The sequence below is a fragment of the Pongo pygmaeus genome, chromosome 13 (genome assembly GCF_028885625.2).
Source record: "Pongo pygmaeus isolate AG05252 chromosome 13, NHGRI_mPonPyg2-v2.0_pri, whole genome shotgun sequence".
In the NCBI taxonomy this organism is placed as follows: Eukaryota; Metazoa; Chordata; class Mammalia; order Primates; family Hominidae; genus Pongo; species Pongo pygmaeus.
Genome location: NC_072386.2, coordinates 65075059 through 65147147, shown reverse-complemented (window position 1 = coordinate 65147147; position 72089 = coordinate 65075059).

The window sequence follows — 72089 nt, the reverse complement described above, 5'->3', positions numbered from 1 at the left end:
AGATCCAGCAATCCAACTTCTGGGGATACATCCAAAAGAATTGAAAGCAGGATCTGAAACAGATATTTGCACACCCATGTTCATAGCAGCACTATTCACATTAGCCAAGAGGTTAAAGCAACCCAAATGTTCATTGAGGGATAAATGAACAAATTGTGGTCTATACATACAATGGAATAGCATTCAGCCTTTAAAAAGAAGGATATCTTGTCACATACTGAAACAGGATGAACCTTGAGAACATTATGCTAACATAAGCGAGTCACAAAAAGGCAAATATTGTGGGATTCCACTTATATAAAGTAGTCAAATCCATAGAACCAGAAAGTAAAATTGTGATGGCCAGGACCTAGGGAAAGGGGGATATAGGGCTTTGTTTTTCACTGGATATAGAGCTTCAGTTTGGCAAGATGAAATAATTTTACAGGTCTGCTGTACAACAATGTACATACAGTTAACCTTACTGAACACTTAAAAATGGTTAAGATGGTAAATTTTATGTCATGTTGTCATGTGTTTTTTATCACAATTAAAATTTTTTAAAATTCTGGTTTCTAGAAACTTATCTTCATTGACCTGAGCTGGGCCTACTCTTGCCTAGATATTTCTCTACTACTTCTCACAAGCTTGTAATCACTTTCAGTTCTGCCCTACTTCCTCCCCTCAATTTAATAAAGTACTTTTCAACTTCCTTATTCCCAGAATATAGGTAGATTGGCTAAGTTTGTAGAACATATTTCTTGATTCAGCCCAAAGTGGCTGAACTATAGGTCTTCTTTTTGGTTTCCATATTCTCTTGAACATTTGAGTTTTGCCTTGAGTTTTTCCTTTTGTTACTGTATGTTTATCTAACCATTCGTTTCTTCATTTTCTTTTACCATTTTTTTTTTAAAGTACAACTTACTTTGCATGGAATTACGCAATAGATGTTTTTATGTTTAATTTTACCATACAGAAAATAATATTATACCACTCTGGGTGTGCTCTTTGTGTGAATTTAAACTGTGTCATTGATGGCTGCAATTTTTGAGGCCCATACTGAGATACTATATTATATTCCATTGGATGACTCTATTCCCATTGCATTCTAGAAAATTGTGCCCCTTGGAATTACTTAACATATTTTCTGTAGGATACTCTGGATTAAGCAGAACTGGTTATACTTTTACAATAAGCAATAGGTAGCCATAAGACTTTCTTGAGCTGAAAAAAGTCTGGTGAGCTTGAGGTTAGCAAATCAGAAAGGATTACATTCCATTGTGTAGAACAGAAAGTGTGTGGTAATGATGGCTTAGAAACATATGGGTTTACTTTTCTCTCAAATAAAAGAAATCTGAAAGTAGGTACTCCAGGGGCTATCATCAGGGATCCAAGTTCTGTTTATCTTTCTGCTGTACCCTCCTTGGCACTGGTGTCTATCCTAAAGGTTTCCTGATGTTTCAAGGTAACTGCTGAAACTCCAGCTATCAGGACTACATGCCAGGCAACTGAGAGAAAGAAAAAGGGTAAGAGCAAAAGGGCATGAGACTTTGAAGACATTGCAGCTTATATTTCATTGGTCAATGTGAGGAAATGTTGTTTTTCCTCATTGGGCACACTGCCCAGGAAGAAGGGGGAATGGATATTGGGTAAGCAGTTAGCTATCTCTGCTCAGTTAGAAATAGTAAATGTAGCTGAATAAATGACAAAATACATTTATGATGATAGATTCATATAATTGATTTTTATAGGTAGAAATACAAATGTTATTGATGCATCAGATAAAATTCAAGTATAATATTACACATTCTCTGAATCGCATATAAATATGTTTTGATTTGCCAATAATTAGAAAAGAGCATACTAAGGAAACTTTCAGAGCTAATTATTAAAAATAAGCCAAGCAATTTGAACATATATTTAGATCTCTAAACCAGAGTGCCTCAGTAAGACTATTAAAATAATTTAAAATTATCAGAGAACAATATTTTGTTTCTTTTCTGATTTGCAAAAGACAAGAGCAATTTTATGATTGTTTGTTTTGAGTTCTTGGTTGCACAATTGTGATGGTACAGAAATCAATGATGATGGGGCATTTGTCCAAAGATCTAAGTCCACCCTCCTATAGGAGAAAAACTCAAATAATGTCCCTAGTTAAAATAAAAAATAAACATACACTTTGGAACTCACACATCCAAATGAGAGTCATCATTCAAAATAAACCTAGAAATCTGGACACTTTCTTTCAATGTTACAGTTATTATTTTAAAGGTTTTTGCAACTTTCTTCTAGAAATGGGGGTTGGGGCAGGGAGAAAAGGCAGGGTTTTGATTGTCTTAGTAACTCCTTTATGCACTTCATGAAATATTTTGCTTCAAGAAGAATATTATCCAACTTGATCAATGATAGATCCATCAGAACTAGCTCCAAATGACTTTTTATTGTTTCCAGGAAAGATTTGCTGCCACTGAGGTCACTGTCATAGACAAAGGAAATCAATTCACCTTATCAGGCCTCATTTCTTCATCTGAAAAATTATGAGGAGGGATCAGGTAGATAATCTCTAAGTTTCCTTTCAGAATGGTGTTCAGAGATTCTATAATTCCTTTTGCTAACCCTATGCTTTAGGTCCTGCACCTAGAAACTTTAGAATTTATTATTTTAAAGTCATAATCTATTTCAATGAATATACATTATCAAAATTCACCATTAACATATCAACAAACACAGACATATATGTCTGTGTATAAAATAAATAAATTCATGTTTACATTCAAAATATATGGGAAACAGAAAAGATCTACTAGTCAAAACTCAAGTTGATTATGGGTTAATGTATGTTACTTCCCTGCTGGCTTCTCTGAAATTTATTGAGGTTGGTGCAAAAGTTTATAACTGCAATTACTTTTGCACCAACCTAAATAAACCTCTAAGGAGAAAGGGAGGTAGGGAAGGAAATTAACATTTATTAGAGGACAACTAAGAGTCATGCAATTGCTAGTAACTTTTGTTATAAATCATCATAGTCTAAAAGACTCCTGAGTTACAAGGCTTGCTAGTTATCCCAAACAAAAGAAATGTTTTTTTTTTAAAGCAGCTTTTAAACATCTCCTAGCTATTACCAACCTACTGCACACTCTGCTCCAGTTAACGCTCCTTCCTAATGCTTACTCTTTGTCTCAAGAACTCAGAAGACATAGCTATTCCTAGGGTTTTGTGGGTATCAAGTGCCAGGAAACACAGCTTTCACTCTATGTGATCCCCAACTTGACTTCTGAAGAAGTATAAGTATATTCTAATACATGTGTTCTTTATCTAAATTCTTGCATTCCAAATACTCTTCTCCCATTTCCACTGAATCGCAAACTTCATAAGCACAGATATTTCAACTAACCACATTTGTAGTAAAATGTGCTGCCCTGTTACTTTAGCCCAAAGCTCTATATTTTGAATGCAAAAATCTTTGATACTTGGCATAAGTATTAAATTTATCTGGGAGGTTTCAATTTTGAACCAAATCAGTGTTTCATTTCTCACTTGCTGGATTTTTGGAACTGTTTACCGATGAAAAGAACACTGTTGGCATTGAACCATTCAATCCATTTTGGTCAGAAGTATGATATTTTTATTTCTAACAAAAGTGCCCTGCAAATCCCAAGGCAGCCCCATGCTGCTTTTTATTTAATGTAAATTACCTCCGTGGACTGCTACTTAAAAATTTCAGCCAATAGATAAACTTCCTAAATCCCCTCCAGTTCTTCTGAGAGTAATTTCTACAGTCTAGCAAAACCCACTAGCTATAATCAGATTTCTATGTTTAAAACAAAACAAAAGATATAAACAAGCTGATTTACACTGAAAACCATGAAACTCCTAGGGAATTATGGGCAGCCAAGCGGATGGCTCTAGGGGAAAACAGTTGTTGGCACAAAGTTGCACATATCTAGTTTTTTATATTTCTGAATTCCTGCTGGTGATGGTGGAGAAACAAGGAGAAAAAAGATGGGGTAATATTGGCTTGCTATACAACTAACACCTGCAGATCAGGAGAAGAAAGGAAAGATGTCAATGAGTCTAATAAGACATAATTGCGCAAATATTTGGGTCTTGAGGAAATGTGCAAAAAAATGCATACAGAATCATCACAGGTTCATATAATCCTGGTGGAAATGAACACTAGCTGTCTGTAATGTTAAGAGATCCTTTTGCCCTGTGTCTTAGAAATTGTTAGGATAGTATATTCATGATAAAGCTGAGAATGTTTCGAAGTGTTCTGGGTTCATCATTGTTCAGTAATGGTGCCTGTTTCTGCTTTAGAAGGCATTATAATTTTTTCTAAGGTAACTCTACCTCTTCCCAGAAATCTACTTTCAATAACAATCTCTTAAAGTTAATGAAAGAAAAGCAAAAGGAATTAATATTTATTAAAAGCCAACTAAGAGTTGGGCATTTTGTTAGCAATTTTTGTAAATCACATAGTGTACAACAGCTCTTTAAATCAAAAAAAGTAATTTTCTGGCTTCTGCACTGCAAGAGAAACTATCAGCAGAATAAACAGACAACCTAAAGAATTGGAGAAAATATTTGCAAACTATGCATCTGACAAAAGCCTAATATCCAGAATCTGTAAGGAACCTAAGGAAATCAAGAAAAAATAACCCCATTAAAAAGCAGGCAAAAGACACAAACAGAAACTTTTCAAAGAAAGACATGCGGCCAAAACAAGCATATAAAAAATGCTCAATATCACTAATCATTACAGAAATGCAAATCAAAACCACAATGAGATACCATCTCTTACCAGTCAGAATGGCTGTTATTAAACAGTAAAAAAAAAACAAAAAAAAACAGATGCTGGCAAGGTTGTGGAGAGAGGGGAAAACTTATACACTGCTGGGGGGAATGTCAATCAGTTCAGCCATTGTGGAAAGTAGTATGGTGATTTCTCAAAGAACTTAAAACAGAACTACCATTTGACCCAGGAATCCCATTACTGGCTATACCCAAAGGAATATAAATCATTCTACCATAAAGACACGTGCACATGTATGTTCACTGCAGCACTATTCACAATAGCAAAGACATGGAGTCAACCTAAATTCCCCATCAACAGTAGACTGAATAATGAAATTGTGGTACATATACACCATGAAATATTATGCAGCCATAAAAATGAATGAGATTATATTCGTTGCAGCAAAATACATGGAGCTGGAGGCCATTATCCTAAGCAAACTAACACAGGAACAGAAAACCAAATATTACATGTTCTCACTTACAAGTGGGAGCTAAATATTGAGTACACATGGACACAAAGAAAGGAAGAGCAAAGACCAGGGACTACTTGAAGGTGGAGGGTGAGAGGAGAGTGAAGATAAAAAAAACTACCTATTAGGTATTATGCTTATTATCTGGGTGATGAAATAATTTGTACACCAAACCCCCACAACACGCAATTTAACCATGTTACAAACCTGCACATGTACCCCTGAACCTAAAATAAAAGTTATTTTTGAAAAAAGTAATTTTCTCTGCCCTAATGAAAGGAAGAGTTAAAACAAAAAGGCACCTTTTGAACACCTTCTAACTAGGACCTATATGTTATCCCACAGTTCCGGTTAACTTTCCTTCTTAACATTAGCATTAATCTGAAGTGTTCTACTAGGGACAACAGACATACATATTTTGGTCTCTGAGAAGATTTGTGAATCTACTCCAAAGAGTTTAAGATCAACAGAAGCAGCAATTAAAAGGACAGGAACTGGAACGAGAAAGAGGAACAGAAACAGATGGTGTAATGGATTGAAAAGTATCCTCCTAAAATTTATATGTCAAAGCCCTATCCCTCAGAGCCTAGGAATGTGACTATATTTGCTGCCAAATTCTCTACAACTGAGCTATACTCCCCAAATGTGACTGCATTTGGAGACAGAGCCTTTAAGAGGTCATTAAGGTTAAATAAGGTCATAAGCATCCTAATTTAACCCTAATCCAATAGGACTGGTGTCTTTATATCAAGGGACACCAGAGAACCAGAGATGCAAAGGCCGTGTGAGGACAGAGAGGGAAGGAAGCCATCTGCAAGTCAAGGAGAGAAACCAACCTCAGGAGAAACCAACCCTGCACACACACCTTTCTCTTGGACTTCCAGTCTCTAGAACTGTGAGAAAAGAAATTTCTGTTGTTTAAGCCATTCAGCCTGTGGCATTTTGTTATGACATCCCAAGCTGACTTATGCAGATGGCAAAAAAAAAACAAAAAACAAAACAAAAACAAAAAAACACGATGAACAAGAACAGGCAGAAGTAAAAACATAAAAGTAGAGTGCATGTTTTAAAATGACCGAATGAGCTTCAATAAAAAAGAATGCATAAAACGGAAGAAGGATCTTGACCCTGCTCTGAAGACCTTGGCTTCTTATAGAAGACTGACCAGAAAGCCAGGGATCAGAAGGCTTTCCTTGCTCCTGTGCCTGTGACTGAAAACAGCAGATAACTTCCTACTTCTAAACTCATTCTGAATCACAAGGATAGAAGGTTTCAGTGAAGACAAATCTCCTTCTCACTGTCTTTTTCCTTTGTTGAAACTCCTGCTGCAATGTGTTGAGGCTTGGCAGTTGGTACTCTTAGAAATGGCCTCATGCTTGTCAATTCATTTCTTTAAATCATTGAACACCTATTGGGAGGTAATACAACCTGAGAAATTCATGTACTCTAGTAAAGCCCCACTCTGAAAATAAAACTGATTTAATTATTAGTCAAGTGTATAATGTTGAGATATGTTCAATTTATCCTGTAGACTTTTAGCAGAATGTTAGAGTTCCTTCTCTTGAAGAAAAAAACAGTTGCCGACTTAGGTTTCAATAATTAGTGTAATTGTAATATCCTTATTTATAACTTTATATACATTTTCTGTGCTATGGGACCATGTCATATTTATCCTTAGCCTCTCCTCTCATAGCCCAGTACATTGTTTAGTACCAGTAGTCTTTTAGTTGAAGTTTGTGAAATGAGTGGGTCAGTCCAAGAATCAATTAATCACATTTCATGAGAATATCTTTGTAGAAGTGTGTACACCTGACTCTTCCCTTTCTTCTAGCCAAAGGTTGAACTGTTCGCCTGCTCTGGGACCATCTGTTTAGCAAGCAAACCTATAAAGATGGGATTCATATGTTTATTCATTAGCCTACAATTTAATTTCATGTTGATATGTTTGTTCCCTTCCATTTGTTTATAAAAGGTTGTTCAAGATTTTTCTTTTCTTGCTTTTACTTTTAATGTGAAGATACAGATTTCCATTTGAGGTGTTTTGCCATAAAATCATCTAGAAGCTTCTGATCAATGTGGATTCCTGTAGCCAGAGCTCCTGTAGATGGATGTGCGGACTGTGCATTGCACAACTCAGGATGTCATTCACAAATAGTCCATGTGACTCTTACGTAAAACAACCAATTTTTTTAATGTTAGCCCCTATTTCATGTTTTAACTACTTTAGAGATTGGTTTATAGATAGGACCAACAGTCATGTTTAAGGGGATATATTGACCTCAATGCAAAAAATGATTAACTTGCTTCTTCAAGAGCAAATTAGTCTCTATCTATATCCCTTTTTATTTTCCTCCGCAATTACAATAACTTTTCTTTCTTCTTTTTTTACAGATTATATTAATACACTGATTTTAAAAATCTCAAATAGAACAAAAGTAAAAATTTCCTGAAATGATACTATTTGATTAATTTCCCCCCTCAGACACGTTGCCCAGTTTCCTACCAAGAAGATCATTATTCTCTATATATAGTTTCATTTATTTCTCTCTCCACAAAAATCATTAAAAATAAATAAATAATTAAAAAATAAATAAATAAATAAATAAAATGTTGATAATTTGGGATCTCAAATCTAAGCAAATATAAAAGAAATTTATTCTTTCAAATATGAAAGAAATCTCATTCTTTCTCTTGCCTGCGGCCATGTAATACGTCCCTTGATCTTCTACCGTGATTGCGAGGCCTCCCCAGCCGCAGGGAACTGTGAGTCAATTAAACCTCTTTTTCTTTATAAATTATCCAGCCTCAGGTATGTCTTTATCAGCAGCATAAAATGGAATAATATACATGATATACAGTATGTTTGAATAATTGATACTTAATCAAGTATTTGAACATTTAGTAAGGCAATATTACCTCACCATTATTTTTTATACTTTTCTTGGCTCTTCTTACATACTTAATCTCTCAAATGATTTTCAAGGTCTTATTATCTAATTCCAACAAACTACAAATCTAAAGATATTCTAATTAAATTTTGTCTAATTTGTTTATTTTATGGAAATTTTTGAGTTATGAAATCATCTCATGCAAAAGCATAGATTTTCTTTCTAAATGACTGCATCTTGTTTATGTCCTTCAATAAGATTTTATACCCAACTGCACCCAAACTCCCGATTTTTTCTTTTTCTTTTACATCCCATGTTCAACCCATTACCAAATCCCGTCATTTCTACCACCAATATATATGTACTTATCATTTCAACCTCGACCATGCTGAGCTAAACCATCACATCTGTCACATGGAAATTCTCTTAACTGGTTTCCTTACTTCTACTTTTACCACCCTACAATCTATTCCCCACATAGAAACTAGAATGATCCTTTTAATACCCATGATCCTTTTAATACCATAGTCACCCCCTTTTAATACCATAGTCACCCCTTTGGTATTAAAAAGATCATTCTAGTTTCTATGTGGGGAATAGATCGTAGGGTGGTAAAAAGTAGAAGTAAGGAAACCAGGTAAGAGAATTTCCATGTGACAGATGTGATGGTTTAGCTCACCATATATTTTGGTGGTAGAAATGACAGGATTTGGTAATGGATTGAACATAGGATATAAAAGAAAAAGAAAAATCAGGAATGACACCAAGGTTTTTGGCCTGAGCAATAGGAAGAATGGAGTTTCCATTTTCAGAGATGGGAGAGTACAGAAAAAGCAGATTTATGGTGGAGGGGCTGGTGGATATGTAATCCAGTGGTTCGATTTGAAAATGTTTGAGAAGCTTATAGGTATTCAAATAAGGATATCACACATAAAATCAGAAAAAAAAATTCTGGACCTGAAATAAATTTGAGAATCCTCAGCAAATAAATGCTGTTTAAAGCCACAAAACTGGATGAGGTCACCCAAGAAGATGGTGTAGGTAGAAGAGAGAAGTAGCCTAGGGGCTGAACTCAGGGACACTCTAGTAGGGGTAAGGTAGTGAGGATGAGCCAGCAAAGAAGTTCAGAAAAGACATACAGTGAAGTATGAGAAGAACTCGGGGTGAGGTGTTTTCTAGGAGAAAAATGAAGTCCTTCAAGGAATGAGGAATGATAAATTGGGTCGAATAAGATGATTGCAAATTGACCATTGGATTTGGCAATGTGAGACTATCTAGTATGAAAAGGAGGGCAAGTGGATGGATATTGCAGAGACAGACCTTTAGTGAAAAGGGAAGTAGAGAAGCGGGGCAGTCCCTGGAAAGAAATATGGGTCAAGGAAAGTTTATTGGCTTTTTAGACACACTGACAGCATGTTTCTATGCTCATGTGAATGATTCAGGAGAGCGGGGAAATTTAACAACAAAGAGAGAAAAGAAAAAATTGCTGGGACAATGGTCTTGAGTAGGTAGGAAGAGCTATGATCCAGTGGAGGACCTGGCCTTCCACAGGTAGTTGATCCATAGCAATGAGAAGGAAAGCCGACTATGTGAGCAGAGATACAAGTGAGGTGGTAGATGTGATGGTGGACCGGAAAGAGACAAGGGCAAAGGGTTTGGGTGATTTGAGAAACGAGGAACTTTGAAATAGTCATCAAGGAAAATGGAAGACTTAACAGTTAGGGAAACAAACACAGTGAACTGACTCAATACCTGAGGGCCATTGTGAGGTTATGGTCATGGATTTAAAACGATATTAACCAACAATTTGTGTTTTTGTCTAGCTCTGTTCATGTATCTTAGTGAAGCCATGAAGTAGATAAAGTTGGGTTTAATCCATGTAGGGGTTTTTGCTAGGCAAGTTCAAAGGAGCGAGAAAGGGGCAAGGGAATTGAGAATGTATGTGAGAAGTAATTTTAATGTTATATCATGACATTAAAGATGAATAAGGAGGAGAGTTATGACATGTGCACAAGGGTGGTAAGGGAAAATAATGAGGTAGTATGTTCAATTTTAGATTCAGTTTTGATCAGTGAATTTTGGAAATGAGTTTACAGGATGGATTAAGCTGGAATGATAACAAGAGTTATCATAGAATGGGATAGTTAAAAGAGATTATGAACAGGATATACTGATTGGTAATGACAAAGTCTGGGCATCTCACTTAGAGTGGAGGAGAATAGAAGATAAAGGAATTGAGAGTCTAGGAAATTAGATGGATCCTCCATGTAGTTACTGAATTTGCCAATACTTAATTAGGCGTAAGGTCAGAAAGAGGAATAGTGAACCAACTGCCTAAATGTTCACATCTTCAAGGAATGAGGGGGAAAGACTTTAAGAATGAGTCTTTCTGGCCAGGCATGGTGGCTCACACCTGTAATTCCAGCACTTTGGGAGGCCGAGGCGGGTAGATTATGAGGTCAGGAGATTGAGACCATTGTGGTCAATGTGGTGAAACTCCGTCTTTACTAAAAAATACAAAAAATTATCCGGGCTTCATGGTGTGCACCTGTAATCCCAGCTACTCAGGAGGCTGAGGCAGGGGAATCACTTAAACCTAGGAGGCAGAGATTGCAGTGAGCCAAGATGGCACCACTGCACTCCAGCCTGGCAACAGAGCAAGACTCCGTCTCAAAAAAAAAAAAAAGAAAAGAAAAGAAAAGAAAAGAATGAGTCTTTCCAAGAATTTATTATTGATCCAATTAGGTGTTATGCCTTTTCTAAACCAATCATTCTAGCAAAAATGATGAGGTACACAATTGGTTTAAGCTAACTATGGCCCACTCCTAGAGTTGAAGGTGGAATAAATGTAATACAGACAGAATTGCTAATAAAGGAAGAGAAACATTTCTCAAAAGGATATTCAAAGTACCATCATTATAAGAAGGGGGAATGTTTGAAGAATTTCCATACTGTTTTCCATAGACGGTATACCATTTTAGAATCGCACCAACAATGCACAAGTGTTCCTATCTCTCCATATCCTTGTCAACACTTATTATTTTCTAGATTTGTTGGTTGGTTGGTTTGTCTATAACGACCATCCCAATAGATACGAGGTAAGATACCTCACTGTGGTTTTGATGACTAGTAATATTGAACATCTTTTCATATACCTATTAGCCATTTGTGTATCTTTTTTGGAGACATGTCTACTCAAATTCTTTGCCCATTTTTTAATTGGGTTATTTGGTTATTTTGCTATTGAGTTGTAGTAGCTCTTTATATTTTCGGGTATTAGCCCCTTATCATGTATAGGGTATATTGCAAATATTTTTCAGAGGTTACCTTTTCATCCTGTTGATTGTTTTCTCTGCTGCACAGAAAGAAGCTTTTTAGTTTGATGTAGGACTACCACATGATCCAGCAACCTCAGTTCTGAACATTTATCTGAAAGGATTGAAAACAAAATGATGAAGGGATATTTACACTCCATGTTCATTTCAGCATTAGTCACAATATTCAAGAGCTGGAAACAACCTAAATGTCTATTGACAGATGAATAGATTAAGCAGATGCTGTATATACATAAAATGGAATATTATTTAGCCTTAAAAAAAGAATATCATGTCATATACTTCAATGTGGATGAGCCCCAGGACATTATTCTAAGTGAAATAATTCAGTCACAGAAGGACAAATACTGCCTGATTCCACCTACATGAGAAATTTAAAAGAGTCAAAACTCATAGAAATAGAAAGTAGGATGGTAGTTGCCAGGGGCTAGAGGGAGGGGAAAATGGGCAGTTGCTGTTCAATGGGTATAATGTTTTAGTCATTACAGATGAAAACATTCTGGAGATCTGCTGGACACATTGTACATATAGTTAACAATGCTGTACTGTACACTTCAAAATTTGTTAAGAGGGTAGGTCTCATGTTATGTGTGTGTATGTGTTTTACCACAATAAAAAAAGAAAGGGAAATGGATTCTGGATAGCAAACAACAAGTGTATACAAAAATTGTTAATACTATTACCTATGATACAAAATCTTGCTCTACCCAAGTTTTGTTTTCTTAGATTTTCTAACTGATTAGATTATATTTATGTATAATGATATACTATGACCAAAAGCCCCCAAAACAAACCTAATGGTAATGATTACACTATCACGATATTCCTTACCTTGACTTATTTGACCAGACAAGATGGAAAGATTTTTTGTTTGTTTGTTTCTTGTTTTTTAGAATCTAGCTTGCCAATCTTAGCATTGCTAAGGCTTCAGCAGCCAAAGTGGTGGTTTAAAGATTTTGTATTTGAGTGTTGATTTCTACAGTATCACTGGGTTTAACATGTCCTTTCTTCCTACAATGACCTGTCACCAATCTAACCAAAAGCTCCCTCCTGTCTACTTCTATCCCCATTCTTCTATCCCAAGCCCCAGAAAACAAAGTAGCTGAAATGTAAAAATTCTTCTCCCACTCATATGTTCTACATTTTACAATTTTGGGGCTCTCTTGCAGTTAGGCTGCAAATGTGACTAAATTATAGTCTCTGGAACATAGGTAGAAACAAGATATGCCACTTCTGGGCCTGGCCTTTAAAGTATCCATGTGATTGTAAACACCTTCTTTGTCCCATCCATGAAACAGGAATTGGAACATGCCCAGTGATACAGACATACAGTGGAAGAAACCCAGATACCTGAGTCATTGCCTGAAGAAAGCTGCCTAGAGAAGCCATCCAGCCTGACACAGATGATGACATAAGCAAGAAACAGTTTTTTATTGTAGAAAGCCACATAAATTTAGGGGATTGTTACTGCAGCATTGTTTATCCAATTCTGACTGATAGAGAAAAGAAGCCCAAGTAATGCTACATACCGTTGTTACATATTTTCCCCAAGGAGCAGTCTAGGATCTTATGTTTTTTTAAGTCCACACAGCTTTACCAGGACCTAGTTATTAGACCTAAAGGGTATAGGAAGAGCCCCAGGCTCACCGAAGTTCCCCACAAAACTTCTATGGCAGCCAATTTAGAAAAGGATCATTGATGTTGCTCTGAATATTATAAGCATTGCTTTAACCCAGGAGACACATAGCATTATCTGATACGATTTGACATTTATTTCATGGTTATCAAGCCTAAGACAGAAACTTTTGTTGACATAGAGAAAATCTTAAGCCACATAGATTATTTTTCCATATTACTAAAGTTAGAAACTTTTAAGAAAGTACAAGGCTAACCGTATGATATCCAGATGTTTACAATTTAGCCTATGTGAATCTTCAACTGCATTTTAGTCCCAAGGTGATATACCCTAGTTATTTCTTAGTGGGAGCTTTCTATTTCTTTGTTACTTTAGAATACCTCTCCTTCTAACATTAGATTTAAGATGGATATACCATTAATTGCTTGCCTTGGACACTTTATCCAATGCATGCAAAAATGCAGTTCTTTTAAGTACAGTCATCAAATAATGTAAAAGAAAACCACAAGCCATAATGGACAGATCATTATCTCTAGGTGATACATACAGTATATGATTCTTGCCCCTCAAACTACCCAGGCTGTTTTCAGAAAAATATGGCAATAGAGGCTGCTTTCCTGCCAGGTCCTAGTAGGAAGCTGTCTGTTTCACAAAGAGAATCTGTGCAACAAGCCTACAGATCATCTGTCCAACTGATTATTCTGAAGTTTCCCAGTGTTGACATATTTTGAGCCTGACATTAACACCTTCAAAAATAAATGGCCAATTTGGAAGGATCTCGGTGATAACCAGCTGTAAATAACAATAATTCCTCAAGTTGCTTTTAATGGAAACTCTCAGGCATTTTTCTAGAAGTTTGACTTTGTTTTTTTCTCCAAATAGTGTGTTTTCTCACTTCTGCATGTTCTATTTCTGACCAGTACCTGACGTGTAACACTGTTTAGAAGTCTGCTCTGACGAAAACATACTGCTGTGACTGGATATAGATAATATCTACTCCTGGGTTTCAAGGTGACCTTTCAAATTATTTAACTTCCAGGTTTCACTATCCGCATGATTACAATGGTAATCATGCCTACCAACAGCTTAAAGTGAAGGCATCATTGGCTTTATGCCATATATAAGCAGATTCCAATTTAACTCTGCCATCTGCTGGCTGTGTGACCTTGAGCAAGATTCTTAACCTCTCTGAATCTCAAGTTTTGCAGTGTTACTGTGAAGTGTTAAGAGTTAAGCGGGTGGTCTATAAGGTCTCTAATTCAGTGTCTGATACATTGTAAATAATAAATATTCATTTCTTATAAAGCAGTTGAAACTCACTGGCCTAGGAGTACTGCTACAAAACTGTGAAGGAGGGTTACTGAGATTTCTCAGCAGGTTGCTTTTATCCAAAATATTCATAGAGGGAGCTGGGGTTACCTATGGCCATGTCTGCTCTACCCTAGAAAGGGAGAAGCAGGGTATACAAAAATCACTATTATCCCTGGTTTTACAACTTCTAAGGTATTTCCAGGGATCAGACTTGCTGTGCATAAAAATTGCTGCGTGTGTCTGTCAGGTGGATGGGGCACTGTGCTGAGACAGAAGGATACATCAGCTCCTGCTTTCAAAGAGCCTGGAAAGAGAAAGCAAAGCTTTCAACACACAAGTTGCCCAATAGCAACACAATAAAGCCATTATCAGTCATGTAAACCTCATCGGTCCAGGAAGCACATGTTCCCTCCAAGCTCAATAACTTATGGGCCTGCTCAATCAACACTGCTAAATTTTCTTGGCCTCACTGCCTCCAAAATGAAATCCTTCCAGCTGTGACTCTTTAGAATTGCAGGTTAATTCCTTACACTTAGCAGAATCATTAGGAAGGCAAGCTTGAATGGGAAAAAATGAGCTAATATGAAAAGTATAAGATGCAACATAAGAGGTATTTGAATTGATGCTATCCCCTGATTTTATCCTGGACCAGTCTCAGTTGTGAGTACACTCAAAGCACGGAGGGGGTCTGTGGATTGTGTTTTCTGCCCCCATCACATCCTATAGCTACCCTCAAAGTCCATATCCTCCATTAAACAACTCTAGATCCTACAAATGAATGTCATCTCTGCCTTCTGTGAACTAATTTTTAAGTCAAACATATTTTTCCTTAGATATAAGAGGTAAGGTATAGTGAACAAGAGCAAGGACCTAGAAACCCAACAATCCTGAGTTCAAGTTATGCCTTTACCCTTAACTTGCTGTATGACTCAAGCTTACGGAGCCTTAATTACAGCATTTTCAAAAGTAAGAGATGATGTTACACGATAGAGTTATCATAAGCATTAAATAAAATCATGCATTTAAAAGACTTAGCAGGTGCCCATAGACAGTGTGCAAAATAACATGGTGGTTGTATCATCAATGTTGTTATTATCATTATTATTCTCTCTCCTACTTTAGCATAAACTCACAGAGGATAGGGAAAAGGCTTCATATTGCATTGCTTCCTTTGGAGGGTTTGGCTCAAAACTACCCAGAAAGTGTTGAACAAATTTAAATTGAAGTTATAGCCATTTGCTTTAGTCATGATGCTTTCCATTGTAACTGATAGAGACCACAATCAAACTAGCTTAGGCAAATGGGTAAGCCTGCAGTACAATACTGAGTATGTCTTATATAATTGAAGGAAATCTGAACAACCACAACTTGATAAAGGCAGAAATGCACCTGGCTTCTGAAACAGCTGGAGCCAAGGACTTGACTGTGGCAAGGCTGCCCTCTGACCCACATTTCTGTCCACTTTAGTTTCTGCCACCAAAAACAGGCTTCCTTCAAGTGAGAGGAAAAGTGGCTGCCAAGGGAACCTGATTTTACGAATAGTTTCCATCTCTAGAGAAGAACTGACTCTTCCTCTCTTCCTTTCACAAAAATCCCAGGGGAAGGATTCCTACTGGCTGAACTCTGGCTATGTGCCTGCTTCTAGAGAAATTACTTGAGGTCAGAGTATGACAGCATCACGGAAGACCAGGGTGGATCCTGAGTAACCATATGGTTGGATCTGGGGAAGAGGCAGTTCCTAAGAGAGGAAAACGCTGTTCCTAGCGGCAGAAAGTGTACAGGGCAGAAAATACCACATGATGTGCACTAAACTGTGGGCATAGGGTGCCACATTGTTCCCCAAACAAAGTTAATTTGAATATATTCTAATTATTTTCATGTCTGCACACATACAGTATTTGGAGGAGTAGAGTGGCATTAAAGCTTCAGGACTAGTATAACTCCATAAATATGAGGGAACACAATATTAATAGTTTAAAAAACAGTATGTGCTGAAATTTTTAAATGTGATATTATCTCACAAATAAATCAAATAGCCAACTTAAATAGATCATTTGACTAGAATGGTATGCTTTGCATCTACATAAATTTTAAATGTTTCAATGTTTTCATATTGGTGAACATTTGTATTAGTCTGTTCTCATGCTGCTAATAAAGATATACCGGGTAATTTATAAAGGAAAGGAATTTAATTCACTCAGTTCCACATGGCGGGGGAGGCCTCACAATAATGGCAGAAGGCAAAGGAGGAGCAAAGTCACATCTTACATGGCAGCAGACAAGAGAGCTTGTGCAGGGGAACTTCCCTTTAAAACCATCAAGTCTCATGAGACTTACTCACTATCAAAAGAACAGCACCAGAAAATCCTGCCCCCATGATTGAATTACCAGGTAATTCCCATGACATGTGGGAATTACAGGAGCTATAATTCAAGATGTGATTTAGGTGGAGACTGAGCCAAACCATATCAACATTAAAGAGTGATAAGATTTTTGTTTTCCTTCTTATTCTTTCAGAGTATGCATATTGACCTAAATTTGGTGTTCTGAATAAGATATTTACTCTAAGTTTAAACAGTAGACAATTTTCTTTTTTTTTTTTTGAGATGGAGTCTCGCTCTGTCTCCCAGGCTGTAGTGCAGTGGCACAATCTGGGCTCACTGCAACCTCCACTTCCCAGGTTCAAGCAATTCTCCTGCCTCAGCCTCCCAAGTAGCTAAGATTACAGGCACCTGCCACCATAACCAGCTAATTTTTGTATTTTTAGTAGAGATGGGGTTTTGCCATGTTGGCCAGGCTGGTCTCGAACCCCTGACCTCAAATGATCCCATTATTAATGAGGAAAGAAAGGTACAAATAAGGAAAGGAGAGGGAAAGAGATTTTATTTTTTCATAATAGCAAAAGTAGTACCTCATTTTTTACCCCACCCAAAATGAATATATCAAATAAATGATTTTTTTAAATTAAGCAATAGTACTCATGACCTCCTTTCAATAAGCAACTTGGACTCCTCACGAAATTAGACATTTCTGATACAACATTTTAAAGACAAAACTAAGAGAAACCAACCCTTAACTAGAAAGTAACAGAAGCAGAGGACCCCTGTTGTCACTCTAATTGAATGGCGTTCTGCCCAACAGCTATTTGGCACCTGGAGTTCAGGTTTGACCCCATTTGCAGGCCAGTGGCAATCCAGCTTGCCTGGTGTGTCAGAGTTTTGGCAGGAAAAAGCTGGCACTCAAACTGGGATACGTGAAGAGAATTTAATAAAGGGACTAGTTCCTATTGATGAGCAGGGAACAGGGAAACTGTGAAGAAGAGTGCTGTAACCCAGGGTGGTGACAATGGTGCACCATCACCTCCATGTACCTGAAGGGGTAAGTGGACGGTGTGTTTATTGGAATCAGAGACACAGAAGGCTGTATGGATGGGACACCTAACAGAGCTTTGCCTCCTCTGGGCCCTCTTGCAGGGAGACAGCCACGGAAACAAACACTTTGCCTCACTCTCTTCCTTCCACCCATTGAACCCTCTGACCAGAGGCCAAAGGGCAAGAAAGCCAATTTGATGCCACTCTTATGAGATAGCCACCCAGGCCCCAGAGCGGGGTAGAGAAGGTGGACATGGGACCTAGCACATAGCCCTCTGACTGGGTCACATCAACACTTCAGTTCACACCCAATCAATCACCCCAGCCACATGATAAGAGATTTATAAGAAAATCAAAATCTCACATAGCTTAATATCCCACAAGTACTGGGAGAGAACTGAGAACACTGTCTGCTTTAGCCCATGGACTTGGCAAAGGCTCTTTTCCTCCCTCCATCCCTGGAGACCTGAGACATCCTAGGAGTGTCATTAGTACCATATCAGCAACCAGGGCTAGGCAGCTGGCTGCTCCTGACAGCTCTTCAGGACAATGGCTTTTAAGACATCGGATCCAGATCCCCTCAAGTCCAAACATTCTATTCCAGTGTTATAAGGCAAGTTTAACTGCACAGCTTCCAGGGATCAAGTCCTAAACCCTGGTCCTGTGGTGCATGGTGTTGACAGAAATATGGCCTCTTAGAGTTTCTGAAGATCCCCACAAGGGAACCAACAGGACTACAAGTCAGGAAGTGCAGATGGGCTGCTTTATGAGTCTCAGTGTCTCTTTATATGGACTTCAGAATGCCTATTTGAAATATGAAATTGAAGCAGCAAGCGTGTCCAACATAAATTTTCCCAACTCAAGGAGAAGCATTCAAATTGTTATTGTAAAACTAACACATGGAGTATCAAACTATAGCTTGCCCTAACGGTTAGTTCATTCTATAAGAATCAGTAAGTCAGTTTTGCTTCCCTCTCTTCAAGCAGCCTTCTCAGCTGAATTCACACTAAATGTAAAAGATCAAAATATTCATTTCCAAATGAACCTTATGGATAACTCAATAACAGAGTTCACCACTGTGATCTCAATTCAGATAAAACATTCTACTTAAAAGGAAAGGGACATTTCTGAATATAATTTTCAAAGCATGCTCATTGGATTCTTTGATCTCAGTGATCATGCGAAATAGCATCCAGGTGTTACTACTGTTGTTGTTTTAAGATGAGATTAATTGATACTTGTCAGTATCATGGAGTTTTCAAGTGGTAATGTCTGATTTGAAACCCAGGTGTTTGACTATTTATACCATGATTTTTCTGCTTTTCTATGCAGCTTTTTTAAGAGATAAAACTGCAGTTACACCAACACAGCATCTCTTTGAGACAGTAGTGTCACCAAAGCCAATTCATAAAGAAATAAATAATTTCAGCAAATTTCTGCCTTCATCATGTAAACTTGTTAATATAATATTACCAAAACAAAACAAAAATTCTTTATACCACCTGATTGTTTTGCCTCTATCACACTAGTCTGATATTTGAGAACAATTTGCCAAGCATCGAGAATTATTATGTGGGGAGTACATTTGAATGGTGTAATAGAATTCTTTTTATTCTTAACTTTGTCATAGAATGACTTTGTGAGAGGGAAGTTCAGTCTGATTATGGTTGTATGATTTCCCTCTATGATACGGGCATTGATTTTTTTTTAGTGTAGTCAGAACTTTCAACCCTTGATAACCCTAATCAAGGATCCTAAAGAAACTTTAGGATTTGCTCGGACATTGAAAAAATAATTTCAATGTATATTACTGGATGAGACAATATGGATGGTATCACCTGGACAGAATCTGCAGCCAAGAAGGCCCGTTAGATGGAAATGAATCAGAATAGTTTTATTAGGGTTTTCTTTTGTGGCCAATATATCATTTTGCATTAACATTGGAGAAGAAAAAAATTAGTGATTTATTCTTTATCTCTATACTTTAAAAGGCCATTATCTTCACTAAGGTATACTGGATTGGCAAGGGAATATATGTTTCAATAACAACATAGTACTAAAATGAATAATAACAGCAAAGAAATGTGTGTGCAAAGCAAAAATTTAGTAGAGGTAGACATATTTCAAGATTGCTTATTTCTTACAAATTTATGAGACACTAAGCAGTGCTGAATTTATTAGTAAATGTGTGATTTAGTTTGCACAGAACTCACAATGAATAAAATGTGGTCTTACAATCTCCTTGATGATGGCAGGTCAACAGGGAAATTGGCTCATTTTGTTACATTATTCTATTTCTATTATGACACAAATCATACCTCTATGGGCAATGCTAACTAACCTCTCTTGGTCCTCTGTTTCCTGTGGTACAAGACTCATGCCATAACTCAGAATATATATGTAATGGTGTATCATTATGTGACTTCAGAACATGAGATCTAAGAACCATTTATTCTGTTTTACTCTCTGAGATATTTAGAGCCCTAAGAGTCCTAGTTTTCATAACTCTCTCTTTTCTCCTTGTTGAATAGGCCTGCACTTTTTTTCCTTCCAGCAGCATTTCTGGCACTGTGCATTGTGGAGGTGGCACATCACTACATGTCCTTCAAAAAATTATTTTTCCAATAATTTTCTATTGGAATTGGTTAGTTCATTAAGTAAGCTTATTGCATTTTTCTCCTAGGGTTTTTTCAACTCAAGCTCTGCACCCTTTCACATTTTGTTTTCCATCTTCGTATTTTTTAATTAGCTCCAATCAGTTTCCAACTTCATCTGCCTGCCAGACAAGCCTGTCTTTTCTACTTGGAAGGAAGGAGCATGAGAAAAAAATTCAATGTGAAATGGTATCTCAGAAAATAAACAGAAGCAGCTAAACAAAGTAATCAATTATAGTAGAATTTTGATCCTTGATAGTACACCTACTCTGCCAGAACCAATCTACTTTTGGCAGCTATCTACTGCTTTAAAAAGTTTGGCAAATTTAGAAAGTTTGTGTGAAAAATGGCTCATATACAATAGGTCACATCATTATCACCTGAAAATGAATGCTTCATCCTTCTCTTTCTCCTTTTCCTCCTCCTCCATGACTTCCAATATTCCCCCATCTCAGTAAATGGCACCATGTCCATCCAGCCAGAATCCTGAGAATCATCCTCGACCTCTCCTACCTCTCTACCCATCACCATCCAATCACCAAGCACTATGCATGCTACTTCTTTAATATCTTTTGGATATGTCCAGTTTTCTCCATCCCCATTTCTTCCACCTCAGTCCACGTGGGCACCATCATCTTGTGACCGAACTGTGGTAATAACTGCACCCACAGCTAGCCCCTCATTTTCCACTCTGCAAAAGTGATGGGTTTTGTTTTGTTTTGTTTTTGGAGGTGGAGTTTTGCTCTTGTAGCCCAGGCTGGAGTGCAGTGGTGTGATCTAGCTCACTGCAACCTCTGCCTCCTGGGTTCAAGCGATTCTCCTGCCTCAGTCTCCCAAGTAGCTGAGATTACAGGCACACGCCACCACTCCTGGCTAATTTTTGTATTTTTAGTAGAGACAGGGTTTCATCGTGTTGGCCAGGCTGGTCTCCAACTCCTGACCTTGTGATCCGCCCACCTCGGCCTCCCAAAGTCATGGGATTACAGGCGTGAGCCACCGCGCCTGGCCAACAGTGATGGTTTAAAACACACTGCTCTCATGCTTACAACCCTTCAGCAGCCTTTTTACTCTCTTTCCTTTGTTGTCATTTGCTGTTTAAAATGTTTTAAAAAAAAAAAAGGGGGAAAGGAAGATTTGTATTTATTTCAGGATCTTGAGTTTAAACAAATGATTATAAATCAGTATGGTATATGCAGTGAGCCAAGAGAGAAAGAAATCCTTCTTAGAAAAAGGAGGGTTAAGTAGTGTAAAATGAGTCAGGGCTTAAATACAATGTTGGGAAGAAGGAAGAAAGATATCACTGAGAAATGCAGAGGAACGGGTGGCTCCAGAGTACATCACAAAGAAAGAAAACAGAATAGGTGGATTATCCAGTACACATGACCATGTGGAAAAGTTTGAGGAAGAATCAGTGATAGTTTTTTTTAAGAAAACAGCAAAATGAAGCCGTTGTTGATACTGAAAAGAACAACATCGTACAAAAAATTAAATGCAATTATACAACACTGTTAGGTCTCAGGTTGTAAACAGCATTCAATACTCCTGTGATACAAACTCTGAATAATGATTTAACCAAGAATTGTGTCTGTCCATAGCAGGAGGATGAGGGAGCAGGTCTGAATGTATAGGTCTTATCTATCATGCTTGGAAATCAATAGATAATGCCCCAAATAGAAAAAGAATAAATGTAGTACTTAAAAATAGGAATGGAATGGAAAACTAAAAATAATTTTAAATGTTGGCTCTGGAGGATTGTGGTTGGGGAGTGGTAGGAAAGAGTACTTCAGGCTTTCATTAAATTTTGCAGCACAATTTGACTTTTAAAAATTATGGTCATATATTATTTTAAGAAAACTTAAAGAAATATTTTAAATGATAGGAATAGTAAAATAAACTACTAAAATATTAACCAGAGAAAATATTAATATCCAGTAAAATAGAGTTCTAGGCAAAAATATTATTAGAAAAATGAAAGCTTTATTCAATGATAAAAGTGACAACTCTCCAGGAATTTATTACAATTCTAAACCTGTATCTTTCTAACAACATTGATTTGAAACATGGACAATGAAAGTTGACATAATTACATAAAGAAATTTAAAAAAAATTCACAAGTAATTTGAAAGAGGAAAGGGCTGAGAAATGCATAAACTTGGCTTATGACCCAGCAATTTCACTCTTGGGTATTCACCCACCAGAAATGGTTTGTACATGATTACTCACAGCATATTTATTTGTATTAGCCCAAACTGGAAAAAAGCCAATGTTCATCCATCAACAGATGAATGGATACACAAATCACAGTACACTCATAAATAGAAAGCCATTGAGCTATAAAAAGGAGATAACTACTGACTCCTTTATGTTAATAAACTAAAACTTCATTGCGAGTAAAAAATCCAAGCACGAAAGACCACATACAGTTTGATTCCCTTATTTGAGATTGTAGCATGAACAAAATTAATCTACAGTGACAGCAGATCATTGTTTCCTGGAAATACAGTGGAGGAGGGGAAGGGGGCATTGATAGCAAAGGGGTACACAGGAATTTTGAGGGAGACAAAAAGTTCCATGGTTTGATTGGGATGGTTATGCAGGTGTAGATGTTTGTCAAAATTCATTGAGCTATACTGCGATTGTTAATTTTATGTGACATCTTGACTGGCTCATGGGTTGCCAGGATTGCTGGTTAAACATTATTTCTGGGTGTGTCTGTGAGGGTGTTCCTGGAAGAGATTAGCATGTAAATTGGTAGGCTGAGTCAAGTGGTTTGCCCTCCCCAGTGTGGGTGGGCATCATCCAATCCACTGAGTGTCTGAATAGAACAAAGTGGTAGATGATGGGAGAATTTGCTCTCTTTGTCTGACAGAGCTGAGACATCAATCTTCTCCTACCGTTTGCATTCCTGTCTCTCAGACTCGACTGGAGTCTATACCATTAGCTCTCAGACCTTCAAACTGCATCACTGGCTTTCCTGGGCCTCCAGCTTGTCAAGGGCAGATAGTGCAACTTCTCAGCCTCCGTAATTGTATGAGCCAATACCTTCTAATAACTCTCTCTCTCTCTCTGAACATATGTATATATTCTCTCTCGAGAACCCTGACTAGTACATATATTTAGATGTCTTATTAGATGTAAATTATGGTTTAATAAAATTGGTAAAGTTTTACAGAAAGCACATGGGGTCTTTCAAAGGGACTCCCTGCCTGGGAACCTGTATCACATTTATTGGCAGCGGGAATTATAACTTTACAGAGCCAGATTATTTTCAGAAATCCATTGAAAAAGGTGTAAGTGCCAACAGAAAGGGCAAGAATACTTTTCTCCAGTGGTGGGTATCAACAAGAGAGGGATAATGGCATAAAACACAGTTCAGTTACCCTGCAAATGGGGAGAAGCAGAATGAGCTAGTTAAGGTCACCAAACAGTGCATGTTGGCACCAGTAGCAAGAGCAAAATTTAATTAGTTTCTGAGGATGTTGCTGGAGGTCTCACTGAATTAGTTGTATTTTATTACCATAATTAATGTGATATAAACCTTTAATATTCTCTCCCCCATCCTGAAGCTGTTGTCTTCTGATGAAAATGAAATGTATACCCATTTTATGGTGTTGTAACAGGACCTGGCATGAATGAGACTGTAGAGGCCTAACTGCTCTTAACCTGAATTCTTCATTTTAAGAAATAAAAATATTAGTCTAGGTGATTTCCCAGGACCCTTTAATTTTATATTTTAGGGCGCAGTCCCTTCCTTGAAAAACTATGAAAAGGAATGACATTTACACTATGAAAGATCAGTACTTATATACATGGAGAACTCAATATAATTGATTCTAACTATTATAATATCATATAATTATATTATGCAAAATAATTATATAATAATATATTTTCATAAAGTGGATGGAAACAAGATAAGTATACAAATATAGGGAATCAACATGCTTTCCATTTACTAGCAATAGCTGGTTAGTAAATATAAAGTAATAAGGTTAAAAAAGATTACATTTAAAATAAGGGGAGAAAGCACCAGTTAAACAGGGACAACCGTACAAGAAATCTGCAACATCCACATGGGTAGCTACAAACTTTTCCAAGAACTAGAAAATATTTGAGTAAATAAAACGAGAGTCATAAATATTTCTGGATGGAAAGTCTGAATTTCCCTGGTCTCACATCTCCTTTCAGCTATCATCATCCTCTTCTGCTCTTCCCTTCATACTCAAAACTTTTATAATTGTCAACACTGCCCATTTCTGTTTGCTTACTTCTTATTTTCCAGTTGACTGCAGTCTGTCCTATGCCCTCTCTAGGCCACCAAAACTGTTCTCTTCAAGGTCATTAACATACTTCTTAATACCAGTGACAACCTTGTAGTCATTATCTTGCCTGATGTCTCAGAGCATCAATGTCATGCCAGTCCCATTTTCCAAACATCCATCTTTCTTCCACTTCAAAGATACCACACTCTCCCGTATTTCTGCCCTCCCTCTGGCTGCTTCCTGTGTCTAATTTTGTAGCTTCCCATCCTCTGTTTGTACCTTAAATATTGTTGTTCCTTAGATCCTCTGCTATGTTCATTCTGCAGACTCTGTGTGAGAAGTTGGGTTACATTCACTCTTACAGCTTCACTCACCCTTTAAATACTGAGGACACACGAATTTATATCCCTAGTTCATCTCACTCTCCTCCAGCCTCTAGGCCAGCACAGCCAATTGTCTATTGGACATGCAGCTTTAGGTTGTACCACACACATCTCAAACTGTAGCATCTTCCCACCTCGAGCCCACCTTGCCTGCATTCCTTTTCAGTGAATGAAACCAACATGTACCCAATTGTCCTGTGGTGTCATCCCTGATTCCTCCCTCACTAATTCAGTGTATCTAATCAATCACCAATTTCTGTCAAGTTTACATCCTAAATGTCTTCCAAATAGACCACATTTGTCAAATCCATCCATATCCCTCTATTTCTGGTGCCACTACCCTAGCTCAGGCCAGCATCATTTTCCTTTCTGGTTTATTAGAACAAGCTATTTCCCTGCCATAATTTTTGCCCCCACTCCAACCAACCCTCCATATTGCAGCCAGACAGATCTTTCTTGACTATGAATCAAGTTAAGTAACTTCCTTACTTAAATCCTTTCAAAATTTTCCATGGTCCCCAGGGTAAACTACATGCTCCCTCACATGGTTTGAGTGACTCTTACTCTGGTCCCTGTTTAGAACCAATCACATTCTGCTCCAGCAACACAGAATTATTTTCAATTTCTCAAATGCATCAGGCTTGCTATTGACTCTTGGATTTTCTGCATGCAGCTCTATCTATCTTCAATATTGTTCTCCCTCCTCTGTTTGCCTATGCTGAACCTCAGGACTAAACTTAGATGTCACTTGTCTAGGAAACTTCATTCACCCTGAGCCCAGGGTGGACCCTTATCATATGTTCCCCAGGAGCTTGTGCCTCTCTTCTCACCACTCATGTTTCACTGGTTGTACATATCAATTATTCTCCTGTTTCCTGCACTAAAAACTACAAATGTGAAGGCAGGAATATGTCCATCTGTTTTATTGGTATATCCCTAAGCCAAGACAGTTTCTGAATGTGGTAGATGTTCAATAATTATTAAATAGAAATTATTCATTGTAAAGCTATAAGAATGAAGGCAGTAATATTGGTACAAAAAAGATAAATCAATGAAACAGAACAAAAGCCCAAAAGTGATCCTTAGGAGATAGAAAATGTAATAGAATTTAATGAGAATATCACTGTAAACAGGTCGAGGAAAGTGAGGCCCTCTTACTATTGGTTAGACTTTGAGGAGGGGCTAGAGATTGTCTAAAGTTAAAATTTATGAAATATGTCACAAAAATTATACTTGCTTCCATAATTATTTGCATGGTTGTTAATCACAAATGTGACACAAATTAAAAGGCAAATTGAAAACTGGGGGAAAAATATGTTCACTAAATATGACAGGCAAAGAGTTAAAATTTTTTTTTATAGAGTTTCCTCAAATTTTTAAGAAAACATGATCCCAGATAAATAGGCCGAGGACATAAAGAGACATAAAGAAGAAATGTAAATTAACGATCAAAAATGTATTCAACTTTCATTGTAATCAAAGAAATGCAAATTTTAAAATGAGACAATTTTTTTAACTTTTACATTAGTAAAGATTTTTAATGATAAAAATTCTAGTCATGCAAGAGAGTAATGAGACATTAATAGGAGAATAAGAAATTGAGACGACTTTCTGTTAAGCAATTTGCAATATGTATCAAGAGGACTTAAACCTCCTAAGAATCTAAAATTCTTTCACCTTCAAAAATTCAAACCTAAGGAAATAATCCAAATGGAAAACGTAGGTACACATAGATGTTAATCACAATGTTACTTATACTCAGGTAAAATTGGGGGGAAATTTAATTTTTTTTTTTTTTTCTGAGACAGAGTCTCACTCTGTTGCCCAGGCTGGAGTGCAGTGGCGCAATCTTGGCTCACTGCAACCTCCGCCTCCTGGGTTCAAGCGATTCTCCTGCCTCAGCCTCCAGAGTAGCTTGGACTACAGGTGCCTATCACCATGCCCAGCTAATTTTTTGTATTTTTAGTAGAGACGGGGTTTCACCATCTTAGCCAGGATGGTCTCGAACTCCTGACCTCATGATCCACCTGCCTCGGCCTCCCAAAGTGCTGGGATTACAGACGTGAGCCACCATGCCTGGCCAGGAAATTTAAATATTAAACAGTAAGAAACTAGTTGAGTAAATTCTAGTATATCCACAAAATACAGTGTTTTGCAGCCATAGATAGACAAGTAGGTAGGTAGATAGATGCAAGAACTGCATACATTGCATGATATTACACCATAAAATTAAGAATGCACAAACATACACACAAAGAAGCTACAAGGAAATAGATATATTAGATATGCTTCCCTCTAGGTTGAGAGATTAGGAGAAGGTGTTATTTTCTTCTTTATATGTTTCAGTAGTTCCACATTTTCTACAGTAGTATAATTTTTATAATCCAGTGAAACAAAAATAATAAAAATAGACTGTGACAGACTCTGATAAAGCTAACTTGACTGTATAGAAAGCATCAAGACTGATGGGGCCAGGTGTTAATTTTTGCATTGGAAAGGCCTTTGGGGTAAAAATGTGGCTGAAAGCTGGAGCCCAGGAAGATGTCTAGAGGCTGTCTTGCACTGGTTGCTGGATCCCCATGCCAAGACAGTGTCTGAACATAGTAGGTATCCAGAGAGACACTGGGGGTTTGGGGGTGGGTGGCTGTGCCTAAGACCCTGGCATGGGGCCAGAGACTACAGGGGGTGGGAAACAGAGCTCTGAGGAACATCATGAGGTGTCAGGGGTCCTGAGGCCACAGAACCTGGAATCACAGATGGGATATAGGTTCTGGCCAGTAGATTCAGAGAACATTAGCTTACAACTTCCTACAGAGTTTCTAGAATGTGAAGGGAAGAATTCAAATGAGCTTGAGATGGGGCCTCCAGGCAGCCACATTGCATGCCCCTTTCAAAGGAAAAACCTGGTTTTCCAGAAAATTCCTTAAAAATGTTGATGCCCACTTATGAAAATTAGTATACTGACTAGAAGGGAGCCAGAAGAAGAGTGGGCTTGAAGAAGCCTGTGTGGAAAGAAAAGAGAGAGGACAAAAAAGACCACCATATATTATGAAAACTTGGAGCCCAGAGCTCTTGCTCAAGCCCATGTTCTTGCACGTGATGTTGGCATTAAAGTGAGCTTTAAAGCATGAGACAGTGGATTTCTTACAATTAAGTTCAATGTGAGTGACAGGAACCCCAATATAACAGTGACTTAAATAATTTACAAGTTTGTTTTTTTCTATAGTATGAGTCAAGAGGCAGGCAATCCAATGCTGAGTTGGCTTCCCACAGTATTAGGGATTCAGGCTCCTTCTATCTTATTGCTTCCCCACGAACTAACTCCATTCTCCATCCCCCCACAGGCTCTGGGGTAGCTCCTCCAGCTGCAGCCACCTTGTCTCTCCATGCCGGTCAGCAAAGCAGGACAGAAGGAGCAAAAAATAGCAATGGAGATTTCCAGTTGCTGCCAGCTGACGCTTCTGCTTATATGTCATTGGCCAGAACTTAGTCACAGAGTCACATCTAGCTGCAAGAGAAGCTGGGAAAGGTAGTATTTTTCTGGATAGCCACATGTCCAGCTCAACTTCTAATACTATGGAAGATGAGGTAAAGGACACTGGAGGACAACTAAGATTCTTCCAAAGAAGGATTCCAATAAATGATGTAAGAAGGGAAGAATTTCAAGAAGAGGGAACACTTTGTGAAAAGCGAAAAAGGGGTGAAGATTGTGTGTTCTGGAAATAATGAATACCATTCACCAACTGGGGACTGCCTGATTCACCCATGCATATGCTTTAGGCTTCATATGAAATACATATTTGTCCCATGCGGGGGTGGGTGAGGAGCCAATGATACCATGGCTTATATTACTTTTCGAGCCTCCTTACTTTCTGAATTTGGTGCAGTTTGCATCAGTGAACAATCTGATGGTGTGTTGGTTGTTTGTTTTAAATCACTCACTGCTCCAAGTTTATTCTCATCTCCAGAGAATTATTAAAGTGACCCAAACATCTATAAGAATTTGAATTTCAGACCAATGGATATACATTACCCAGGACTTAATAAGCCTACATTTGCCAGTGTTAGTTACCCACAACCAGAGAAAGTCAAGCCACCCCACCTTGCCCAAATGGGTAGTTTTTTGTCTTCTTTCTGAAATACTGCATCTTGGAATACAAATAAAACAGGCACATGACATTCAAAGGTAAGATAATCAAAGACTCATTAGAGCATGCCAGATTATGATGTCACACAGAGACAGAAAAACAGTATTTTGCATAAAATATGATTGCTTCATTTCCAGTAAACTTGAGTTGAAACAGGAAAAATCTTTCCCTTAACCCTATCCCTTAACCCTGATTCCAGAAAATAAACATGATGACATTTATCTGACCCTTGGGCGGGCCTCAAATATTTTGGACAAATGCCTTTATATTCTGCTGCACTTGGATGCCTTGAGGAAAGTGTGGTCAGGGAAGGAGTTGGGTATCAAGGGTCAAATGTTCTAATACATAAAGTGCAGCATCAAGGTAAATTTGTGCTCACTGTAGAAGAGACTTTGTAGGAGGAGTGCATTTGCCTCTAAATAAACTATCAGACAAAACTATCAGACAGGCTGCATAATGGCCATCGTTTGCAGTATTCAGCGTAGAACTCCTGGAACCAATGGCTGCCTTTGGGGAAAGCCTTTGGCAGAGGAGGACACAGTTAAACAGCTGGAATTAGTTACCTGATACATAAAAACTGGCCCTAGTAATGTTCACACTACAGATGTCTTTACGCCCGCAGTTTAAGAAGCATTATCTATGGGGAATATAATCACCACATTTCAGTGTTCTGCCCCAGCACATGAACTTGCTGCATTACAATCTTTGTTCTGGAAACAGCTGACTCAGCTCAAAGAGCTTGAACACAAATGAAACCTCAGCATACCTCTTTACAACTTTCATATTTGAGCAACAAATTGTGGGATAAAACCCTCAACAGCCCTATAACTTCCTTGTGACAAAGTGTTTCTTTTTTTTTTTTTGAGACGGAGTCTAGCTCTGTTGCCCAGGCTGGAGTGCAGTAGTGTGATCTCAGCTCACTGCAAGCTCCGCCTTCCAGGTTCACGCCATTCTCCTGCCTCAGTCTCCCGAGTAGCTGGGACTACAGGTGCCCACCACCACGCCCAGCTAATTTTTGTATTTTTAGTAGAGACTGGGTTTCACCGTGTTAGCCAGGATGGTCTCGATCTCCTGACCTCGTGATCCACCTGCCTCAGCCTCCCAACAAAATGTTTCTTATAGTGCTTCTGATCTTCCCTTCATAATTATGATGCCGAGGAAATGAAGAATCATCTTTTGAACAATTTCAAATATGACTTCTATGACCTGCAGTCATTCTTACACAGGCTGCAACAGTTTTGCCATATCTAGACCCCATTCCCAGATACAGGTTTAATTGGCAAAGGCTGTAAGCAAAACAATGGACTAATGTGCTACCATTTGAGGTTCATTTTTTTAAATAAGTAAAACCTACACTATGATTGGCATATAATTGCATCCCACCTAAATTTTTTCCTATGGGATTATCATATTAAATTATAATAGATGATAGAGAGGCTTAGTTTGGGCTAGCCGGCAGGTGATTTAAGAAGCACTGATTGCCCATCTGCATGAGGGTGGGGCTACTGACTCATGAAGGGATTTGGAGTCAAAGGACCCTGGTTTGAATTAGGATTTGCCCTTTAGCCTTAGGAAGTTGTCAAACTTCTCAACCTCCCTGAGCCCTAGCTTCCTGACGTATATAAAATGGAGGTGCTAATAATAACAGCCAGCATTATTATTTCATGTTCTCAAGAAGGCTGTTGAAATTAGCAGAGAATTTTGTAACTTTTATGGAGATGCATAATGAATTACTTAATCATATGTACTTTCAATTGGTTGGAGTCTCCCTCCCAGTTGTGAGAAGGAGTCTGTACTAGACCACCTGTCACTGGTCTGGGGCAAACCTCCTGCGCTCTACAGGGGATTCACTGAGATCCATAGCATCATCTGGGGCAAGCAAGCAGCTTTTCCTCTGCCCCACATAAAGATTTAACTCCTATCCTTGGCCACATCCATTAAAGAACTGAGCCAACCAGCCTGGACCACAGTTAAGCAGATATTTTTGACCCTCTGAAAACATATCTATTTGAGGTTGAATGTGCTCAAGTTCATAGAAATTGGCATCAGGTTGGTTTTTAAACAGATTATGTCTGCCAAAATATATTTTTGGTGAAAACCTAGCAAAGGAAGAAAAGCCTGCCTACATATTAGGGTGGGACAAAAGCTGATGAGTCCAAACGTTGTGTCAGGTTGACTGCTTATGGCTTAGACAGAACAGTTTTCATGAATGGCTGAAATTTGTGGACTGGTTTTCATAGACATCAGCAAATCAGACTATCAACGTCTTCTTTTTAAATCTACCTTAGCTTTTCAGAGAGAGAGCCATTAGGAAAAACTATTTTTCCCCTTTTGTTAGTTTGATTCATGCTCCAGGCTCCTCTTAACCATTAGGGGATGAAAATGTTCACTAGCACTATTCCTTCCTTGCAGATCTCCTCTCCGCTGGGTAAGTAAGAGTCTGGTCCTTCCCCTCATTCAAGGAGAGCATAGGGAGCAAGACAACACAAAGGGCAAAAGAAAAAAATGTGGGGGCAAAAAGCATATGATTAGACCTCATTTAATTATTCAAGTTTTATTTTTGGAGCAAAACTTTCAGCGACATTTTTTTGTGTCCATTTACAGGCAAGAGGAGAGAGATAGCCAGTTATAAGCAGGTGACCAGTCTTCTGTGAACCTGCCTAAAAATTTTTGCCATATCTGGGACCCCCAGATAAATATTTAATAGAAAAAAAAGTCAAAGTGCAGAACAGCATGACTAATTTACGACCACTTAGGTTTTAAAAATCCATATAAAAATACACACATATACATACATATTACTATGAATGTATCTGTGGAAATACCAATAAGAAACTATTGACCACAATTACCTTTGTAGAAAATTTGGGGGGTTAGCAGGTAAAGGTATATTACCTTTGTGTACTTTTTGAATGTTGTACCATTCGTATATATTATCTGGTCAACAAAATAAATACAATGTATTCAATTAAAAGAAAAGTTCATGTCACCACAAATAGAAGGTAACTGTGAAATGAAACTAATGCACTGTTATCTGTGTCCTGCTCTGTATTTATTGAAAGAGGAGATGTGCCAATATTAGAGAGAGGTTAAAGACTAGAATCAGAGGCTTTCTCCTTTATGTATTTGAATGTGTTTAAAAAAGAAACTGCCCAGCCACCCAGGAGGCTGAGACAGGAAGATTGCTTGAGTCCAGGAGGTTAAGGCTGCAGCTCACCATGTCACTGCATTACAGCCTGGGTGACAGACTCTGTATCAAATAGAAAAACAAAAAGAGAAAGAAACCAAAACATCCCTAATATTCTTACCTTATGACTCAATGGCATTTACTGCCATGTCTGTGCCCTCCCTAAAATCTACATCCTTTGGGAAACTCTAGCATCATAGAAAAAGCGTTTAACTGGAGGGTCGTTGCTTCTAGTCTTGGGTGCTCATTATTTTCCAAATCTCTCTAATCCATCTAGTGTTAATTCTTCTCATCAGGATGTCTCTCAAAAATTGAGTTGGGATCAAATAAGATAACGTATATGAAAATACTAAGAAAAGAATACAGACATACCTCAGAATTTGCAGGTTTGGTTTCAGACTACCACAATAAAATGAGTCACACAATTTGTTGGCTTCCTAGTGCATATAAAACATAATATAAAAATTATGGTTACACTATGCTATAGTCTATTAAGTGTGTACTAGCATTATGTGTAAAAAACAATATACATAACAATTTAAAATATGTTTTGCTAAAAAATGCTGACACAGACACAAAGTGAGCACATGCTGCCAGAAAAATGGTGCCCATAGACTTACACAGTGCAGGGTTGCCACAAACCTACAATTGGTAAAAGATGAAATATCTGCAAAACACATAAAGCAAAGCACAATAAAATGGGATTTGCCCGGATATGATCAAAGGAATTATTATCTATAGAATGCCTTATATTAATTATATTAATATATATAGAATATTATCTATATATATAGAATATTATCTATAGAATGCCTCATGTTAATTATATTAATATATATATTAATATATATATAGAATGCCTTATATATAATTATATTAGTTCAAAGAGTTGATACAAAAAATTCATATATTTGTCTCTACCAGGTTTTGGCTTCTTATCTCATGTCTTGTGATCCTTATTCTAAGAGTAGGCTGAGAATGGAGAGAAGTCAGAGATTAGGAAGGTTTATCCAAATCCCACAGTGAACGCTCTTAGAGAAAAATGAGTGGACACGTTACATATCCTGATTATGGCCTTTGCAGAGGTGGAACAAATGAGCAAGAAAGGAAGCTGCTTCTGTAGTTTGTGTGACACAGGGGCATCCTTAAACCTGAAAGGGAAGGAATGGAGGCAGGAGGTACTTTAGCTAAACAGACATGGGGTCCAGGCTGCCATTCCACCCTGAGGCAGGACGCTTGGGGTCCTTTTGGTCAAGCCACTAACACAGCAGTAAAGAAACTCTGTCTTGAAAGGCATTGTTTTATTACAAATATATCACCCTTTGAAAATCATTGCCCTGTGTGAGGTTGTATCTATACGACATCACAACATATCAGCCAACCATCTTAGACAATGAGAACAACCCGTATGACTATTTTGTTCTTGTACTGTGTTCCATGAGATGTATAGATATTCACTGGAAAGAAAGAGGATATCCATGATCCTGTAAGAACTAAAACCTCTACGCTGAATAAAGGTAAACACTTATTTTATAGAAAGACATCCTAGAGCCTTTAACTAATTACTATATGTTTCCTAGAGGAGTATAAGTTAGCAGTGTTTTCCTAACACCTAACCACAGGTCCTCTCTACACCACCCTCTCTCTCCCTTGTTTTCTACATAACATCTATTAACAACTATATTTTTGAAACTCTAAGCTAAGAACATTGAACAAAGCAGGCAGACACTGCCTTAGGCTTCACTGCTCCAAATTCCCCACGATATATTCAATAAATGGTGGAGGAGTAGATGAATAATTTAGCCAAGCCAGAATTAGCTGCTCTGTTATGACTGTTCTCTTAAAGCGTGTAATCTTTGAGGCCCTTTTCAAAAGACTATGCAAACAGATCTATTTTTCATAAACATCTTTAAGCAATACTTATGCAAACACATTCCCCCCTTCAAGTAGTCTCATTTTCTTCCAAAGAGGAATGCACACACAGAGAGTGTCCCCCATGATTTTTAACACCAATGCTAAGAAATCTATCACAGGAGCAAGTTAACCCAGCGAGCACTCCACTGGGATCTTTGGACCTCATTATTTCCCAGCATAATTAAATCTTTATTAGATTAAATTGCACTTTTTCTGGACCTCTCAATAAATTTAGTACCCAGCCAACTTTTAATGTGCCATTAGATAAGACCCAAAAAGAAATTTAAAGAAAAATATCCTCTAGCAATGCGTTCGAAATTCTCAATTTTACAGAAAAGTCTCCTCAGACACAGGCTACCCACATTATATGGAGTGACTTTCAAGGTGCTTTATTTTCCAAATAAGAAAAAGAAGGAATCAATAGAATTCGCACAAGAAGAGCTTTGGCCGGTGAGGAAATGAAAGGCAAAAATGGAAAGACTTAAAATAAAGAGGATATGGTTTTTGACAGCCCAGACATATTGGCCCAAATTACAAAGCCAAGCAAACAGAGAGAAATTCAGCTCTGAAACTACAATGCTCTCATTATGATGCTTGGAGGCTGGGGGGAATTACAATGGCCACAGGCTGCAGTCTCCTGGTTCATTCATCAACAACCGCAAATTCACACTTCCACACCAGCCCTTCTCTCTTCCAAATGGTTTCAACAAAGACAACCACCTCCTCCCCTGTGTTGTTTCTGTTATACTTCAGTCTGAGAGTTTCAATACTTGAAGAAACAACTTAAAATTTACCCAGAATTAATGAGCAAGGAAAGCGGGACTATGATGAATACTGAAAGCAAACTCTGGCTTCAACCTGCCAGGGTATCATTGGGAAAATGGCCCTACAGCTTTGTTGGCAAGAAAGTAGTTTTCATTGCACATAGGTGAGGAAACAAAAGTTGTAATTGTCTCACCACATACGCTTTCTCCAACGGCAGAGATAAACTGGCCAAAGGCATTGCTGACAACTTTAAAATATGATAACCAAAAAATCAGCAACAGTCTCCATCTATTGGGTATCATAGTTGACTCTTCATCTTTCACTTATCAATATCTAAGTCTACCCGAATCTACCTGAGGTAATGTCAATGCAACCATTCAAAAGCCAAAATAATTAGTCAAACAACTGTGTGTGTGTGTGTGTGTGTGTGTGTGTGTGTGTGTGTGTGTGTGTAAGACAGTGAAAATAACTAGTTTTGTCTTTCTTTTTCCTATGAATTCACAGATGATGTGGGTAAATGGGTTTCTGTAGTATTCTCTGATTACCCCTGTCATTGGATTACCACATTGCATTGAAATCTACATTCTCACTATACTACAAACTTTTTCAGGGAAACGATCATATTTTAGTATTTCCTTGTGTCCCCAAGTATACAGCACAATGCTGGGCACATAGTAGGAACTTGGAAAGTATTTGTTGAGCTGACCCAAGTGGACCTGAATTTTTTCTTGCAATAGGTAAACCCAAAGGCTCCTTCTAGAAAAGAGTTGCTCCTTGTATAACACAGTACAAGTGATATACAAAATCCCAGCTTTCTCATGGAACAACTTGTGATTTGCAAATTGTAGTGCAAATTGAGATCTTGGGATGCACCCAGCTGGGGTCTGTTGGTGAGAGCAGTCTTACAGAAAAAGAAGTAGTCACCCTATATTCCACCACCCTTCACAAACTCACCTCACCTTCACTGACCCCTGGCAGTGCTTGGCTTTTCTCCAGAAGCAAATTTTACAGAACAGGTTGGGGCAACATGAGCTGCACTTGCAACCAAAGGAACTGAACTTGCTGAGCTCAGGCTCATATTCACATCTGCTGAATAAACTCACACACTGGTGAGTTGAAAATGAGAGCAGTTATGCTTGCAAAATATTTTGTCCTCCTTAGAAGAGAGAAGCCCCTTTTTAAGGGTTGAAATTTTAGAGGTAGATTTTTATATAGCTTGGTACAATTCAGTAATATTCCAGACAGGAAGATGTTTATCCAATTCCATAGTCTGTCTTTTTTAACATAAATGTACATTTTACCATTGATGGTACCACTTCTAAAACTTAAGAAATGAACAGATTCCCTGTAATGAAAAAAACACATTTCTCCTTGATCCCCTGGTGTTAACTTAATTTTATTTTGTCATTCAAATCTGTACAGCCTTAAACCTATAGCTGTAAAAGTCCTTATGCTTATAGTTCTTAAGCAACTAAAAATGTTTTAAATTAAACACAAACAACACTTCAAGCCAATAAGTTTTTAATTAGCAATCTTAATTTAATGTGATGGATGGTGGTATGTTGCTAAGAATTAATCACTGTTTGCAGTCTGAACTTGGCACCCATAACTATGGTATGGGTCCTTTCAGGTTCTACAGTCTTCAAAAAGAGTAGATACTATTTGATGACTCACTTCTCTCTATTCGATTACTACAAAACCTTCATTTATAAAATGTGCATCATTTATATATTAAATTGACCTCTATTATTTTCTTATTAGCTGAAGATAATTAAGTAGTATTACTTGGCACAAAAGATACTGGAAACAAAGACAAACATGGGTACTAAATTCATCCAAATGATCTATGTACCTGCCGGATTTATTTTGGTTACAAATAAAAGAAAATCTAACTTAAACTAGGTCATAAGTGAAAGAATCCTGAGCAAACCTTCCCTATCGGCTCTGACCAGATTACAAGCTCATCCCTGAGGCCAACAAGGGGGGATACACTGATCACAATCAGAGCTAAGGCCAGGAACCACGGATAACATTAACCTCACTCAAGTTATGTACCTGAAAAAAGAGAGAAGTGGTTTCCAAAGGAAATTGGTGGTACTGTTATCAAGGAAGAATGAAAAAGATGTGCCAAACAACCACCAATAAATATCCACTATATCCATTAATTTTTCTATTTATTAAAACATAAATCCAAATTTTAAAAATTATCGTAAGGAATTCTCAAATCCTGCAAAAAATGTTCCTTAGACACTCCAGCATTTCTGAAACTCGAATTTGAGAAACATTGATCTAGTGGGCTGTAGGCTAAGCAAGGGGTAAAAAGCAAGCTCAAAACTTAACCTTAAAAATTCAGAAAAGAGGTTCCAGATAAGTAGATGGAATCTAACCAACAAAATACCTAAGCTCATCCAGGAACTGGCAGGAGGAAGCCATTATTTTCTTTTAGATATGTTGATCTTGAAATGTATAAAATTTTTTGAAAAAAGACTTTCATCTCTCTTTTACTACCTCACATGAAATGGATTTTTACCAAATTTAGAGTTCATATTGGAATGGTCTGTCTTGAACTATAGGCTACATGTTATTGATGAAATTCACTTTAGGAGGCTCTGAGAGGCACATTAAAGAGACAAGAGTCTATCCAGAGATACAGGGCAATGGAGGGCACATGATTGCCAATCAGAAGAGAGATATCATAAATCAAGAAAACAAAAAGCAGTTTCAAATATGAACCATAAATCAAAAATTAAAAGAGCATATACTCTGTATAGCAGGTGGCAATTTGCCCCAAGCTGCTTCTCTCACAGATAATAGCTCAAAGCCATGAGGACAACAGCAATTTATTTATTCAACAGTGATCAATGATTCTCTTGAAAAATGCATCATCAAGTTAGAGCCAGCTGGACTGTAACATGCAATAACATGGCCTCAATGAGGGCACTCAGCTCTCAGTAGGTGAGCTGACCTGGGTAGGTGTTCGCACCATGACAGACCTAGGGTAAAAGTCCTGTTGCCCTCCATCTTCGTCCCTTTGTACTGATACTAATTCTTCGCCTCCTGGAAAATGATCTCATGGAAAAACTAAGGTTACTCAGCAGCTTTTAATTGCTAATATGCTTGCACAATCATCACCACATGGAATAACATAGAACTTTGATTTTTATCAGGGGGCCATCTAGGTCATGTTTCCATCCTTTCAGCAATGTCCCTGGACCACTCCAGATGCAAATGTGCTATTTAAAAGGTTCTATTCCTTCTGTACTTGCAACTTTCAACAACATCCATTGCCAGCTAGGAGTCTGGATACCAGCCAGGGCTCTCCTCCTGACAATGTCAGTAACTATCTGAGTGACCTGGGACAAGTTGCTTAATGTATTTGTGGATGAACTCCTCTGTGTATAAAAGAAGACACTGACCCTTTCTCTACCCCACACACAAGGCTGCTGGGATTAAAAATAAAGGAGATCATGGATAATAAAATGATGTAAAAAATTGAAAGCAATGAACAAACATGGAGCTCTATTCAATTATAGGAGTATTCCTTGACTACTCACTCTCTTCGTAGGACTATTATTGATTCCCCAGTTTTGTCCTATGTGAAAGAGCATGTCAATTCAAGTTCACAAGATTGTGTCTGACAAAGGTGCACAAAACTAGAGCTTTGTGGTGATCTACAGATGTTGACACACATTTCCCACAAGTATGGAAATGCATTTGTATGGACAGCGAACCAATGGAAAATTGAACTCAATCTCTAGTGTTACAATTACTGCTGCCATATTATTATTTTATTACTATACCTTAATTAAATTTATCTTGCTAGTACTTAAAAACTATGAAAACCCACACATATTGAAAATATCAGACCATTAAGTCACCTTTCTATTACACATAGGATTCTGTTTTAGGACACGAAAAGGACAATATTATAATGTAATTATTGCTCTTAGGAGCAGTGAGTAATATCAACTCATCACTCGAGCACCAGAAATTGACAACAACATTTTGTTATGCCATGTAGCTGCAGGCTAGTTTTTCTTTCCCCACCCAAGACTAAAAATCCAATAATTTTTCTCATAATGGGAGTGATGTGGCTTGAGAAGTATCTGTTTATGATTCATGCTAAGGACTGAGCACAGTCTGCTACACACAAGCAAGCTGCTTTGCCTCAGGGGAAAACATGTTCTGTGTTGCATTAACTTAGTTCTGAGGCAAAATATCACAGCCGCGCATCATCAAATTAGAGCCTGAATAGGCTGCACAATCATCAACTGGTGCTGAGATTCCCTTTCACATTAGAGACCTCAAAACGAATTTCCAAGTGGCTGAGTGAAAGGTATCTTTGATCCCATCTTACAAGTGAGACGGCTGAAGTAGAGCAATACAAGGTGAATAATATGTTGGTGAGAGACTTTTAGCTTATATGATAAAGAATGAGATTCTAGAAAACTAAAGTCTAATTATAAAATTAAGTAGCCAACAAAAATATTAGTAATGGTAGCAATGGTCCTGGTTCTAGGGTCTGGTTCTCCTCCCAGTTAGGCCCAGCCTCCAAGGAAACGATGAGGTGAACAATTCTTATATAGAGGGATTTTCCATACCCCCAACTATTCTGTGGTCTGTTTTTCTAATTGCCTACCCAGAATCACGTTCCCCTACAGGCTTGCTTTCAGCTAGCTGCCCCAGACAGAAAGCAAGCTGATGAATGTAGTAACCATTTATTCATTTGTTCACCCATAAGAGCATTTATTGAGTTGTGTCTAATCACTGTACTAGACTCACAAGGTTCAAAGGATAATATAGCAATAGCTTGCCCTTAAAAACTCATTCTAGGCTGGGCGCAGTGGCTCATGCCTGCAATCCCAGCACTTTGGGAGGCCAAGGCAGGTGGATCACAAGATCAGGAGATCAAGACCATCCTGGCCACACAGTGAAACCCCATCTCTACTAAAAATACAAAACTTAGCTGGGTGTGGTGGCATGCACCTGTAGTCCCAGCTACTCAGGAGCTCAACTTCAATGTTCATCAGCACAGTCTTGTGCTTAACATTTTGCCCTGGCTTATTGTGTTTATTTTTAATATTACTTCTCATCTCCATAGTAGTTTGCACTGAGCAACATTAGAAAGAACTGTGTTCACCTACAGAGTAGAACACACCAACTAAGAATTCAAATTATTCGTTCAGCTTTATTTGAATGGGAGGCTGAGGCAGGAGAATTGCTTGAACCCGGGAAGTGGAGGTTGCAGTGAGCCAAGATGGTGCCACTGCACTCCAGCCTGGGAGACATAGAGAGACTCTGTCTCAAAAAAAAAAACCCCTCATTCTAATATAGTATTTAATAGGATATAGCTTGGTGAGGGGATAAGAATTTGATTTGAAGCGCCAGTTGGGAAAAGGAATGTAAGAGGTAGCACATACAAATAGAAAGAGCATTTAAGAAGTTGGTAAGGAATGATAATGACACACTTTGTCAGGGCCTGCTTCCTTCTTGTTCATTGCTCCTAGTATTTGCCAAACCACCACATCAACTCCAAGAAGCTAAGAGTTTGCCACTCCAATTCTGCTTCCATAGTCATCTTTCAGCCACTCAGCATCATGTGGTACCTACTTAGGTCCCAGCTCTGCCTTGCAAGAGGTACATGGGGCCTACCCTCACACTGTAGAGCTGGAGAGATGTCATCAAACATGCAGTTATTATGTCATTAGTGAAGTACAATCAATACTGGAGATTTGCACAACGTGCTATGAGTATGAGAGTGGGTACTGAGTAGTTCATTCTCACTACAAGAGTTAAGAAATGTTTCCCAGAGCAATTAATATTTAAACAAAGTTTTACAGGATAAGTAGAACTCATACAGCATGAATGGGTAGGGGAAGTATTATATGTAAGACATAGGTATTCCCTATGAATATTAGAGGATTTGGCCCTACTGTGCCCAAATTCCTACATACGGCCATAATTACCAGAGTAAAATGTCCTTTCGGATAGGGAGTATGTTGGTCTTTACCTACTTTATTTGCTTATATACTTAACCTCTTAAGCAATTGAGTTTGAGATCCCTGGTCTGCCAATTCCAGCCGGGGTCCATATGACCACAAAACAATCAATGGAGGTGGTCAATTATATGCAGCTCTCACTTTTGTTTTTATTTTTTTAACAGAATTTCTTACTGGATGTTTTGTGACAACTGGCATAACACTTAAATAAGTATGTTTTGACTACATATAACCACGGGCTAAAACGAAGAATTAAATGTTGATCATCAAAGCAGTAATGAATTATTCAGTCAATTTAAGAACAAATCAGTCCTGCAGAGAGAGAGAGCCCAAAAGTTCACATGTCCCACCTACTCTATACATGCCAAGCACCACCTCTCCCATGGTAGTCCATGGAGTTCTACTCTAAATGTGCATGTATATGGTGGTACTAAATCAACTGAAACTCTCAAACCTCTCTGATTCGGGTGTGATGCAGTCTGCGGTGGTGTGCTGGCTTTGGCAGTACAGAGACAGACTCTCAGCAGTCCAAATTGAAACATCAGGCCTCCACAAGCCACGATTCCAATTCTGCATCACAATGATACCATAATCCAATGGCAGACTCAACAGACTGCAATGGGAGTCTAGGTTCAAGCTTCATGTCATTGCCTAAAGTTAGATCTGAAGTTAGATGCATCTGAAAACATCTGAGCAGCTGTCTACTGGAAAAAATACGTGTGTGTGTGTATCGGACATATAATTTAGAATTCATACTGTCTCCTCATAAAAAAGACCCGATGGATATGCTGAAAGCACTCCCACAGAACGACATTCCTATGAAGACCTTATAAAAAGTTACAATATCTGAAGAGAGTAGCAGAATTTAGCAGCTTTCTAAATATGGTTTTACCAGGATCTGTTTCCTGATTAGGTCCGGCTACACAAACAGTCTGATGGACATGGTTGACTTCAATGCATCCTCAGAGTTGAATAATATGCACCAAATCCACTGTCACACTCTCATTCCAAAATCAACACAAGTCTTCTCATTCCTTGTTGCTTTATTTGCTTTTTTAAAGACGACTTCTTTCATGGAGGGAAGGGATTGGAGAGTGGTTTTTGGTGTTTTCTTTTTACAAGGAGGTAGAGAGCAAAAAAAAAAAAAAAATATATATATATATATATATATGGGTAGTAGATTTGACAGTGAGTTGAATCCAAGTAACGGCTGAGAATGGGTGTGTGTGTGTGTGTGTGTGTGTGTGTTTAATGGCCCTATAAATTATAGATAAGAATATAAGAAAAATAAATTGATACTCTAGATGATTATTTATAAATAATGGGTTTTTTAAAGGATAGTTTTTCAATTTAGGAGAAGGTGAGAGTATGTCTGAAAAATTATAGAGATTTCAGCAATTCTGCCTGATTCATTTTGCCCTGAGTATACTTGTTCACTGTAATATTAGTCCAAAATATGTGGTCAGAGCTGCCAATTTGGATGACTTTATATAGAACCTTAAGCTCCCTAGCTTCCAGATTCAACTGAAGACAAAAGTTCTACCTACAGGACCAGGTAGAGCTAGAAAAAAAAATCATCTGGTGCATTTTTCCAAGGCCTGTTTATGTTAGGAGAAGCAGGACCCTAAAAGGGCTGGCTCCCCTGTTCAATGAGCTATCTTAACAAACCAGTGAGCTGAACCAACTCAAAGAAGGTCAAAGAGGGTCAAAGAAAAAGTTTGATTTGCATCAGTTTGAACCAGAAAAATAAGTGCTGCCCTGAAATACAGTAATTTGTAATAAAATCTAATAATGACAATGAAATAACCTTTAGCTGTTCTAATATGACTAATAAAAATTTTCAAATGTCATTAAAAATAGATGTCACTTATGACATTTCTAAGATTTTTTGCTTTCTAATAAAAATGATTTAAACTCAACCTCTATGCTCATCAGTACAGTCTTGTGCTTAACCTTCTGCCCTGGTTTATTGTGTTTATTTTTAATGTTACTTCTCATCTCCATAGTAGTTTGCACTGAGCAACATTAGAAAGAACTGTGTTCACCCACAGAGTAGAACACACCAACCAACAATTCAAATTATTCCTTCAGCTTCACCTGAACTTGAGAATCATGCTATCTATACTTGAAGAAGTTCCCTTGATAATATAGCTGCTTATCAAGAAACATGACAAATTAAGAGAAATAAAAGACAGAGATCCAAGCTTGAAACTATATGAACTCAAATGGTGATCCCCACCCCTGACTCACAAAGTATAAGGATAAAGAAAACTGCATACGCTTAGAACTTTAAAAAAGGCTCTCATTCTCTTTTTTCTTTTTACTTTTATTAATATAATGTGCATTGTACACATAAGACCTTAGATTTATTTATACAAGCACTATGTGTAATAAACTCTCATCTACTAGGAATCTGAGAAGACCATCTGGAAGAAAGAGTATGCATGAATCAGTAGGTCCCAACAGCTGGCATTGATGGGCAAGCCTTCTGCCACTCTTCTTTGGAGTTTCACTGCTAAGTTATTGTATTTCTAAATACACTATTGCTTTCTTAAATAAGCTTCCAGCTTCTGGCTTTCCAAAACATCTTTGGACTTGTCATATGGCACCCCAAACAAAAAAAAAATCCAAACCCAAAAAGAGTGCTAATTAAGTGTGGGAGTTGCAATGTTAATTGATTTTTTAATAAACACCAAGTTTTTATACTCTAGAAAGAAGGCATCCCAGCCCACTGGAAAAAGCAAGGGTTCTGAAGTGAGAAAGATGATGTGTTGAAACTGGTATTTGCTAGCCTCTGTTTTCTTTTCTGTAAAATTGGGGTGATCATGCCTGCCTGGAGAGTCATTATGAGGATTAAATGATACAGGAGATGTCAACTGTTTGGGCGTCTCTGAAGGTCTGAGTTAGTGTACCATAGAAAACTGAGTGGATTAAGCCTTCTTTGAAAGCACAGTTTAGGACAATTCAGGAGGGTCTCTATTGTCCTCCGGTTGGCTGGCAGCTCCTGTGGCAGCTCTTCTGGGTTCTGTGTGTAGGAATTGGGGGAGGCTATGATACCATGTTTTCAAAGTGAAATTGAACATCAGAGCCTAGGGGTTCTCATTAAGGCTTAGCTGGTTCTGTGGGAAGATCTGAATACCAACACATTTGGATTGACATAATATTCATAGTTCACTGTGCCTTCTCTGAATTCAGAGCTTTTCCAGGGAGCAGGGGCAGGGGCTCTCACTTTTTTACCTAATGAAAGAGGGCCACCCTTATGCACAATAAACAGTGCAGGACTCCTGTGGATTCAAAAGATTTTCAAGTTTCTTTCAGGGGGTGTATACCCACATACCTGTTGAGGTCACTCTCAGGCAGCAGATCTGACTGACCAGAATTTGGGTTAGACAAACCCACTTGCCATTTTTCCTTCTTCTGTTGGTCTGGGCATCAATGGAACCCAATGAGGTACACAGCGGAGCAGTAGCCAATACTCACCACTCTGGAAAGAACACAGAAAATCATGGAGGAGTCAGCCCAGGGATGCAGTCCAGGAAAGGAGAACATTTCCTTTATCATTGAAGTCAAGTGGAAAGAGAAGCCTAACAGAGAAGAGAAGTAAATGAGAACCCAAGATACACTCATGGGAAGAACCAAACTAAAAAGGCTATGGAATGGCAGCTTTATGACCAGCACTTTACCAGAATGAATGAGAATAAACAATATAAGATTCAGTCCCTGCCTTTAAAAAGTTTACAATCTCATGGACAAAAGTACCAAAACCGTGGAAAATGAAATAACAATAAATGATTTATGAAACAGGAGAAATTGTGTCAGATACATGGGTAGATGAGTGGGTGGATAATTAGCTATTATGTGCCATGTACTTTAATGAATACACAAATTTCATTTTAATCTTTACAATCACCCAGTTATGTATTTATACCCACTTTAAAGATTCACAAAAACTCAATCTTGGAGCCATTTAAAAAACTAATTAGGGATTCAAGGCTAGTTAAGCGGTAGAATGGGATTTGAATTTAGATATAACTCTATAAATGTTTTTTTAGAGTTTAATGGTGTGGGTGGGACTTACCTCCTCTTCAGAGCCGGTATTTCCCCTTCTTAGGTAATGAGCTCTTCTAGCTTGTCATGTTTCTCTTTTCACAATGCTGACAGGTGGCTCAGTGCCAGGTTTTCAGCTCTATTTATCCTTATGATTGGCATATTTCTGCTATGTGGTTAATTTTATTGCAACTTTTTTAAAAAATGTTTTTGTAATTCGTTTTTGGAAGAAAGCTGAGTCTACACAAATAAATTGAATTAGATTGACTTAAAAGCTCATGTTTTGCCTATTGTATCATGCCCTGCATTAAAATAACAAGTCTCAGCAACAATCAAAATCCACAGGCTGAACAAGGATTGTTGCCAAATACAGTGTTCAGACAAAAAAAAAAAAAAAAGCCATAAACAGTCACAAAAGGAAAGAACCTTCCACTCTCACTCAGATAGATTCAGGGACATAGAGAGGTGAGATTCCAATCAGGCCACGAAATGCTGACAGAAGCAACATGGACATAGGGGCAGACTTCTCACACAGTAAAGGCAACAGAAGAGAGAGACAAATTTGAGAAAACAATTCAGGTTTGCTTCATGGTCTTCAAAGTCATTATTTAAGTTTCATTTTGTTTTGGCTTTAAAATGGTTTGGGGTCCCTATTTTACATTTGTTGAATTCAAATCAAAACCTACTTTCTTTTTTAGAGGGTTTTTCTTTCCATTCTCTGACACCCCGCCCTCTAGGCAGAAACTGTGATCCTAAAGGTAAAGTGGCAGGTGGTCTTGCCATTCCTAAGCAAAGGAATCACAGCACCATTCAGACACATCACCCTGATGGTTTTGGCCAAAGAGATACATTTCAAGAGAGTCCTTTCCCTTCCACGAGATATTCTGAGAAGGCTCAAGTTTCTTTTGGAATGTAGGATAAAACTCTCCTTCCTTCACCTTGCTGCTCTGCTAAGAACTCTTTAAAGCCAGAGAAAGGCAAAACGATGCTGACTGCCACACCTCCTCACCCCATCCGATTTCCCTGCTAGACTCTGGGACCTGCAGGTAAAGGAATGAGGCAGTTGGCACTACAGAGATATCACTTGGATTCCCATTATCCCCAGAACAGAACAGCCCCAGGAGGCAAAGTCTTTGGGACAAAATTCCTTGCTTAGCCTCCAGGAGCAATTTCAACTGTAAAAATTCAAGGAAGCTCATAGCCTGTGCTTTGTAAGTATGTGTTTATTCGGTATTTATCCAAGTGCCCAAAAGGTTAACAGTTATAAGTTTCATGACTGCCAGCATATACCAACACCTTCTCTCAAAGGAATATTTTTTCTCATCAATGCTATCATCAAAAAGCACTTGTTAAACATCCATCTGCATGTAGTATTGGGTACAATACAGCACAATGGCAATTTTTTTAAATTATACTCTAAGTTCTAGGGTACATGTGCACAACGAGCAGTTTTGTTACATATGTATACATGTGCCATGTTGGTGTGCTGTACCCATTAACTCATCATTTACATTAGGTATTTCTCCTAATACTATCCCTCCCCCATCCCCCCTCCCCCTGACAGGCCCCAGTGTGTGATGTTCCCCACCCTGTATCCAAGTGTTCTCATTGTTCAATTCCCACCTATGAGTGAGAACCTGCGGTGTTTGGTTTCCTGTCCTTGCGATAGTTTGCTCAGAATGATGATTTCCAGCTTCATCCATGTCCCTACAAAGGACATGAACTCATCCTTTTTTATGGCTGCATAGTATTCCATGGGGTATATTTGCCACATTTTCTAAATCCAGTCTATCATTGATGGACATTTGGGTTGGTTCCAAGTCTTTGCTATTGTGAATAGTGCCGCAATAAACATACGTGTGCATGTGTCTTTATAGCAGCATGATTTATAATCCTTTGGGTATATACCCAGTAATGGGATGGCTGAGTCAAAGCTTGAATTATAACTCTGCTGCAACAACTCATTTACCTTTCTTTAGTTTATTCGAGAAACAGTGAGTCAACTTCTACCACCTACAGAGCAGAAGCCAGAGAGTCAGGAGGCTGCACAAAGAGATTTTACCAGGGTCCAGGAGAAGGGGCTCTTTTGTATCTGGCACCCTAAAAGAAATATGGCACAGAAAAATGTTTCTTGTGGCTTCAAAGGTCTCAATCTCCGAGACAGAATTGGAGACACAAGGAAATAGTGCAAAGGCTGTATCCAGTCTCTTTCTTCTCTTTCTTGCCTTTTTTCTCTGACTTAAAAAAAAGGTATGTAATGTATGATACCTACTAAAGAATGTATGTAGCAAATACATGAATTATAAAATAACAAAATGAACATTATGAACCCATCAAGAAACTTAAAACTAGAGCTTTACTCTTAGCATTTCATCCACCTGTGGGCTTCCTCTTCCCCTACCCTAAAGCTTTCCTTCCAGAGGTGAACACTGCACTGAATGTAGTAGTCACCATTGATTTGCTTTCTAATTTTAGCATATGTGTTTATAAATAAGCAATATATTATGTACTGTTGCTTGGTTTTGAGCTTCATTAAAGGAGTTTTAGTTTGCATTTCCCTGCTTACAAATGAAGTTAAACATCTTTTCTTATATACATTTGCCATTCATGATGCCTCCTCAGTAAAATGTCTTTCCCCCCATTCTTCTATTGGGTTATCTCCATTTTAATTGATTTGTAGATTTTTTTTTGTATATTTCAGAAATAAATTCTATTTGTTATATGTCAGGCAAATGCCATCTCCTTGTGTTTTCATTTACCTTATGTTGTCTTTGAACGTAAGTTCCTAATTTAATGTAGTTAATTTTTAAAAATTAGTTTAGTACTTTCTGCATTTTATTCAAATGTATATTTCTTTACCCAAGAATGCAAATCATCCCATACTTTCTTGGAAAAGTTCTGCCTTTTATATGTATGCATTAATTCAACTAGAATTGATTTTTCTTTACAGTGTGAAAATAGAACTTGTTTCATTTTTTTCCATATGGATAATTAACTTTCTCAGCACTATCTATTAAATACTACCTCCTTTCCTAGTCATTTACAATGCCACCTCTGCTACATAAAGTTCCATATGTAGATCTGTGTCTGGGCCATCTATTCTCCTTATTTAGTTTAATTTGTAACTCTGTGAAAATGCCACATTATATTTATTATAATAACTTTATGCCTGGTTATCTGGTAATTCTAGCCCTTCCGATGTTTTCTTCTTGAGAAGAATCCTGGTTCTCCTTGAGACTTTGCTCCTTCATTTAATGTTATAATTGGCTCATTAAATTATCCAAAAACCAGTCGAGATTTTAATGAAAGTTGCCAGAAATCTATAATTCAATTTAGGGAGAAGTTACAAGTTTATAATATTGAGGCATTCTATACATGAAATAGCATATTTCTGTATTATTTAGGTCTTCTTAGTGAATTTCAATAAAGTTTTACTGATAATACAAACAACACTATTCTTCATACAGATCTTGTGCATCATTTACTAAATATATTCTTGAACCATGTTGCCATTAATATCTCTTTTTGTATGCTACTCTCTGTTTGCTTCCGGTTTTAGAAATCCAATCTGTATCCTTTATTTTCATACCTTTACACAGGTAAGGACCTCCCGTGGTGAATGGAAGTGGTGGGAGCTGACAGGCTTATTTTATTCTGATTTTAAAGTGCATTCCACTAACATCTCACTGTTAGGAATTGTGTCTGATGTTTTATTTTTGGTAGACACCTATTATTAAGCTAAAATATTTAGATGTAGTCCTAATCTGCTGAGTTTTTTGTTGTTGTTGTCACTTACAGGCATCCTGAGGGGTAGCTTCACTCCAAGAGCTACAACCAAGCAGTAGCACAAATGAGACCACAGGTAACAGTAGTTTGACTAAAATGAGGAATCCACTTCTGTGTTTGTTGATTACATTTTATATTTCATGAAGAGTTTCTCATCCAATTTAGGAAAGTCTTTCCAAAGCCTCTCAGGAATAACATTAATAAGATTATAGCTAATGGGAGGCTGCTTGGTGGATACAACATGTGCTACTCCAGTGACGGCCCCAGTGAAGCCCTGACTTCACCACAGTGCAATATATCAATGTAGCAAAATTGCATTGTACCCCAGGAATACATACACATTTTAAAAATCGGTAATAAACAAATAAATACAGGTTATAGTTGACCATTGGTCTTTGGAGACTTTCTGAAAACTGAATGTGGAACTGGCTCTCTACTCCAATGTAGCAATGTAAAAACTCATCTATCCTGGGCTGGTGCCCAAATGGTTTGGTACCAACTGACTCAGACAAAGTGAGCTGGTCCCTTCCCACTGTCTCAGTTTTATTCTCTCTTTGAATCAAAGTATAATGAACCATTTTCCAAGTCAAAGGATAGATCAGGCTTTATTTTTTTAAAAAAGGAACTATGTTGCAATTTTATAGTTACAATAACTTTCTCAATATTTTCATTACTTGGACATAGCAGAGAAAACGAAAAGGGTAAGTGGATTTTCAGGTCATTAAAGTCAGTCCCAGAGTCTATTGAATCCCCATGAGATGCACATAATTGCCTCTGGTAATATGCACATTGTCATGTTTTGTTGCCAAAACCATTAGTGACTCTTCACATTTTGTAGCAGTCTCCTACTTGCTACAACACAACTGAGCTTGTTGCAGTCCTGACATTTGCAACAACATTATTAGGTGCTGAATACAAGACAAGGAGCAGAGCCTCAAAAGTGTCAGAAAAGCTACATTTATAGGCCAGATCAAAGAAAGGGGGAAATTCTTTTCCATGAGGCCTGATCTTTAGCTTCCCATCCTTATTACTGCAAAGCCCATGTTTGGTGAGTTGGCTTTACATTATAGCAGCCCCTTTTCACACATACTTACAGACTTACCCCCCTCCCATCACAAACGGCTTACAAATGTCCAAAAAGGCTTTTCTTTCCAGCAGATGTACTATGAAAAGCCAACAGATACAAAGAACTTCAGGATCACACAGCACATGCATTCATCTCAGACAAGCTGTGGATCAGTGTATTTCATGTTATCAGCGAATTCCACAGGCGCTGAACTGAGCAAGCTACATACCCAGAACCAGGAGGAAAATCTGTCCCAGGAGGCTCTCAGAAGACATATGTTCTGGTCTCACTGGCCATGATTAAGGCACACATGCATGCCTTTCTGCAGGGAAGCCTGGAAAAGCAGTGTTGGCCATTTCCAGCCTTTCTATTGGGAAACAAGTACTGGTGCCAAGGAAGGAATGCTGGGGTAGACAACAAATTACTCCTTCTTCATGTTTCTCATTCTCTTTCTTTCTCTAAAAAGCAAAAAAAAAAAAAAAAAAAAAAAAAAAAGGTACCTGCCAAAATAAAGCTAATACATTCCTTCCTGCACTGGCTCTGGTTGCATATTCTCAGATAGCTTCACTTATTGTTCTCTTCTCTCTTCTTTTATGTATTTATTTCACTTTCTGGACACTCTTATCCTTTTCATTTGGGTGGGTGGATGTTATCTAAGATGCTTTGAGGATAACAGATAACGGAAATACCTCTAGACTTGGCAAATGAAGTTCTAGATTCAAGAATCTCTCCTGCACCTGCCCATTACTAGCCATGTGGTCACAGACAAGGCTCTTCTCTGAGCCCCATCTGTAAAAAGGAAGTAAAATTACTCTTCTACTGATTTCTGGAAATAATTGTGGAGGCCAAATGAAGAAAGATGTGTAAAACTGTTTTGTAAATTGTCAAGTGCTATGCGTATTAAATGAGCTGCTGACATCCAAGGATCCTTGTTGCACCCAGAAACACCTAAACTTCAATTGCCTTTTCTCATTCACTATACTGAGGTCATTTTGCAAAGTTCTTACTGTGAGTCAAAGATTTCTACACATTGGCTGGAAAGAAGCCAATGCATTCACAAGTAAACAGCATTTGAGCAGCTGCACTTCAGAATCAGGAATGAGGGACATAATGGCCTGTCTCTCCCCTTGACTACATTGCCCTGGCCAGGTCACCAGAGTTAAGCAGTTGGATAGGACTGTCTACAATGGAGTATGCTACAGATTTGGAGAAGAGGCTACAGATGACCAACTATTTGGACCTGGGCATCTGTTTTTCCAGAGTGTTTCTCCTTCACCCAACCCTTATCCATGCCATGGTTCAAGTAGTTCACTCAGGAAACTTAGTGCCTCTCCTAAGGTCCAGGTGCTCTCTATGGCCTCATAACAGGGCCTCCCACGGAACAGAGCTGATCCTAAGCAGAATCATAAATTATATTCAAAAACTTAGACGGTCCCTGTTCTGTGATCATGTACCTACTATACTCTTGATGTAAGTATATATCTATATCGATATCTCTATATATCTACTATCTAGTAAGATGACTAAGACATCGGTCTTGCCCTCTGCACTCAGTGGGAGGAATTAGCCAAGAACACAACTCAACTCTAGCTCAAGGTACAACACAGCAAGTGCCAAGAAACCTCAAAAGTGCTCAGACCTTTTGTATCAAACAAGAGAATGAATCCAGGCAGGAGCATCAAAAAAAAAACTTGAAATGACCATGGGAAAATGGTATCACGTTTACAAGCAAAAATGCTGAATGAAACAACATGAGCCAAGCTTCAAAGTGGAGAAGCAGTGTCATGTCTGAGGAAAAGGGGTTTGATGTAGAATATATGTACATAGGACAGGGGGATTATGGGGAAGTTGGGGTCACAGGTGAGGGTGCTCGGTATTCGGTTCTTGTTTTCACACACCCACTTTAGCAAAAGAGGGCATTTTCCTCTCTCTCTCTCCTTCCATCCCTGAAGAATATTAATATCTCAGTATTCCCTCTCACAGCCCTTCCCATTCATCAAAAATTGCTATCAGGGATAGACCTAATATAGATGACTTATGATTTGGCAAGAATTGAAGGCAGACTAATACTTCATTTTAAACCATAACTCAATTAGAGGGTAAAGGCATTGTTTCCTATCAAAAGAATTCTAGGAACCATGATGAAGAGACACCACATTCCTCAGCAGACTGAGAGCCAATGGGACTAAGAGTATATCTGAATTTCTGCCCCAGTTTTATGATTTATTTGTCATGTAGGCAAGTCATCTAACCTCTCTGCACTTCAGTATCCTTGTCTCCACTAAGAAAATCCTATCTGTCATACCACTATCACAGAGCTGTTGTAATAAGGCTCATAAAACAACCCATACAGAGACAAAGCACCCTGGTGATAAGGACGTTCACCCCACTCTGGGGTCTGGCTGCTGGCAGGTGTCCCTGATGACACTCTCACCTAGAGGCTCAGATGGGAAAGTGCAGGGAGCTGGGTAACTGTCAGGACATTCCTCCTGCCTTAGCCCTTCTCCCCATCATGGGTTCCCAAATGCACAGGACTGTGGCCCGGGCTGGCCCAATCTAGGCAGCTGGCAAAATGCACTATTACCTGAAGCACTTCAGGAGGGGTTGCACAGCAATCAGAGCTGCTAATGCACATGGACCTTGTCCTCTCACAGGTGCTGAGTGTGAAAGCACGCTGACCAAGAAGCCATTAAGGAAACCCAAATTTGGATCCTGACCTATTTCCTTGTCCCAGCTTTATCCTTGCTTACCAATGGGAACTTGGGTAAATGATTCTTGCTCTTCAGACATCTTTACTTCTGCTATACATTGGAGGAAATACCAACTGTCTTATCTTCTTCATAAACCTAAGATGCATTTTGCAAAAGTATGCTGTTATTACTGTTTGTGTTTCTATCTGACAGAAGAGCCTTTTGGTAACTTTTGGACACTCTTGGAGGCATGGGACATCCTTTGAGGCACATCCCAAATGCTGTGTCCTCAATTACAGCTTCCCCAGTTTTCCAGGCACATTTACTCTCCATCCTGTGCATCTCAAGCTCTTCATTAGTTGCTCTGATATACCTCACCGCATATTCTAATCGCATGTGTGTGTCTCCCCCTCTAAGGTCCTCAAAGCCCAGAAGTCCTACATTGAATACTTGGGGCCTGGCATTGGCCTTGCACACTGTGTTTGCACAAGAAATATTTGAACAAAAGAGCTCTCAGATAGTGGTTTTATTCTGGACTTCCTTTTTGCCTCTAGGCCATCACTGGCATGGAAACAGGACACTTTTTAGAAATTTCGTAAAGGCTGGGCCTGGAGCAGCAGAAGTTAAATACAAGAATATCACGATAGGATGGGGACCAACAAGTGCAGTGTGACCCATTTTATACTCCGTTCTTTGTCCTCAGGGCTCTAAGGCAGATGTGTCCTTACTCTTTTCCCTCTGTCTTAGACACCGTGTCCTGAAGACATTTCTAATGGAAACACTGTAATTGGAAATTGGGCCACATGGTTGTATTGATGGATCCGCTGCAGAAGACCTGCCAATAAATTACTCAACAGCACCACACCACTGTCACCCAAGACTCTGTTAAATACACAATATTCTACTCCCAGATGCCAGGAAGCATAAAGAGATACTTTCATTGTAAAGCAGAGGAGTGTGAAACAGCTAAACCAAAAATTTTGCTAAAGTTGTTCAGATTTTCCCCCCTTAGTGTGATCTCAAGATGAAATGCAATTCAGCAGTTAAAAACAGAACAACTTAAGATTGTTCGGTTCCAAAGCATGAAACATGCAAAAATGTAGTCTGAAGATTGTTGAGCTGGGCTGGCAATCAGATTCATCAGCCATTTTTGGGTACTGCTTTCTAAAAGGAAGTATTAGTGGAATTCAGCTGAGCCAGGCAAAGTCTCAATAATATTAACATCACTTGCTCCATTGCTCTTGGTAGTAAGAGGAACATCCCATAATGGCTTGTAATCATATTGCACAATGCTGTGTCTAAAGACATGGTTTATTAAGGAGGAGATGGTCACTGATGTGTTTCTCTATGTGATAAAACACTTCTTGCTAAAAGCAACCAGGGCAAATGGAATATTACAAATGACTCTGAATGCTACGGAGAGTTAAAACAAATTAGATGTCTGTGCCTCCAGTTGGGTTGCCATTCTTTGTAATAAAATTGTCTCCTGAGAGGAATGCATGTTGTTTGCGATTTGGAAGACATCCTTGTAAGCTTCTGCCCAACACATCAGAATTCTTTTTATCATGTTCAATTGCTATATTTCAAGAAATAATTTACAGCACCACTACAGACAGTTGAGGCTTTCACTATTGCATACTTTTCCTAAGCTAACTTTTTTATGTATGTTATTTTATTTAATCTCGTAACAATCTTGTTATCTGATATGATTATTAAGTACATTTTATTAATTAGTAAAACTGAGGCTTAAAGAGGTTATGTAACTGCTTCAATGTCACACAACTAGTAAATAGCAAAACTGGCTTTCTAACTCCAGTCCTACTAATTCCACAGCCCGCAATTCCCATTTTATGGATGAAGACACCAGGGATGAGAGAGGTTAATAACTAAACCACATCTGGTTACACTGCAGAGCTGGAATGCAAAACAAAGTGTGTCCACCTCCAAGCCGCGCTCTTTTCCCATTATATGACCATGTTGTCTCTTGCATTTATCTGTGTTTCTTAAAATCCTCTGAGTAGGTAGATGGGGGTAGATACCTCTCAGCTTTCTCCAAGCTCCTACCTCCTCAGGTATTTAGTGCCCTGTAAGCAGTTCAGCAGAATCCTGACTACTGAGAGAAGAGAGGCTCTGTCATTCCCACGGGGCCACCCAGTTGCACCTGTGCTGAGGTCAAAGACGTTGCTGCCTCCACATATCAGAGACGCAGCTGGAGTGAGTCTGGACATTTACAAAGCCACGGGAATCTTGCCAAAGACATCAATGTTCCTAAAACTGTGACTCAGTCTTTACAGAGCTCTTGAGTGTCTCCCATGTATTTAATAAGTAGTTTTGGCAGCTTACTCTGCACTGCCCCTGAGGCAAGCTGTAGGGACATAAAAATGACAGATATGGGTCCTGCCCTCAAGTATAAAAATAATAGCTCACAATTGTCAGCATTTAGTATATGCCAGAGATCCTCTCTTGCTTCACATACTTTAACTCAGTTAATCCTCACATATCCCATGATTGGTATACCTAAAGCTCCCGTTTTACAGATGAGGACACTGGGGCACAGAAAACTTAAATATAACTTTCCCATTGTCTAGTGGGACATAGACAAGTAGACGAACCTTGCCAATGCAACGGGTTAATCCCTGGGCCTGAGGGAACACAGGATGATATGGGGCTCAGAGCAGGGATCTTAGCCGAGCCTTGGGGGTTAGAAAAGGCTTCTCAGTGACCACAGAATGCATTGAAATTAGCCAATAAGGAGGTGAGGCACCAGTGAGGCATACGTGCTTGATACAGCAGGGATAGCGAGGCAACTTCAGGTCCGAGAAAAGTTCAGTGTGCCTGAAGCAAAGAGAGAACAAAAAATGAAGCCAGAGTGATACCTCTGGTGGGCATTTTTTTTCATATGGCTCATTGCCAGAGCCTAAAATCCTCTTCAAATGATCAGAACTGGAGACTCTTCAAAGTCGGAAACATGATCTAGACTGTAGCAAATCAAAGGTTGGGAAGCATGATTAATGTCATATTGCTTTGCAATACTGCTTTTTCAAGGATCTTTTTCCCCTTCAAATCAGGTTAATTCTGGGGTGTCTTGTTTTACCTCCTGCTGTGATGAGAGTATTTGGGAAAGGAATATTCTGGCCTCCCAGAACATTTTCAGCAAACTTTTCACAAAATTGCAGGCCCACCGGCCTCATTTGGAGCAGGCACACCTAGAAGGCTACACAGCTCTGTGCACCCTCTATCCCTCTGCAGCCCCACCTCTAACAACAGGAAGCCGGAAAAGGTGTCAACTCACTATTGATTCCTGATGCAATGAGTCCCCTAGCTCTCTCCTTCCAAAAAACAGGCACAATAAAATCCTACTACAAGATCATATATATTTCATACCTAAGAACATGGAGTGATTCACAAAAGCATAATCACTAAAAGTCAAGAGTAGAAAATGTCACGTCTTGATCTTTGTAATCCAGGTACTGCAAGGCATTTGAAAACTACTACCGGGTGGTACTAATCACATGAAAATCCATACAGCATAAGAGATTAAACCATCCTCCCACACTTGATTGTGTCCTTGATCCCATCCCTGCCACGTACTTATGCCCCCAGCTTGGGACAGTTCTTGATTATTTTTGAGGAAATCCAGATAGATGTCTATCACTTCCCTACATATGTGCTCAGTTGTTACAATAGGTTACGCTCTGGTTTTTGACCCCAAATGAGGACTAAAGCGTGAGGGAATAAGAAAGATGAGGGCTACGTAGAGGCCCCCAAGGCATATCTCAAACCCAGCACCTCTGGTCAACTCTTTCTAAGAATGCACTCTTTCCTCTTCTTCCAAATTTGAAGCTCATTGCAAGTGGGCATGACTGGCTGTATGCCAGAGAATAAATGAAGGAAGATAGTAGATACTAAAAACCAGCTGTTTTCGCAAATTGAACTTTAAAGATCCTTGTACTGGGTAAGTCCAAAATGTAAATGGAGGCTGAATTAGGGTTAAAAAATAAGATATTTTTAAGTTTCTGTTCATTTCTTTAATTCCTCAAGGCAATAATTCAGTAAAATCAAGTCATTAAGTCAGGTAGGTTTCAGAGTACACACTTCAGGGATCTCCCTCCCCCTTCTGTCTTGTACTGTCTCACTCTCTCTCTGCTTCCCTCCCTCTTTCCCCTCCACTCTTCTCGTATTCATCAGGTATTATTTGAGCACCCGCCTTGCACCAGTCAATATCCTAGGAGCTCCAAGGTAAGCACGGCCCTGCCTTCTGCCATTCGGAGGACCTTGATCATCTTATATTGATCTGCTTTTTAAAATTTATTTCATTTTTACTTAATTTCAGAGACAGGGTCTCACTCTGCCACCCACTGGAGTACAATACTGAAATCATCACTCACTGCAGCTTTAAAATCCTGAGCTCAAGTGATCTTCCTGCCTCAGTCTTCTGAGTAGCTGGAGCCACAAGCACACACCACCACACCAAGCTAATCTTTTTTATTTTTTGTAGAGATGGGTCTTGCTGTGTTGCCCAGGCTGGTCTCGAACTCCTGACCTTAAGCTATCCTCTGGCCTCAGCCTCCCCAAGTGCTAGGATTACAGATGCGAGCCACAGTGCCTGATCATCCACTGGCTTTTGAGGCAGGTACTAAAACCGGCCACAGAGATAACATGTGCAGAAATCCCAGACACCTCTGGTAAGCCTTTTTCCTCCTCCATCTATTCATCTCCTAGAAATGGATGTTAGAAGGTAGAAAGTTTAGAGGGAAAACAATTAAGAAGTTTGCTGAGTCAGAGATTTTTCAGGTGGCTATTGACCTTCACTCCCAAGTGATTGCTCCATCCTCCACTGTCCCCAGCTCCCACCACCCCAGTTACCTTGCATTTGGATTTTCTCATCTCCAAACTTATTGAAAGTTGTTTCTTTACACTTTTTAAAATAAGATTTGAAAACAGTTGGCTTAAAAGTCTCCTTTGTGATTGAATAGTGCCTATGACTATGATCTCCTAAGGATATTACTTCAAACTGTTCTAAGAATACCCTAGTGGGACCAGTTTCTTGAAAATAACAGCCTTTGCAAAACATAACACATGATAATGCTGTATCATTTTCTAAGCACATAAGCAAGATCTTGGAGGCCTGCAACTCCTCAGCGCCTCTAATCTCTACCTTTTCCTACCTGGTGGGTATTTCTGATAAAAAGGCAGTGTTTCCTCAAGCCTAAGAGTTTTTTCACCGCAAAGACAACCTCAGCTGAAATTCATACCTCTGCTTTTAAGAACACTTCAAAAATGGCTGAGGCAGACAGAGTTCTTCAGAATCCAGGCCCCACTGAATTTTGGAGGTGGTGAGAGGGAAAGGGATTCCTTTCTCCCTTCATAACCTCAAGACAACTGAACACTGCCAATGGAATTCTTGCTAGCTATCCCCAGAGTTTGACCTCAGGCTGTTACAGAAACAATGTTTTCCATGCGGAGCTCTTGGTTAAGAAATTTCCTCTCACCCTGAGAGTCCAACAAAGCAGTGGTATTTATACACCCTCAGCCTCAGTGCAAATAGTCTAGGCTGGGCCATCCAAGCTGGCAAGAACTGTAATTTCCTGGTAGCTCTGCATGTGTGCGCTCAGTTGTCATTTTATAGCTGGGGGATTTTTTTTTTAAATAAAAAAGTGTGCTTGGGTGAGAAGACAGTCAAAATTCTTTTTGGAGCATGCAGACAAGTAGTAGGGAAGGGATATCTCTCAGGCAGAGAGGGAAGATGCCTGTGAGGGAGTTCTCTTTGTAAGAGGAAGGAGGAAGACTTGCCTGCTTTTCAATAAGGAACTTCAAAGTAGGCCCCTGTTTATTTTCTTGTTTACTCCCTACTCTGTGTCATTTTCTCCTGATAAGCTGAATTGTTGACTGAAAATGACTGCTTCATCCCTAAAAAAGAATCGAGGGAGTTATCTAATGCTGGGCTGTTTTCAGTAGCAGCAGAGAAGAGAAGGAGGGAGGATGGGAAGGAGGGAGAGGAAAGAAAAAGAAAAATCATATTACAAGTACCTGGATATGGACGTATAGCTATAAATAAAATCTTCTTGTTCTGTTCCTGACATCATTTACTAAATCTGTATTCAGAGAAGAGCCATGTATTAAATTATAAAAGAGGGCATCCATCTACTCATGAGGATTTTCATTAGGAAGCATTCTATAGCCACATAATGCACTATCATGATGAATCCGTGGTAAATAAATAACGTGTACGTTTCCAGAAGTAATCACTATGTCTCTTCCTTCCTTTCTGGTTTAGTGTGCAGTGAAATTGGGCATCTGTCATATTCTTCCATGTGCATTGACAACAACTCAGACAGGTTTCCTTACCTTCTGTTTAAACACAGTTACCTTCCTTTTGAACTATGTAGCCATTCCATTACCACTTCAGGCTTGCTTTCACAGGATGCCAGTGATGCTAAGCCTTCAGTGCTGACCTGCTGAGTTGCAAAGCCATGCTGCAGTGTGAAGCCCTCAGTGTTAGCATCTATGGCTCCTCAGGTGTCTATTATGATACCAATGGGATAATCCAATTCAGCTAGGTCATCCTGGCAGTTCCCCAGCCTCCAACCCTTATGGCTTTGCACTTGCTTAGGACCCACATTATTATTATTATTATTATTATTATTATTTATTATTATTTTTCTTTGAGGTGGAGTTTCTCCCTTGTTGCCCAGGCTGGAAGTGCAATGGCACGATCTCCACTCACTGCAACCTCCGTCTCCCGGGTTCAAGCGATTCTCCTGCCTCAGCCTCCTGAGTAGCTGGGATTACAAGCATGGGCCACCATGCCCAGCCAATTTTTTTGTATTTTTAGTAGAGACGGGGTTTCAACATGTTGGTCAGGCTGGTCTTGAACTCCCAACCTCAGGTGATCTGCCCACCTCAGCCTCCCAAAGTGTTAGGGCTCAAATTTAACACTTGCTATTACTTTCCCCCTCTGGTATTGATATGGTGGATCGCCCATTTAAAAACTCGTTCCTGGGAAAGTTAATCCTAATTCACAACTTATTGCTTATTTTCATTTACCGTGGACACTGTTTCCCCAGAAAGCATCCACACAGGTAAAAGGTAGGGTCTCAGGATGTGGGATGCATTTTACTGAGCCACTTTTATGTCAGGAAAAGAAAACCTTCCTTCTCGACAAAACTGAAATACGTACTTAAGTGGAAGAAATGGGTTGGAAGGAGAAAACTGTGCTGATGTTGTCTTAGATTTTGTGTCTTATTTTATTATAGAAACACTTGAAGAACAACCTTGAAAGGGAAAAAAAGATTGATCAATAATAATAGCAGTAATTTATTCATTTAAAACACATAACTTTACTCAAGAAAGGAAAATTATTTGAAAATGGTCGACAACATCCTATTCAAACAGCCTTTGTTTTATCAACCCAGCAAGATGCCAGAACATTCCTTTGTGTCTCTCTCTTCCCTGATAAGGGTGGGTAGCCTTTACAAAGCAAAAAATCATTTTGTAAAAGCAACCTTGAATGATTTTTTTTCCTTTTTGTTACTTGTGTGGGTTTTTCAGCCCCAGGATCTTTTAATCTGATACAACTCATTTAAAATAGATGAGAATGTTCTATTACCCAATCTAAATGCCCTTGGGAAGAGAAGAGAGCCATGATAATTACAAACTATATGGTGAATATTGAAAATAGTCACGCAGTGTTTGCACAGCACACTGTGGCTGGGATGAGGGATTGTGCACACTGAATATCCACAGGTGAGAAGTCAAATGTAGACATTCCAGGGAGCTTGTAGGGCAAAAAGGGATGTCAGACCTGGTAACCGTTATAGGAGACCCACAGTCAGACCTTGTGAGTTTAATCATTTCAGTGAAATCCAAATGCTCTCCTATAAGAATCTTCCTTGCTGAGCCAGGACACTCCTGCTGTGTTGTAGTGTCCTTGTTGCTGGTGCTGTGTGTCTACTACCTACTACCTTGCTAAGGTCCTGTGTCTGGCACTATCAGCTTTCCCGATTTTTTATTTGGATTCCTCTTGTATGTTTAGAACACACACATTTCCTCATCCTGTGCTATTCGCCAGGTCTTTGATATACAACCTTGCTCCTGAGGAACTGGGTCTCCTGATATTCAACAGCTTGCCTAGTTTTATCTCATTACTTGGCTTGGTGCTGTGTGTGATCTGAGTATGAGCTGTTCATCTTGCTCTTGACCCCAAGATATACACGCATGCACACATGCACACGCACACACACACACATTATTTATCTACTTGCCAGTTATTGGAAGCTCGATAGTACATAAAACAAATCTCTGTCCTACCTTTACAAATCTTACTATCCAGTGATTAAGACAGATATTTCTCTTATGCCCCAATAAACATATAAATACAAATTAACAAATTATGATATGTACCATGAAAAGAACAGAGTACTTTGAAATAGACCAGCAGGAAAGGCCTTTCCAAGAAAGTAACATTAAGCTAAAACCTGAAGAATCAGTAGGAGTCAAATGGACAAAGAGCTTTTCAGGCAAGAAAAACAACATAGCCAAAGATCTGCTGGCAAGAAAGAGCTTGGCAAGTGCAAGAAAATTAAAGCAAGTTAATGTGACTGGAGAGTAGTGAGCAAGAGGAAAATGAAATCAGGTTACAGGAATAGGCAGGGACAAGACAACAAAAGGTCTTAGTAAGAATTTTGTGTTCTGAAGTCCAGGATGTAGTTTTTTGAAAAAATTAATAAGATAGGCCACTATCTAGACTAATGAAGAAGAAAAGAGAGAAGATCCAAATAAAGGCAATTAGGAATGACAAAGGGGATGTTCCCACTGACCCCACAAAAATACAAACAACCATCAGAGACTACTATGAACACCTCTACACACACGTATTAAAAAACATAGAAGAGGTGGATAGATTCCTGGATATATACACCCTCCCAAGACTGAACCAGGAAGAAATTGGTTCACTGAACAGACCAATAACAAGGTCTGAAATGGAATCAGTAATAAATAGCCCACCAACAATAAAAAAGCCCAGGACTAGACAGATTCACAGCTGAATCCTACCAAATGTAAAAAGAAGAGCTGGTACCATTCCTACTGAAACTATTCCAAAAAGTTGACAAGGAGGGACTCTATCCCAACTCATTCTATGAGGCCAGTATCATCCCGATACTAAAAGCTGGGAGAGTCACAACAAAATAGAAAACTTTAAGCCAGTATCCTTAGATGAACATTGATGCAAAAATCCTCAACAAAATACTGAAAAATCAAATCCAACAGTATATCAAAAGGCTTATCCACCATGATCAAGTAGGCTTTATCCCTGGGATGCAAGGTTGGTTCAACATATGCAAATCAATAAATGTGACTCATCACACAAACAGAACTCAAGACAAAAACCACGATTGTCTCAATAGATGCAGAAAAGACTTTTGATGCAGAAAAGTCTTTTGATAAAATTCGACACCCCTTCATGTTAAAAATTCTAAACAAACTAGGTATCGAAGGAACATACCTCAAAATAATAAGAGCCGTCTATGACAAACCCATGGCCAACACCATACTAAATGAGCAAAAGTTGGAAACATTCCCCTTGGAAACCAGCACAAGGCAAGGTTGCTAATATCTAGCATCTGTAAGGAACTTAAACAAATTTACAAGAAAAAAATAAATAACCCTGTTAAAAAGTGGGGAGAACATGAACAGGCACTTTTCAAAAGAAGACATACCTGTTGCCAACAAGCATATGAAAAAAAAAGCTCAATATCACTGATGATTAGAGAAATAAAAATTCAAACAACAATGAGGTACCATCTCACACCAGTCAGAATGGCTATTATTAAAAAGTCAAAAACTAAGAGATGCTAGTGAGGTTGTGGAGAAAAGGAAATGCTTATCCACTGTTTGTGGAAGCGTAAATTAGTTCAACCATTGTGGAAAGTAGTGTGGTTATTCCTCAAAGAGCTACAAACAGAACTACCACTCAACCCACAATCCTATTACTGGGTATATATATCCAAAGGAATATAAATCATTCTACCATAAAGACACAGGCACACGTACGTTCATTGCAGAACTATTCACAACAGCAAATAATACGGGACTGCTGGGAAGGGAAGAGCGTGGTCCCTTTAAATGATATGGAAAGCGGGAAGGAAAGTGCTGGGTAGAGGAGGGCGTGGTCCCTGGCTAGGGCTCCACCCCCACAGACCAAGGTAAGGACAGGCACTTCTGCCTTCTCGCCCAAATGCTGCATTTTCCAATACCACTCTGGCCTGCCATGCCCTATCCTGGGCCTATAAAAACCCGAGACACTAGCAAGACAGAGACAGAAGCTGCTGGATGGCGAGAGGAACACATCAGGGGGAGGCACACAGGCAAGAGGACATCAAGAGGAACACATCGGTGAAGAAGACACAAGCGGCTGGTCATCGAGAGCATGTCGGTGGAAGAGCAGGCCACCCACCGACAGAAAGAAGCAGAACTACAAGGAGTTTGGCTGGTGCGGTGGAAGCAATAGGAGAAGAGTCCACAAATGAAGTTCAATCATTGCACTGTTCACAATAGCAAAGACATGGAATCAACCTAAATGCCCATCAATGGCATATTTGGTTAAAAAAAAAAATGTAATACATATACATCATGGAATACTATGCAGATGATGTCCTTTGCAGCAACATGGTTGGAACTGGAGGCCATTATACTTAGCAAACTAATGCAGGAACAGAAAACTAAATACCACATGTTCTCACTTATTAGTGAGAACTAAATGATGAAAATACATAAACACAGAGGCGAAAACACATTGCCGAGTGGCCTGACTCTGGGAGAAAACCATCTCCTTTCTGGCTCCCCCATCTGCTGAGAGCTACTTCTACTAATAAAACCTTGCACTCATTCTCCAAGCCCACGTGTGATCTGATCTATATATTCATTGCAGCACTATTCACAATAGCAGAGACATGGAATCAATCTAAATGCCCATCAATGGCATATTGGGTAAAGAAAATATAATACATATACACCATGGAATACTAGGCAGCCATAGAAAAAGAACGAGATGATGTCCTTTGCAGCAACATGGATGGAGCTGGAGGCCATTATACTTAGTAAACTAATGCAGGAACAGAAAACTAAATACCATATATTCTCACTTATAAGTGGGAGCTAAATGATGAAAACACATAAACACATAGAGGGGAGCAACACACACCAGGGCCTATTGGAAGGCAGAGGGTGGGAGGAGGGAGAGGATTAGGAAAAATAACTAATGGGTACTACGCTTAATATCTAGTGACAAAACAGTCTGTACAACAAACCCCCATGACACAAGTTTACCTATATAACAAACCTGCACATGTACCCCTGAACTTAAAATAAAAGTTTAATTAATAAATAAATAAAAATTTAAAAATGTGGTGTTCTAGTCTAAGGTTGAGGAAGCCACTACAGAATTTTACGCAGCAGAATGACTGTGATCACATTTATATTGTTCATAGGTCAAGGGAAAGACTGAAGCAAGGAGACCAGTGACAGAATATTGTCACAAACTATGAGAATTGCTGATTTTGACCCTCTGGGTAGCCCTAGAGTTTAGCCTGCTCCCATGTGAGTCTTCGAGCCTGAACAATGGCCTTGATCTGGTTCTTCTCATCCTGACTGTATGTCTTCTCCTACTACTCTTTGGAATTTATGGAGCTGAAACATCACTGTGGCTTATCCTCACTCAAAAGAAAAAGCCAACTCAGAAAAAAAGGTCAAGGCAATCAAATGTTATGTTTTGAAGGAATTTTTATTTTCAACAATTTGTTCTTCTGCCACAAGACAACTTTAGAGATCAGTCATTTGCCTTTTTGTCAACCCCCGGCCTTCACCATCAATATAGGCCCAGGAGCCAGCACTCAACCAAGAATTAGAACAGCAAATTTCTAGTCTTATTTCAGATATTACCCCGATTGTTGAGGTGACAGAAACCGAAATAGAAAGTAGGATGGACAGTATCAAAACTGATTATGAAAAAGGTCATAGGATTGGCCTTTGACAAAACACAGAAGTAGAGTGTTTCTGATTCAAGCACAATGTCGCACGATGGAAACTTAAACCTCTGAGAGGTGAAATCCAGGTTTGATCCAAGGGAATAAATCCTTAAATAGAGCAGAAAAACCAAATGACCTGAACTTCACACTTACAAGAGATAATTCTAGGTACAAAGTCTCTCACAAATATTACTGAATCCTCACAGATACAAGGAGGTCCTAGGGGTAAGAGGTGGTGAGAAGAAAGCATTTATTTATTACAATACCAGGTTTATGGGGGGAAATTTAGTGGAAATCCTTTTCCACAGTCAGGAAATTGAACGTTGTTGAAATCAGAGTCAGAACGCAGAGGTTTTTCACTAGAAGCCAAAATAGTCTTGCAAGAAGCCCTAGGGCCCCTCAGTAGTAAATATTGATAGAAGCCCACAGTGAAGGCTGCTGAATTGTGTGGGCAGCATTTTACTCTATTTCCCTTCAGCGTGCTAGGAGAAAAAAGGGGGCTAACTAATAAAATATAGTATGTGTTTGTGTGTTTGTGTACATGTGTACACATATGTTTGCTTTCTCTGAAAGAAGGATAATGATAGGCTTCAAAGTACAGGAAAGATCATATCTCTGGGTGACATTTCCTTCAATGCTGCATATAATAACCTTAGAAACAGATAGATCTATTTTTTTCATGCTGAAAAGCAAATAAATAATATTGGTTTAATTCATCTTACAACCTGTGTCATAAAATCAGTTGACTGTCAGGTTAGATGGAAGCGGAGCAAATTGCTTACCCATGGTAAGCTCCCCCTTTTATTATTACTTTAGACAAAGTGAAACCCAAGGGAGGAAAGAAACATTTTATCTTCACGTTACCAACTCTGTTTAATTCTTTTTTGACATGTCATGTATTGATTCTAAATCTGAATTCTTCTGGACTCCAGCAGAAAATTGAAAGAAAAAAAATTGAGGTTTGTGTGGCTTCGAGGCTCAGTTCTGATACCAGGAAAGAAGCATAAAATTAAAGCTTATTGTTACCATGCTGAACCTAAGAGGAGCAAGAAAGAGACAAGGAAAGGCAAAGATAGAACAAGCAACATAGCTCAAGCTGATGCACGGCCTTGGTCTGAGAGTCGATGGCATTTATTCAAAACCGAAAAGAATTCATCACAAGACAGAATGTGGAACCCAGAAAAATTTCCAGCCCATCCTAGACAAGGACTTCATGCCTCAGCTTTATTATTTCTTGTGATGCGGTGGCTTCCCATTAGTCAGACACGTCCATTGTAGCCATAAAAAATATTATGTAATACAAGTAAGAATAATCTCTGATTCATCCACACCCCAGAAAATTCAGAACAGTGTATTTATTTATTCATAAAGTTACATGGAGTACACCATTTGAGAGTTGAAATTACATCTAGAAAAGTGATCTTATTGTCCCTTTATTTGTGATTTAAATGACTCTAACAGATATGCCAAAGTGAAACACAACCCATAAAACCAGTCTAGAGTTTGCTAAATGTTCCCTTTAAAAGAGATATCTCCATTTTTTAATTACTATTTTTTATTTTAATATTTAATTATTTTTTAGTTATAATTTTTTAATTTTTTAAAAATGTGTTTCCCAGTTAAATAGGGTTTATACTTCTTTTGTCTAAATCAGAAGATAGCAAAGAATATGAATCGGAAACAGCATTGATATGACCGCTGATCCTAGCTCTGGTGTTAAGTAGCTGTGTGACTTTGGGCATGCCATTGATCCTCTCTGAGCCTCAGTCACATGGCCTACAAATGGGGGAATGCAGTCAGAAGATCAAGCAGTTAGATTCTAATGCAGGTCTAGTGCTTAAATGAGTAAAACCCTTGCACATAGTAAGTGTCTGGCACACAGTAAGTGTTTAATAAATGCCAAGTAGTCTTAAGGATGTTGCTCCACATGTATCACCACATGTGTTAGTATTACCACATGTGTGATTTAGGTAAATAATTGAACCTCTCTTGACCTTCAGTTTTACTTATATGTTGACTTAAACAGTTATTATGAATATTAAACAAGTTCACATATGTAAAAGGGGCAGGTACAGAGAAAGTGCTCATTAAATGTTTTCTTTCTTCCCCCAAAGTTGTATTGGCTTATGAATAGGAAACACAAAAATAAGAACAAAAAAAAACTCTCTACTCCATAGCAAGATCTTTAGGAGAAGAAAAAAAAAAAGCTTATGGTACCCAGCTCCCTGGAAATTTCTGCTACTCATTAAAAAAAAAAAAAAAATCCTTCTTTAAATACATACACCAAAATTTAAGAAGAATCCAAAAAAAAAAATCAGAAATCCCATATCTCTTTTCTTACTGTGATAAAAAACTGCACAACATAAAATTTACTATCTTAACCATTTCTAGGTGTACTACTCAGTAGTCAGGCATATTCACATTGTGCAATTAACCTCCAGAACTTTTCAACTTCCCAAATTGAAACTCTGTACCCATTAAACAATAACTCTCCATTTCTCCCTCCCCCAGTCCCTGTAACCCACATTCTACATTCTGTCTCTATAAATTTGACTACTGTAGGTTCGTCGCATGAATGGTGTCAAATGGAATTGGTCCTTTTGTTATGGCTTACTTCACTTTGCATAGTATCCTCAGCGTTCATGCATGTTGTAGCATGTGTCAGAATTTCCTTCTTTTTAAGACTGAACAATATTCCATTGTACAGATATACCACATATTGTTTATCCATTCATCCATTAATTCTCTTAATAGTTTTACCCAAACTATTAAAAAAAAAAAAAACAATTCAACGTAACAAATTGCACTACCCCCACCCAGCTACCCCCACAATTTAGAAAATCTGGTTTGCTCAGAGGAACCAAAACCATGGAGAAAATAGACCTTCTTTGTGCCCCCTCATCCCAACCTCTCACATGTAGTATTATCACAGTGGTAATGTGGCTTCTCAAACTTCAGCCAGCACTTCTTTCTCAGCTCAACCCAGACAAACCCAAATAACAGAAATAATAAAACCCTCAGTTCCCCTTTCTCACCCACGAGAGGAATCTCCCATACCTCGCTCTCCTTACACTCTTGCCCTGAAGTCTTCTCATGTCTACCTGACCTTCTGAGAGCACAGGGGGACTTGGGGAGCAATATTGATTCTCCCAGAGGGAATTTACCAAACGAGAAGAGAGGAGAGGAGATGTGGAGGTCATGAAGTGCAGGCACCCAGCAACAGATTCTTCTTGGAGCTGCATTCTTCGTTGCCTGTCTGGCCAGAATTTCTTTGGATTTTCTTCTAATGAACCTAGTTATCATTCATGATTGCTTTCATATTCCACAGAAGAAAAAGAAAATAAATACGCAGACTGCTAGTTTGATTTTTTAGAATATTTAAATCCTGAAATAGACACCGAAATGATTTGCTTAGCTGGGAGGGAAGTTTAAAACCTCAAAAGGACAGCATTCCATTCTGCCTCCATCTCTCAGATTTCTGTGTGTTAGCAGCAGCCACACATGCCTCTCACTCAGATGTGTGAGTCCAAACTATTTTATAACTGAATTTCCAGTTCTTTCATTAGTAAAATGGGGATGGGGTTGTTATTTATATTTTAAGGGTGGACTAAACCTTCCTCTCCTTTCTAATTAAATCATAACATGGCCTCAAAAGTGTGTTGCGTCATTCCTACCGGATCATAAGCAACAAGACACTTTTTCATTTTTCCTTCTAGTGCCAGAATCTTGCATGGGCTGCTCAGTCTCTGCTCCTCTCTATCTCCCCTACCCGCCTTGCGGCCCCCTCCCATCATGGTAACTCCTCCAAGGTTGCCCTCTGTTTTACCCGTGGTGATCACCATTAATACCCTTAAGATGACAGGGTCTGTATGCTTGTCTTTGGGAACTGCTAAGATGATCCACTGAGCTACCAATGTTACAGAGAGAGAAGTGGTGCTAGTGGATTTAAAGAGAAATAAAGTCAGGAAGTTCTGAGACATGGAAATAACCCTGGAGGCTTAAATAGGGAGACCCTGGAGCTGTACTGACCCATGTGGTAGTCACACGTGGCTATACGTATTTAATGTGAAATTAATTAAAATTAAATAAAATTTTAAATTCTGTTCCTCAGTCACACTAACCATATCTCTTTTTAAGTATTTATTATTTTAATAGCAGATACTAACCATATTTCAAAGTACTCAATAGCCTCATGTAACCAGAAGCTACCATATTAGACAGCACAGATATAAAGCATTCCCATCATTGTAGAAAGTTCTATGAAACAGCACTGCTCTAGAGATTTCCAGGGGAAGGTCTAGTTAGCAGCTCTTGAGAGACAGCAGAGTGTGTATTAGCAATAGCATGACAATAGAATTTATCGATCAAACAGAAATAGTTTTGAGAGAGAAAGGGGGTATTAACAATGATTCAATAATTTTAATAATTAGTTAATACTTAATTATAATTATCCTGAAATACAGAGAGTGAAAGCGGCACAGTGAATAATTATGCTGGGATTACAGGCAAACCTGGAAGCCTGGTCACCTGATCATCACATTCTTCCTGGAGGGGTTATTTGATAGATTACAATCCCCTGGAGTTGTGTAAGCATAGCTGTTACTTTCATAGATAACAACTAGACTTCACAGATACAACTAGAATGTCTTCCCTAAAGCACTATCACCTAAAAAAAAAAAAGTGATTTTCTTCCAGAAACAGGCCTATATCTAGATGGGGCCAAATTCAATTTGTCCTTTTTGGTGCTACCCTATTTCCAGTCTGGAGAATCCCAGACCATGTTCAGATCTGTGTTTTCCCTGGGTCAAGCCTGGAGAGGGCTACCCTCATCCAAAATGTGCCCATGCTGAGAAATAGGATTCTTTTCAGCAGTTTCTCTGGTGTAAGACTCTGGTATGAACACAACCGGTTTTTTTGGTTGGTTGGTTGTTTTTGAAAAGGAGTCTTACTCTGTTGCCCAGTCGGAAGTGCAGTGGCAAGATCTTGGCTCGGTACAACCTTGACCTCCCAGGTTCAAACTATTCTCCTGCCTCAGCCTCTCACATAGCTGGAACTACTGGCGTGTGTCACCACACCCAGCTAATTTTTGTATTTTTAGTAGAGGCAAGGTTTCACCGTGTTGGCCAGGCTGGTCTCAAACTGCTGACCTCCACTAATCCACCCGCCTCAGCCTCCTAAAGTGCTAGGATTACAGGCGTGAGCCACTGAGCCCAGCTAACCCAACTATTTTAGAGTGACTTTATCTGCCCCAGACCACAGACTCTGTTGTATCAAATAGTGCCGCTGGAAGAGAAGGAGTAGGAGCAGAAACCCTGCTGACCTCTGAGGGCCCCTGGGTGGCAGTATCACTTTTTTGTTTCAGGTTGTTTTGGGGGAACCCAAGAACACTGAAAAACCTTCTTTTTCAAAGTGCTGCCAAATAATGAATCGAGCAGGTACACCAAAATCTGTTGAAAGTTAAAGAGAAATCAAAGAACCCTAAATACATTTGAATTTTTACATTTCCTTCACCTGGAGTGAGGTGCTGAAGCTCCAGCCCGGGTCCCGTTTGGTGACAGACATGAACACAAACATGGACCCTCTCTTTGCCCAGGAGCAAGACAGTCAGGCCAGTAGGATGGGATCTTCCATTCAGGGTCATCAAAGAAGGCTGAGTGCTGTCACTAACCTTTCAGCACACCCCTCCTAAAAGTCATATGGACTCAAAGATGTGTCATGGCCATAGAATCAACCCTAGGAAAACAGTAAAGAATATCATCCTGTTACTCCCAGCCTTCCCGCTTTGGGTTGGTAGATTTTCTCATGGAGTGGAAACTCAGCGCCAGCATTGCCACGGGTTCAAAGATCCCATGTCCGGCCTCACATGTCTGGGCTGGTTCTGCTCTGAGGCTGCTCTAACACTGGGAAGTATTCCTTTATTCTCGCTGATGGGTTATCTCCAATGACATTGTAGACCAAGCACCAAGGACAGCCCTAATTAGGGAATGTAATTCAAACCCTTTGTTTAAGCTCACTGCTTCATACAACACAAACTAACCCAGCACCTACAACGTGGCAAACACCTCTTGGGGACACTGAGCACATAGCTGTGAACAAGAGACACAGGACCTTGTCATCACAGAGCTTATATTTTAGTGGGAGGATGGAGACAATGAGCAAATAAACAGAAATTATTCCAAATGGTGATAACCGCTACAGAGGAAAAAAGGTGATACTTGAAAGTGACTGCAGTGACTGAGGGACAGCATCAGATGGCATTGTCAGTGAGAGTTTCCAGACGGGGCCAGTGGACCTGTGATCTGAAGGTTGCCAGCCAGCTATAGTGGAGGAACCCAGAGCTTAAGTCCTTGAAGAGAAACACTGAGCTCTGCATTTTCAAGGACAATCTGAAAGAAGGTGAGAGATCCCGCCTTGTGAGCAAGAGGAGGGAGCAGAAAAAGATAAACTTGAAGAAGTAAGCAGAGCAACCATCCCAGGCATTGCAGGTAACATAAAATATTTGAGTTCATTTTAAGTGCAATGGAAAGATACCCCAGGGTTTTAAGTAACAAAATGGCATGATCTGATTTACATGTTTAAAGTTTACTGTGGATGCTGCATGCAAAATGGATTCCAGCAGTGGTCCTCAAAGGAGGTTCCCAGACCAGCAGCATCACCTAGAAACCCGTTAGAAATGCACATTCTTAAGCCCCACCCTCAACATCCTGACTCAGAAACTCTGGGGGTAGAGCTCAGCAATCTGTTTTCACAGGCTCTCCAGGATATTCTTATGCACACTCATGTTTCAGGACCACTGCATTACAGGAGGATGAGATTGGATCACAAGAAACCAGTTAGGAGGCTACAGTGCAGGGATGGTGCTCTTCCTGATGTTGTTCCTATGTTGTAGGGCTAGATGGAGTTGCCCTATTCAGGAAATGCTCTCTTGAATTTAGAATATCCTTCAAAGGAAATTCAATGATAAAGATGTTCTCCTTCTGTCACCCAAAAGCTGTCTTTTAGACAGAATAGTTAGAGACCTTTTCTTTTTCTTTACTTTTTTTTTTAATGGAGGAGGTGTAGAATTCAAAAGACTGCATTCACACCATCTAGCTAAGGAAAAAGCAATTGAAATCTGCACTATTTTCATATCTAAACCACATCACACAAGAAACAGACTAATCTTGGGGTGAATATGGGGGACTGTGCATTTAGAACCTATGCCTCATATAGACCAGAGATGGAGATGTTCTGCCCTAATATAAGCGTATGGATTCTTATCTAGAACAACAGTGAAATCAATGAAGAAATGCTATTATTGGTCAAATCCCTTGACTTGCTCACAGGGCCTTTTATATGTATGCTCACACCAAAGAGAGAAGGAAACCTTTATTTC